Source organism: Bombina bombina, chromosome 6, assembly GCF_027579735.1.
Source record: "Bombina bombina isolate aBomBom1 chromosome 6, aBomBom1.pri, whole genome shotgun sequence".
In the NCBI taxonomy this organism is placed as follows: domain Eukaryota; kingdom Metazoa; phylum Chordata; class Amphibia; order Anura; family Bombinatoridae; genus Bombina; species Bombina bombina.
This window is the reverse complement of record NC_069504.1, coordinates 1,042,972,199-1,043,044,287: the sequence shown is the minus strand read 5'-3', so window position 1 is coordinate 1,043,044,287 and position 72,089 is coordinate 1,042,972,199.

The following is a 72,089-nucleotide window of genomic DNA, read 5'->3' as shown; positions in this document are numbered from 1 at the left end:
CAGCCCCATTGTTTGCTATGCGTAAACACTTCCTACGTCTGCACCTAACATTCTAACATGTACCCTGAGTCTAAACACCCCTAACCTTACACTTATTAACCCCTATTCTGCCGCCCCCGCTATCGCTGACCCCTGCATATTTTTTTAACCCCTAATCTGCCGCTCCGTAAACCGCCGCTACTTACATTATCCCTATGTACCCCTAATCTGCTGCCCCTAACACCGCCGACCCCTATATTATATTTATTAACCCCTAATCTGCTCCCCACAACGTCGCCTCCACCTGCCTCCACTTATTAACCCCTAATCTGCCGACCGGAGCTCACCGCTATTCTAATAAATGTATTACCCCTAAAACTAAGTCTAACCCTAACACTAACACCCCCCTAAATTAAATATAATTTTAATCTAACAAAATTAATTAATTCTTATTAAATAAATTATTCCTATTTAAAGCTAAATACTTACCTGTAAAATAAATCCTAATATAGCTACAAAATAAATTATAATTACATTGTAGCTATTTTAGGATTAATATTTATTTTACAGGTAACTTTGTATTTATTTTAACCAGGTACAATAGCTATTAAATAGTTAAGAACTATTTAATAGTTACCTAGTTAAAATAATTACAACATTACCTGTAAAATAAATCCTAACCTAAGTTACAATTAAACCTAACACTATACTATCATTAAATTAATTAAATAAAATACCTGCAATTACCTACAATTAAACCTAACACTACACTATCAATACATTAATTAAATACAATATCTACAAATAACTACAATGAAATAAACTAACTAAAGTACAAAAAATAAAAAAGAACTAAGTTACAAAAAATAAAAAAATATCTACAAACATAAGAAAAATATTACAACAATTTTAAACTAATTACACCTACTCTAAGCCCCCTAATAAAATAACAAAGACCCCCAAAATAAAAAATGCCCTACCCTATTCTAAATTAATAAAGTTCAAAGCTCTTTTACCGTACCAGCCCTGAACAGGGCCCTTTGCGGGGCATGCCCCAAGAAGTTCAGCTCTTTTGCCTGTAAAAAAAAAACATACAATACCCCCCCCCAACATTACAACCCACCACCCACATACCCCTAATCTAACCCAAACCCCCCTTAAATAAACCTAACACTAAGCCCCTGAAGATCATCCTACCTTGTCTTCACCTTACCAGATATCACCGATCCGTCCTGGCTCCAAAATCTTCATCCAACCCAAGCGGGGGCTGGCGATCCATCATCCGGTGGCTGAAGAGGTCCAGAAGAGGCTCCAAAGTCTTCATCCTATCCGGGAAGAAGAGGCGATCCGGACCGGCAACCATCTTGATCCAAGCGGCATCTTCTATCTTCATCCGATGACGACCGGATCCATCCTGAAGACCTCCACCGCGGACCCATCTTCTTCCGGCGACATCCAACTGAAGAATGACGGTTCCTTTAAGGGACGTCATCCAAGATAGCGTCCCTCGAATTCCGATTGGCTGATAAGATTCTATCAGCCAATCGGAATTAAGGTAGGAATATTCTGATTGGCTGATGGAATCAGCCAATCAGAATCAAGTTCAATCCGATTGGCTGATCCAATCAGCCAATCAGATTGAGCTCGCATTCTATTGGCTGATCGGAACATCTACATATTTGTAGATATTGTATTTAATTAATGTATTGATAGTGTAGTGTTAGGTTTAATTGTAGGTAATTATAGGTATTTTATTTAATTAATTTAATGATAGTATAGTGTTAGGTTTAATTGTAACTTAGGTTAGGATTTATTTTACAGGTAATTTTGTAATTATTTTAACTAGGTAGCTATTAAATAGTTCTTAACTATTTAATAGCTATTGTACATGGTTAAAATAATTACAAAGTTGCCTGTAAAATAAATATTAATCCTAAAATAGCTACAATGTAATTATAATTTATATTGTAGCTATATTAGGATTTATTTTACAGGTAAGTATTTAGCTTTAAATAGGAATAATTTATTTAATAAGAGTTAATTAATTTAATTAGATTAAAATTATATTTAATTTAGGGGGGTGTTAGTGTTAGGGTTAGACTTAGCTTTAGGGGTTAATACATTTATTAGAATAGCGGTGAGCTCCAGTCGGCAGATTAGGGGTTAATAATTGAAGTTAGGTGTCGGCGATGTTAGGGAGGGCAGATTAGGGGTTAATACTATTTATTATAGGGTTAGTGAGGCGGATTAGGGGTTAATAACTTTATTATAGTAGCGGTGCAGTCCGCTCGGCAGATTAGGGGTTAATAAGTGTAGGCAGGTGGAGGCGACGTTGAGGGGGGCAGATTAGGGGTTAATAAATATAATATAGGGGTCGGCGGTGTTAGGGGCAGCAGATTAGGGGTACATAGCTATAATGTAGGTGGCGGCACTTTGCGGTCGGCAGATTAGGGGTTAATTATTGTAGGTAGCTGGCGGCGACGTTGTGGGGGGCAGATTAGGGGTTAATAAATATAATACAGGGGTCGGCGGTGTTAGGGGCAGCAGATTAGGGGTACATAAGTATAACGTAGGTGGCGGTCGGCAGATTAGGGGTTAAAAAAATTTAATCGAGTGGCGGCGATGTGGGGGGACCTCGGTTTAGGGGTACATAGGTAGTTTATGGGTGTTAGTGTACTTTAGAGTACAGTAGTTAAGAGCTTTATGAACCGGCGTTAGCCCAGAAAGCTCTTAACTACTGACTTTTTTCCTGCGGCTGGAGTTTTGTCGTTAGATTTCTAACGCTCACTTCAGCCACGACTCTAAATACCGGAGTTAGAAAAATCCCATTGAAAAGATAGGATACGCAATTTACGTAAGGGGATCTGCGGTATGGAAAAGTCGCTGCTGAAAAGTGAGCGTTAGACCCTTTTTTGAGTGACTCCAAATACCGGAGTTAGCCTAAAACCAGCGTTAGGAGCCTCTAACGCTGGTTTTCACGGCTACCGCCAAACTCCAAATCTAGGCCTTACATTTTTTGGACTGTTTCTTGAGAACATATTTCCAGAGCATTGGTTACCCTAATAACAAAGACATCAAGAAACCGAAAAAAAGGTAACATTGTAAGAAAAAGCACAACCAAAACTGTAACAATTCATTGTAAAATGCAAATCTTGTAATAAGGAAAATCCAACAGTAGTGTCAAGGTTCCATAAGCAAACACAATGAATTCCTCCAACAGGTTCTTCCTTTTTTGGTGGTTTGCAGTGGGCGGCGTCATTTGTTTTTTTTGAGGTGGATATATCTTTCTTTGATCTCATGAGTAATGCTTTTCAGAACATTTAATGTCAGGCTGATGAATGGATATAGTGGCAGACAGGTAATTATGTGTTATGTATTTTATAAGATGGGTATAAACAGAGATTACCATTCTCTTTTAATAATTCTGCACATCTGAAGTATTTGGATAACTTTCCATGGTTTGTTTTTTAGATTCTTTAGAAATATTACCGTGTTTTTATATTTCCTTGTGTTTTCACTGCATTTACCTTAAAAATGAGCCTTTGTTTTCAACCCACACAGTTGATATTATGCTTATGTCATATATTTATACTTGATTTTGTAACCAGGTGGATTTATCTAGTTCTCTAGCAGTAGGATGCCCTATTTACAATAGTGTAGCCTTCACATTCAGAAACATATATCTCTGATGCATCTCTGCTTATTCGCCATTGTGCTTTTTAATTTATGGAAAATCTCACTCTAATCACATTTATGCCCACAGACATGATATCCTCATTCATTAGTACTTCTGTCATATCCTCAGACCATAGAACTTCTATTTTGCAGTCACTTATATCTTGGATTTCTGATTTCATGCAGAATCCTATACATGTCTTCCCCCTTCGGCAGCACTCATATCAATGACTTATTTGCTAATCACTTTTTGTGCAGAACACAGGGGAAATAAATCTGTTGGGGTTTATGATTTGTTACATGTATGATATAAGTTTAGTGATAAATATTAGAGTCAGTCTTAGACTAAATAGTAGTCCATGATTATAATACCCCTCAGGTATATATGTATATCAGAAGCAGCATTAGAGACCACTTGGTAGTGCAGGTCACATTTCAGTGTAAAATAGTGGTTTGTAATTATGCCAACCTAGTTATACATTTTCTTCCATTACTGAGCAATCCCAATATAGTGCTCAAAACTGTGTCCAAGGTCTCCACTCTGATCCTGCCCCTACTCTGTGTAAATGCTGATCACAAAAATATAGCAATCATTAGAGAGTCTATATTTTGCAGGAAGATATCTTTTTCTATATTTTGGGGAAATTAAAATAATTTTGCTTCCTGAGATGGGCCTTCTTCAATTGTGTAATATATACTAATGTTATATGAATTTATAATCGATTCAAGATGGGGGAAACAATACATTTGCATGAGCTTCAATGGTAGATGACTAACTTACAACCTAACTCTCCTGTTGACCAGAAGTTGGATACTTAGTGGGTCCTATAAGCATCACTGTACATACATGGCATAGAATATGCAGCACATTAAAGAATTTTACACATCATACATTCTTCCTACACCCAGTCACTTCTCAACCTTTCTTTTTCCATCACATTTCATCACTTCTCCCAACTTCCCTTTCAGTTTTTTTTCTTGTCATTTATTTCTCTTACATCTGTAACTTATTCCTTCATTGGTGTGCTTTGTTTTAAATCTGCACATATTTTTTAATCTTCTGATACAAATGTATAATGTGCCATGTTTGGAATTGTTTGTGGTGTTCCTATTTTTGCCATCTATCATCATTAAGAATACAGAATTCTAAATGAACAATTAAACAGACCAAATAATATTGACAGCAGATAAGTACCATAGGCCCAACAGGTCTGCCCAAAGTTTCCTAAAATTGAAAACTTTCGTTCGTAGGATAGCCTTATGCCTGTCCCAGGCATTCTTAAAGTCCTACACAGTTTGTCCTCTTCTCTAATGGTAGTTTATTCCATGGATCAACCACCTTTTCTTTGAAAAAGTGCTTCCACAAATACTACTGAACCTACCACCTATCAACTTGAGATCATGAAAAATACTTAAAGGGGTAGATTTATCAGGTGTCGGGCGGACATGATCCGCTGTAGCGGATCATGTCTGCCCCAACATCGCTAAATGCCGACAGCATACGATGTCAACATTTAACATTCAACAAGCATTTCTGGTGAAATGCTTGTGCAATGCCAGTGAGGGATAAATAGGAGCGCCTAGGGCTTAGGTATAATCAGGAATCACACTATTTTTTCTAGACCTAAATAGGGGGTCTTCTTAATAGTGTAGCCGGTATTTAGTCTTAGGCGCTGTCCGCCCTCCCATCCAGATTCTGCTTGTGCAATGCCACCATCTGCACATTCACGGTAAATCGGCCGCTAGCAGGAGGTGTCAATCATCCCGATCGTATCCGACCGGGATGATTGCTGTCCGCCTCCTCAGAAGTGGTGGGTGAGCTAAGGAGCAGCGGTCTTACAACTGCTGCTTCTTAACTTTTGTTTCCGGCGAGCCTGAAGGCTCACGCGGAAACAGCTGCACCCACAGCTTGTTAAATATACCCCAAAGCCTCAACTTTATTAAGCTCCTTAATATATGAAAGCTTCTGTCATATCATCTTTTTCCCTTCTTGCCTCTAAACAATACATTTTATTCCCTTCTCAAGATATGGACTAGAGATGCATTCCCAAGTGGAAGTTCTACATTCTCTACGTTTTTTTTTTTACAGGCTACGTGCTGATGCTGCAAAACATAATCCTTGTTTCACATATGGTTAGTCATGTATCCTCTACCACACTTTCCACCACGTTCAGAGTGAGTGAAGACGCATCCACTGCAGGAATTTATGATTGCACAAGCAAATACTTGTGCAGCCCCATCCCCAACCATTATTGCAAAGTGCAGGACTTGTCAATCATTGCATACAAATAAGTACACCACCTCAGAGGTGACAGAGAGGTTATGAATCATTGTCTTGTACTTCAAAGGTTCCCAAGCTGCATCTGCAGCTTAAATTGCTTAATTTATTTTACTAATCATCATTACATCTCACATCTCATTTTTCATTATGACTCCCTTTTTGCCTATCTTTTAACAGTATTTTGTTCTTTCACTGCCTGATGAAATGGCCCTGTTTTGGCAGAGAAATCTGTTGTAAATAAAAAAGCATGTTCTGCTACTATATTGTCTTATTGGTAGTTGATTGCAATTTGCTGGTGGCTATTGAACATTCTCCACAATAATCGTCATTACAGGATAGCTGTCAGCTGATCACTGATTGTAGTCCCCTGCTTCTTTAATGCAAGGATGGGTAGTACCATGGATCAGCAACTGGGGAAATGTAAGTATAACTCTATATAAGCCTTTATTGTATTTCATTTTGATTGTACAGTATCCCTCTAATTTGACACCCTGTTTTATGTTTCAGCTTCAGTGAATGACCACCTTAGATCCACAGGACGAAGTGGAGATGCCACACTTCATTTGACTGTATTAAATATACCATACAGACTTTGATATTTTGTTCAGTAGTTTATTATTTTATTTTATGTGTATAATTGAATTATTTTAGATTCATATTTACATACTTTAATACAACTTTGTGTGCCGCTTTATAAAATCAATTTTTGGGAATTTTTTTTAGCAGTACTTTCTTCCATGTTTTACCAATTGTAATTTCAGCTTATTTATACTCCCATCAACTCTCTTGCTTATAAAGCAAATGCCTAAATGTTTGATTAGGAATGTTTGCCTCCCTCTTGGGAAACCTTTTCTTATTATTGTATATAGGAAAAGACCCCATGGCTTTAACTTAAGGGCCAATAAACATCATGGTATTATTATATATTATCACAGTTTCATGTTAAATCCAAGAGGGAGGAAGTTCTGAGAATTATCGGGGATATCAAAGCTGCATATATGTCAGCATATGCTTAATGTTTGTTATCGGAGTGACAGTGCTTTCTTTGTGGTAGGCTCATTCCTTTCCAGAGCTGATGTCTACCAGCCCCCAGACCTGTCATTTATTGGCACAATATTACAAGGTATGAATCTTACAGTGTTGGGTAACATTTTGGATTAGAAGATATTTGGCTGCTTTGCTTAGTTTCAGTGTCTGTTTTACTAAAGTTGATTATTATTTTTTTATGTTGTTTATTTGCAGGTTTTAAGCTTCGCACAGAATCTTTATTTTCAGAAAATTCAGGCCTCCTATTTCGGTGAGAAACTGATGAATGATGTAATGTTTGTGTATTTGTAATTTCCAGCCTCATCCTCTCAAAGCAAATCCAAAGTGGTCTGTTGGTCAATGTTTTCATGTCAATCACAGGGTCTCTATGTAAGACCCACATGTGCACATAGTAAGTCACAGGCTCCAAAATAAGGCATTAGAGGAGCCAATTCTATGATTACATGGCACTTGATGCTTTTAGAAGGCCCCTTTTAACTTAAATACATTTTAAATAGAAATTAAAAAATTGCAAACTAGTGCATGTAATCATTGCATTATTGACATTGAAATATATTATTGATATATATATATATATATATATATATATATATATATATATATATATATATATATATATATATATATGTGTGTGTGTGTGTGTGTGTGTTTCACTCACACACAGAGGCTTAGCACATAGGTAAAATCCTGTCCAGTTTCTAAGGAAGACATGGCTGGTTAGTCAATCACTGTTCGTTTTCTGCTTTGGGAGATACACAGGAGAAAAGATTGGTTCAGCTGAATCTTTCAGACCAAATATTCAGATTTTTTTCTGAATATTCAGCTGTCGTGCTATTCGGTATTTATTTTATTTTGACCCCACCCCAAGTCCACTGCCTCAGAGTCACGCTTGACTCAAATCTGTCCTTCATTCCCCACATCCAATTGCTCTCTTCATCCTGCCGCAACCAGCTACGCAATATCTCTAAAATATGTCAGTTTCTGAGTGCTGAAACTTCTAAACAGCTAATTCACTCCCTGGTAATTTCCCGACTTGACTACTGTAACAACTTACTAACTGGCCTCCCTCTCTCCCGCCTCTCTCCCCTCAAATCCATACTAAATGCCTCTGCCAGGGTAATCCACCTCTCTCGACGCTCTGTTCCTGCTACACCTCTCCGGTAGTTCCTTCACTGGCTCCCCATTCACAGCAGAGTTAAATTCAAAATTCTTACCCTGACCTACAAAGTCCTCACCAATGCTGCCCCACCCTACCTGTCCTCACTCATAAACAAATATACCCCTGCCCGCCCCCTAAGATCCAACAATGATCTGCTTCTTGAGTCCTCTACCATCACCTCCTCTCATGGTAGACTACAGGACTTCTCTCGTGCGGCACCAACCCTCTGGAATGCACTTCCTCGAGCTGTCAGACTTGCCCCTAACCTCTCCTCCTTTAAACATTCCCTAAAGAACTTTCTGTTCAGAGAAACTTATTGCCCCGACTTATTAACAAACTAGCTTCACTTAACTAACAGTTGCCCTCATCTATTTTCTCACTAACATCACTCTCACCTTTGCAGTCCCCACCTTCTGTTTCCCATACTCCTACCCATCTAGATTGTAAGTTCCCACGGGAATAGGGCCCTCAATTCCCCCTGTATTTGTCTGTAAAATTTTGTCTTTTATTGTATTGTTTCTCCATTGTACTGTTATCCTTGTACCCATGGACAGCGCTGTGGAATCTGTTGGCGCTTTATAAATAAAGAATAATAATACAATTTTATTAATTTCATGGTGCATTCGTTCGGATATTTGTTTCGTGGAAAAAATAATATTTGTTTTTCATTTATTTATTTTTTTATAAATATATTTATTGTTTTATACATAAAACATGAAGAAAACAAAAAGAATGACAATGTATAAATTAGTTAGACATTACAGTAAATATACATTTGGTAAGTCTTGAGCAGGGAATTACATATATACCAAACATGGCCTGAGCTAACAGGGTATAGAAAAAAATAAAATGAAGAATAATGAATAAATAATTACAACAACAAGACATGACAAATCAAGACAAGACAATACAGGACTAGCCTGAAGGAAATACAGGGTTATTTTGTATAGGTAAATATTTGGAACACTGAAAATTAATATTCAGAACCCAACATAATTTTTGCCAGGCTATTATAGGATTTTTAAACGAATACATTTTTATAATTTTTTTAATCACCCCGAAGAAATTTGCCCGATACCACTCCTCAGGGCAGGTAAATACACTAATTCCTAGATATTTTATACTTTTAACTTCTTTAAAGGGTAATGGGGGATGTGGCTCTCTAATGCGATTTAACCATAAAACTTCTGATTTCTTTGAATTTATTGCATAACCAGAAAATGAACCAAATACTTCAAGCAATCTCAAAAGCGCGGGTACATTTTCCCGAGTATTAGCAATAAAGACAAGGAGGTCATCCGCATATAAAGATATTTGAATGTCTATACCGCCCACTTTCAGCCCCCTGATGGTATTACATAGGGCAATGGCTAGCGGTTCGATACAGAGGTTAAAAAGGAGCAGGGACAGCGGGCAACCCTGTCGGGTGCCGCAAAACAATTGAAAGTATTCTGTGCATGCCCCGTTAACAATTAGCGCAGACCTCGGTTTGTCATATAGTGCCTGTATAAACGATAGAAATGGTCCTTTAAAGCCATATTGTTCTAATGTGAAGCATAAATGCCTCCAACTAATGGAATCGAATGCCTTTTCGGCGTTTAAGGCAATAATTGCCTTATCCTCTGGATCGACATTCTTTGATTTCTTTCTAATATTGTAAGACTCCACCGTTAGAAGCAATTTCCTCAGGTTCAAAAACGAGGTTCTGCCTTTTAAAAAGCCAGTTTGATCTGGGTGAATTAAATTAGGAAGGACTTTCTGTAATCTGGTTGCCAGAATGCTTGTTAACAGCTTGTAATCCGTAATCAGCAACGAGATTGGGCGATATGAGTCTAGATTTTCCGCATTCTTGCCCTTTTTTTAGAATTAAAACAATTAACGAGGCGGAAAAATTAGCCGATATAGGATGTACCTGCTCATAATATGCATTAAATAATGCATGCAAAGAGTCTACAACTTGCTCTGACAGAATTTTATAGTATTCCGGTGGCAATGTATCTGGGCCAGCTGCTTTATTGAGACTGCACTCTTTTATCGCCTGCTTGATCTCTTCTCTATTGATTGATGCAGTCGTAACTTTGGCAGCCTCCACGTCTAAACGAGGTACCTTGCAGGTGTTCCAAAAGGCTTTTTTATTATCATCATTAGTTTCTCTAGGAAGAAAAATCTGTTTATAGTAAGCCAGAAATTCTGCGCCAATTGCCGTAGATTGAGTAAGCCTTCTATCTTTAACAGTTATAGCAGAGATATAATTGTAACCTCTATTTTGTTTTACTAGGTTAGCTAAATTTTTCCCTATCTTACCACCATATTTATAGAGCCGCGCGTTAGTCCGAATAAGTTCACTTGCAGCTTTTTGTTGTAGAAAGATTTCTCTTTCTTTTTTGGCTTGTGAATATTTCTGCCAATTGATTGGGGATGCTTCTGCTATATAGGCATTATAAGCATTGGACAACTGATTTGTTAACTGGGCATCCCGCATCTGATTTTTTTCCCATAATTTGTGTAGATAGGCTTTAATTTGTCCGCATAGTACCGCCTTAGAGGCCTCCCAGTATATCTCCGGACTTGCCACTGACTTCGCGTTATAATGTTCAAATGACTTCCAGGCTTCAATCAGCCAGTTCTAAAATTTACTATTTGAATATAAATATTTTGGAAAAGGGTATATAGGGCTATTGTTTTGGTATATGCCAATAGGTAACGAAAGCGAGATTGGAGCGTGGTCAGAAATGATGATGTCTCTTATATCTGCTATCGCTGCGCCGATTAGTCTTTCATTAATTAATATAAAATCAATGCGGGAAAGGGTTTTAAAGGCATTGGATTTGCAGGTATAGCTCTTTGTCTCAGGGTTTTGTATACGCCAGACATCCTTTAGATTTAATGCATTTCGAAAGTTTCTAAAACGAACGATATCCTGTTTTTCTCTACAAGCTCCCTTCCCTTTATATGGCCATCTGTCTAAAGGATATTGTGCAATAAGGTTAAAATCACCTGCTAATATCAACTTGCTATCTGCAAACTGTGATGTGAGTTTTACCTGCATTTTATCCCAAAATTCTCGAGAGCGGTTGTTAGGACCATACACATTGCATAAAACAAAACTTTGACCTCTTATGGTCAACTGCAAGATTATAAATCTGCCATCGGCATCTATCTCAGACTGCATAATTTTGTACTGTGCAGCAAAATAGCTACCCCACATTTCCTAGCAGTCGCTACGGAAGCAACAACTTCACCAACCCAATCTTTGCGCAAAAAAAAAAAAAGACAAAGAAAACCAACATCTACACAACATCTTAAAACATTTGCCAAGTATATATTCCATTACTGTCTCAAATTCAGAGGCCCATTACGAGTTAACAACTCTAAGCCCTACTTATTCAGATTCATCTAAGAATTTATTTGCTTCCTGTTGTGTGTTGATTATATACCATGAATTGTTTTTAAGTACTTTGATCCTAGCAGGGTATAGTAAGAAGGCTTCGTACCCTTTCTTAATTATACGAGTTCACAAAGGAGCCATCGCCTTTCGGCGATTAGAAGTTTCTATAGAGTAATCTTGGAAGAGAAGTAATCTGCCTCCCTCCAACATAACCTCTTTCTTTTTGCGATATGCGTTTAGCAAATCAACTTTGTCTTGAAAATTGAGCATCTTAACAATTACCGGTCTGGCTAATTTGCCACCATCTGATCTAGATCTTTCCTGGCCTATTCTATGAATTCTTTCAATTGTGAGTTGCCGCTTCGGCCTTGGCATTTCTAAAAGAATAGGAAGTTTTTCTATCATAAACTTTTTGAGATCTATATAATCTGTTGTTTCTGGTATACTGATAATTCTGAGGTTATTCCTCCTAGATCTATCCTCAAGATCATCTATCCTATCCTGTAATTTTTTTATAGAAGACCTATAAAAGCTTGTGTCCTGTTCTGCTGTATTCATTCTGTCCTCAATATCTGATATCCGTAGTTCAGCTGCTTCAATCCTGTTATTAAAGGAGTGAATCTCATTTGTGAGTAAGAGCATATCTTGTCGAATCTGATCAAATTGTGGACTCATTGCATCATAAATGGCTTTAACTAATACTTGTGAGTCTATATCCATCTTCGGAGTACTATTTTCTTCCACTATACTCTCCTGTAGTGTAACGCCTATTTGACCTTTTTTGTCTTTTTTGGGAGCCATTACTGGCGACTTTACTTTAACAGTGTGAACAAATTTCTCCATATGTTACGTATATGAGTATTCAAAGAAAAAGAAAAGAACAAGTAGTGCATATAGTGCCTATATTCACGATAGATGACTTTACCTCAATTGTGCTAGTCACCACCAGTATTCAAGGTATAATTAAACTATAAAAAATTCTATATTACCTATTAGTGTCTAACCTAAGTGCATCATATCTTTCTCAGAATTGCAGAAGATAGAAATTTAAAGTGTATACAAGAATAATTATCTAAATTTAACTTAACAGTGCACCACCCTACTTTCTAGGCGCTAACTTTTATAAAACAATATCAGGAATCGGTATAGTATAATTGGTATAGTAATGTACTCAAATAATTTCAGTGACAACTTACACTTTGCAACATATTAATTATATCATTCAATGAATATTGGTTTACCAGAAAATATATACCGGCAATCAACCAGGCTGACCCTAGGGCCCATGAGCAGGCATACTATTTATGTAGATACTTTGCTAGATCTGTTATCATTAACACCTAACCATGGGCAACCAAGCAACAGCAGAGCTTGAGAGCCTACACAGCTACTGGCTAGGAACAAGGGAAAACTATACAAGTTCGTTAAAGGCGGCAGGCTAACAGGCTAGCCCTAACACTTATGAATATAAACAATATTTTTATAATGGCTTTGATAGGTCTGCTGGCATAAGCACTTATCTAGAGGAAGATAGACGATCACTCTAACTTGTATGCCTAAAAAGCTACAGGCAGACAGCAGGAAAAGCTAAAGAAATGTACCTATACATAACAATGCAATTTCAACAATCCCCCTTACAATTTCTTGCAATAGATTTGGGAAGAGAGCAGGAGAAATATAGGTCAGATAAAATACTGTCTCATATTTAAAACATTTTAGCGGGCCCTGTGTAATGGCTCGCTCTTGCACACACAACAGGGTAGTCTTATTCAACATCAGAGTCTTATTTATAGCAATGTTATAACATCAATGAGTCCCCTCAATTTGAAGACATAAATAACCACTATTAGGGATCCAAAAAGTCAGCATTTTTACTTACCTGTTTTACTTATTTGTATTACTTGTTTTAATTTATGCTCTTGACAAAGACGTATAATACGTTGAAACGCGTTGAGCAAATAAAACCTTTTTTAACTTACTTGAAAGACTGTCAAGATCTTTCTTTGCTGTGCCGGGCCGGAACCTTCTTATATATGGAGTAAGTTACTACATCTTTTTATTGTACATTGGATATCTTTGTCACTTGGGTTTCCATTCATTTATAGTCCTATATTTGGATACGCTGGGCATTCTACACCAGGATCCTGTGGACTCTTGTCATCTGATGATACACCCCATTCCAGCTGAACAGATACATCTTATGGAGTGAGTATACTGCACCCATATTAATTGGCTTTTATATACTCCTCAAGCCTTTTTCTCTTCATTTACTAGAGAAAATCACGCAATAGACATGCGCCATCTATCACCACTACCTATCTATATACAGTCACAAAGGAGAGACTGCAAGAAGGCTGCGGTCTGATCTAAAGGAGAGTATCAGTTCTTAGTTCATCCATTACAGAATATTGTGTTTTTTCCCAATATTGTGTTTATTCCACCTAGCACCTCTGTATATTGCTTGTACCATATACTGAAGTAACACAGAGGACATCTTTCCAGTCCTTTCACCGTATAATATCAAAGATTAATAAGGACGTTCTTATGCCTCTTTCATCTAGTAAGGAGTGACATACTGATGAGGGATCATAAGACCATAAGAAGAAATATACAATTAATAATTTGCTAATATGCAACCCAGCACAAAACAAAAGTGACTGACAACATCTGAAACAGTCAAATCTTTTTTTTTTTCTTTGAAAACCCACCTATTCAGAGAGAGGCTTATCATATATCCTCTGTTTCTTCATCCTACCAAATAAATCTTGAACTGCCCTGACTAACTGCTGTAATTTCAATCCATATGAAAAGCCACCCCAAACCTTATGTCTCTGCTCCCTGTAGACTATAAGCTCTTCAGAATAGGGCCCTCCCCTCCTGTACTAGTTTAGTTTACTATCGGCTAGATTACGAGTTGTACGTTAAGGTAAAAAAGCAGCGTTAACAGGTCCTAATGCTGCTTTTTCACTACCGCTGCTATTACGAGTCTTGCAGGTTTAGGGGCCCTGCACACTTTTTTGGCCTTACCGCAAAACGACTTACGTAAACTTTGTAAACCCTTTTTTCTATGGGACTTCCATAGCGCCGGTATTACGAGTCTGTCCTGGGAGGCCAAAAAGTGAGCGGTACACCCTCTGCCTCCAAGATCCGTAACGCATTCTAAAGTCAGTAGTTAAGAGTTTTAAAAAAAAGTACACTAACATCCATAAACTACCTATTAAAGGGACAGTCTAGACCAAAATAAACTTTCATGATTCAGATAGAGCATGTCATTTTAAACAATTTTCCAATTTACTTTTATCACCAATTTTGCTTTGTTCTCTTGGTATTCTTAGTTGAAAGCTTAACCTAGGAGGTTCATATGCTAATTTCTTAGACCTTGAAGGCCACCTCTTTTCAGAATGCATTTTAACAGTTTTTCACCACTAGAGGGTGTTAGTTAACGTATTTCATATAGATAACACTGTGCCCGTGCACGTGAAGTTATCTGGGAGCAGGCACTGATTGGCTAGACTGCAAGTCTGTCAAAAGAACTGAAATAAAGGGGCAGTTTGCAGAGGCTTAGAATCAAGATAATCACAGAGGTTAAAAGAATATTATTATAACTGTGTTGGTTAAGCAAAACTGGGGGAATGGGTAATAAAGGGATTATCTATCTTTTAAAACAATAAAAATTCTGGTGTAGACTGTCCCTTTAACCTCTAAACCGAGGCCCTCCTGCATCGCAAATACTAAAATAAAATTTTTAACCCCTAATCTGCCGCTCTGGACATCGCCGCCACTAGAATAAACATATTAACCCCTAAACCGCCTCACTCCCGCCTCGCAAACACTAGTTAAATAATATTAACCCCTAATCATCCGCCCCTAACATCTCCACAACCTACATTATATTTATTAACCCCTAATCTTCCGTCCCCAACATCACCGCCACTATTCTAAATGTATTAACCCTTTAAACCTAAGTCTAACCCTAATACCCCCTAACTTAAATATAATTTAAATAAATCTAAATAAAAAATCCTATCATTAACTAAATGATTCCTATTTAAAACTAAATACCTATAAAATAAACACTATGGCCTAGATTTGGAGTTTGGCGGTAGCCGTGAAAACCAGCGTTAGAGGCTCCTAACGCTGGTTTTAGGCTACCGCCGGTATTTGGAGTCATTAAAAAAAGGGTCTAACGCTCACTTTTCAGCCGCAACTTTTCCATACCGCAGATCCCCTTACGTCAATTGCGTATCCTATCTTTTCAATGGGATCTTTCTAACTCCGGTATTTAGAGTCGTGTCTGAAGTGAGCGTTAGAAATCTAACGACAAAACTCCAGGAGCAGAAAAAAGTCAGTAGTTAAGAGCTTTCTGGGCTAACGCCGGTTCATAAAGCTCTTAACTACTGTGCTCTAAAGTACACTAACACCCATAAACTACCTATGTACCCCTAAACCGAGGCCCCCCCACATCGCCGACACTCGATTAAATTTTTTAACCCCTAATCTGCCGACCGCCACCTACGTTATCCTTATGTACCCCTAATCTGCTGCCCCTAACACCGCCGACCCCTATATTATATTTATTAACCCCTAATCTGCCCCCCACAACGTCGCCGCCAACTACCTACAATAATTAACCCCTAATCTGCTTACCGCAAAGCGCCGCTACTTAAGTTATCCTTATGTACCCCTAATCTGCTGCCCCTAACACCGCCGACCCCTATATTATATTTATTAACCCCTAATCTGCCCCCCACAACGTCGCCTCCACCTGCCTACACTTATTAACCCCTAATCTGCCAAGCGGACCTCACCGCTACTTTATTAAATTTATTAACCCCTAAAGCTAATTCTAACCCTAACCCTAACACCCCCCTAGGTTAAATATAATTTTATTCTAACGAAATAAATTAACTCTTATTAAATAAATTATTCCTATTTAAAGCTAAATACTTACCTGTAAAATAAACCCTAATATAGCTACAATATAAATTATAATTACATTGTAGCTATTTTAGGATTAATATTTATTTTACAGGCAACTTTGTAATTATTTTAACCAGGTACAATAGCTATTAAATAGTTAAGAACTATTTAATAGTTACCCAGTTAAAATAAGTACAAAATTACCTGTAAAATAAATCCTAACCTAAGTTACAATTAAACCTAACACTATACTATCATTAAATTAATTAAATAAAATACCTACAATTACCTACAATTAAACCTAACACTACACTATCAATAAATTAATTAAATACAATATCTACAAATAACTACAATGAAATAAACTAACTAAAGTACAAAAAATAAAAAAGAACTAAGTTACAAAAAATAAAAAAATATTTACAAACATAAGAAAAATATTACAACAATTTTAAACTAATTACACCTACTCTAAGCCCCCTAATAAAATAACAAAGACCCCCAAAATAAAAAAATGCCCTACCCTATTCTAAATTACTAAAGTTCAAAGCTCTTTTACCTTACCAGCCCTGAACAGGGCCCTTTGCGGGGCATGCCCCAAAAAATTCAGCTCTTTTTCCTGTAAAAAAACACATACAATACCCCCCCCAACATTACAACCCACCACCCACATACCCCTAATCTAACCCAAACCCCCCTTAAATAAACCTAACACTAAGCCCCTGAAGATCTTCCTACCTTGTCTTCACCTCACCAGGTATCACCGATCCGTCCTGGCTCCGATATCTTCATCTAAGCCCAAGCGGGGGCTAGACATCCATCATCCGACGGCTGAAGAAGTCCAGAAGAGGCTCCAAAGTCTTCATCCTATCCGGGAAGAAGAGTAGATCCGGACCGGCAACCATCTTCTTCCAAGCGGCATCTTCTATCTTCATCCGATGAGGACCGGCTCCATCTTGAAGACATCCACCGCGGACCCATCTTCTTCCGACGACGACTTCCCGACGAATGACGGTTCCTTTAAGGGACGTCATCCAAGATGGCGTCCCTCGAATTCCGATTGGCTGATAGGATTCTATCAGCCAATCGGAATTAAGGTAGGAAAATTCTGATTGGCTGATGGAATCAGCCAATCAGAATCAAGTTCAATCCGATTGGCTGATTCAATCAGCCAATCAGATTGAGCTCGCATTCTATTGGCTGATCGGAACAGCCAATAGAATGCAAGCTCAATTTGATTGGCTGATTGGATCAGCCAATCGGATTGAACTTGATTCTGATTGGCTGACTCCATCAGCCAATCAGAATTTTCCTACCTTAATCCTATCAGCCAATCGGAATTCGAGGGACGCCATCTTGGATGACATCATTTAAAGGAACCGTCATTCATCGTTCAGTCGTCGGCCAGGATGGATGTTCCACGTCGGAGGTCTTCAGGATGCTGCCGCTCCGCTCCGGATGGATGACGATAGAAGATGCCGCTTGGATGAAGACTTCAATCGGATGGAAGACCTCTTCTGCCCCGCTTGGATGAAGACTTCTACCGGATGGAGGACCTCTTCTTGCTTCGCTTGGATGAAGAATTTGGCTCGGCTGGGTGAAGACGACTCAAGGTAGGGAGATCTTCAGGGGCTTAGTGTTAGGTTTATTTAAGGGGGGTTTGGGTTAGATTAGGGGTATGTGGGTGGTGGGTTGTAATGTTGGGGGGGGGGGTATTGTATGTTTTTTTTTACAGGCAAAAGAGCTGAACTTCTTGGGGCATGCCCCGCAAAGGGCTGTGTTCAGGGCTGGTAAGGTAAAAGAGCTTTGAACTTTAGTAATTTAGAATAGGGTAGGGCATTTTTTTTATTTTGGGGGGCTTTGTTATTTTATTAGGGGGCTTAGGGTAGGTGTAATTAGTTTAAAATTGTTGTAATATATTTCTAATGTTTGTAAATATTTTTTTATTTTTTGTAACTTAGTTAGTTTATTTCATTGTATTTATTTGTAGGAATTGTATTTAATTTATTTATTGATAGTGTAGTTTTAGGTTTAATTGTAGATAATTGTAGGTATTTTATTTAATTAATTTATTGATAGTGTAGTGTTAGGTTTAATTGTAGGTATTTTATTTAATTAATTTAATGATAGTATAGTGTTAGGTTTAATTGTAACTTAGGTTAGGATTTATTTTACAGGTAATTTTGTACTTATTTTAACTAGGTAACTATTAAATAGTTCTTAACTATTTAATAGCTATTGTACCTGGTTAAAATAATTACAAAGTTGCCTGTAAAATAAATATTAATCCTAAAATAGCTACAATGTAATTATAATTTATATTGTAGCTATATTAGGGTTTATTTTACAGGTAAGTATTTAGCTTTAAATAGGAATAATTTATTTAATAAGAGTTAATTAATTTTGTTAGATTAAAATTATATTTAACTTAGGGGGGTGTTAGTGTTAGGGTTAGACTTAGCTTTAGGGGTTAATAGATTTATTAGAATAGCGGTGAGCTCCAGTCGGCAGATTAGGGGTTAATAATTGAAGTTAGGTGTCGGCGATGTTAGGGAGGGCAGATTAGGGGTTAATACTATTTATTATAGGGTTAGTGAGGCGGATTAGGGGTTAATAACTTTATAATAATAGCGGTGCGGGCAGATTAGGGGTTAATAAGTGTAGGCAGGTGGAGGCGACGTTGTGGGGGGCAGATTAGGGGTTAATAAATATAATATAGGGGTCGGCGGTGTTAGGGGCAGCAGATTAGGGGTACATAGGGATAATGTAAGTAGCGGCGGTTTACGGAGCGGCAGATTAGGGGTTAATAATAATATGCAGGGGTCAGCAATAGCGGGGGCGGCAGAATAGGGGTTAATAAGTGTAAGGTTAGGGGTGTTTAGACTCGGGGTACATGTTAGAGTGTTAGGTGCAGACGTAGGAAGTGTTTCCCCATAGACAACAATGGGGCTGCGTTAGGAGCTGAACGCGGCTTTTTTGCAGGTGTTAGGTTTTTTTCAGCTCAAACAGCCCCATTGTTTCCTATGGGGGAATCGTGCACGAGCACGTTTTTGAGGCTGGCCACGTCCGTAAGCAACTCTGGTATCGAGAGTTGAAGTTGCGTTAAATATGCTCTACGCTCCTTTTTTGAAGCCTAACGCAGCCATTCTGTGGACTCTCAATACCAGAGTTATTTTAAAGAAAAAAGCCAGCGTTAGCTACGCGGGTCGTTACCGACAAAACTCTAAATCTAGCCGTAAACTAGCTACAATATAACTAATAGTTACATTGTATCTAGCTTAGGGTTTATTTTTATTTTACAGGCAAGTTTGTATTTATTTTAACTAGGTAGAATAGTTATTAAATAGTTATTAACTATTTAATAACTACCTAGCTAAAATAAATACAAATTTACCTGTAAAATAAAACCTAAGTTACACTAACACCTAACCTAACCCTACAATTAAATAAATTCACTAAATTAAATACAATTAAATAAATTAAATTAGCTAAATCACAACCCCCCCCCACTAAATTACAGAAAATAAAAAACAAATTACAGATCTTTAAACTAATTACACATAATCTAAGAGCCCTATCAAAATAAAAAAGCCCCCCCAAACTAAAAAAAACCCTAGCCTAAACTAAACTATCAATAGCCCTTAAAAGAGCCTTTTGCAGGGCATTGTCTCAAATAAATCAGCTCTTTTACCTGTAAAAAAAAAATACAAAACCCCCCAACACCCACACAACCAACCCCCCAAATAAAAAGTTAACTAAAAAAATCTAAGCTCCCCATTGCCCTGAAAGGGGCATTTGGATGGGCATTGCCCTTAACAGAGCATTTAGCTTCTGCCGGCTTCGTTGAGGACATCTTGCCGCTTGGATGAACACTTCTCCCGGTAAGTGAATCTTCGGGGGTTAGTGTTAGGATTTTTTTAAGGGTGTATTGGGTGGGTTTATTTTTTAGGTTAGGGACTTTGGGCCTGCAAAAGCATGCTCTTTTAAGGGCAATGCCCATCCAAATGCCCTTTTCAGGGCAATGGGGAGCTTAGGTTTTTTTAGTTAGCTTTTTATTTGGGGGGTTGGCTGTGTGGTTGGTGGGTTTTACTGTTGGGGGGGGTGTTTGTTTTTTACAGGTAAAAGATCTGATAGCCCTTAAAAGGGCGCAAAAGGCCCTTTTAAGGGCTATTGATAGTTTAGTTTAGACTAGGGTTTTTTTTATTTTGGGGGGGCTTTTTTATTTTGATAGGGCTCTTAGATTAGGTGTAATTAGTTTAAAGATCTGTAATTTGTTTTTTATTTTCTGTAATTTAGTGTTTTTTTTTGTGTGATTTAGCTAATTTAATTTATTTAATTGTATTTAATTTAGTTAATTTATTTATTTGTAGTGTAGTGTTAGGTGTTAGTGTAACATAGGTTAGGTTTTATTTTACAGGTAAATTTGTATTTATTTTAGCTAGGTAGTTATTAAATAGTTAATAACTATTTAGTAACTATTCTTCCTAGTTAAAATAAATACAAACTTGCCTGTAAAATAAAAATAAACCCTAAAATAGCTACAATGTAACTATTATTACATATATATATATTGTAGCTAGCTTAGGGTTTATTTTATAGGTATTTAGTTTTAATAGGAGTTATTTAGTTAATTATAGTAATTTTATTTAGATTTATTTAAATTATATTTAAGTTAGGGGGTGTTAGGGTTAGACTTAGATTTAGGGGTAAATACATTTAATATAGTGGCGGCAACGTTGGGGACGACAGATTAGGGGTTAATAAGTGTAGGTAGGTTGTAGCGACATTGAGGGCTGCAGATTAGGGGTTAATAAATATGATGTTGGGGGCAGCAGATTAGGGGTTAATAAGTATAATGTAGGTGACGGCGGTGTCCGGAGCAGCAGATTAGGGGATAATAAGAATAATGTAGGTGTCGGCGATGTCTGGAGCGGCAGATTAGGGGTTAATAAGTATAATGCAGGTGTCGGCGATGTCGGGGGTGGCAGATTAGGGGTTAATAGGTGTAAGATTAGGGGTGTTTAGACTCGGGGTTCGTGTTAGGGTGTTAGGTGTAAACATAAAATGTGTTTCCCCATAGGAATCAATGGGGCTGCGCTACTGAGTTTTACGCTGCTTTTTTGCAGGTGTTAGTCTTTTTCTCAGCCGGCTCTCCCCATTGATGTCTATGGGGAAATCGTGCACGAGCACGTACGACCAGCTCACCGCTGACTTAAGCAGCGCTGGTATTGAAGTGCGGTAAGGAGTACAATTTTGCTCTACGCTCACTTCTTGCCTTTTAACGCAGAGTTTGTAAAAACCTGTAATACCAGCGCTGCAGGTAAGTGAGCTTGTTAGCACCGCACAGCTCCTAACGCAAAACTCGTAATCTGGCCGTATGTTTTTTGTTGTTATTTTTTTTATTGTGGTAAAGTTTGGCATACAAACAAAGTATTAAAGCATTCCACAATTGCTGTTAAAGAAAATATGTTACAGAGCTCATCATACAGAAAATATAATATGAATACAGGCATTGTTGGCAATGTCAATTAGCAATACAACAAGGTAACTAATGTATATAATGCTATATAAAGACATAGGGGCCTATCTATCAAGCTCTGAATGGAGCTTGATGGCCCGTGTTTCTGGCGAGTCTTCAGACTCGCCAGAAACAGCAGTTATGAAGCAGCGGTCTAAAGACCGCTGCTCCATAACCCTGTCCGCCTGCTCTGAGCAGGCGGACAGGAATCGCCGCAATTCAAACCGATCGAATACGATCGGGTTGATTGACACCTCCCTGCTGGTGGCCGATTGGCCGCAACAGGGTTCGGCGTTGCACCAGCAGCTCTTATGAGCAATGCTGAATACGGAGATCGTATTGCTCTCCACATTCAGCGATGTCTTGCGGACCTGATCCGCACTGTCGGATCAGGTCCGCAAGACATTTAGTAAATAGAGGCCATAGGGGCCTATCTATCAAGCTCCAAAACTGCAGTTATGAAGCAGCGGTCACAAAGACCGCTGCTCCATAACCTGTCCGCCTGCTCTGAGCAGGCGGACAGACATCTCTGGAAATCAACCCGATCGAGTACGATCGGGTTGATTGACACCTCCCTGCTGGCGGCCCATTGGCCGTGAGTCTGCAGGGGGCGGCATTGCACCAGCAGCTCTTGTGAGCTGCTGGTGCAATGCTGAATATGGAGAGCATATTGCTCTCCGCATTCAGCGAGGTCTGGCGGACCTGATCCGCACTGTCGGATCAGGTCCGCCAGACTTTGTTAAATAGAGGCCATAATGCGAACATGCCACTGGAAGTCTAAGCCTCCCCTCTCGTTAAAAGTGCCGCTCTTGGACCCCTGATCAAGTAAAAAATTTGCTGTAACAGAAGGCTGTCTGCAGTAGAAAAGACCTCTCATGGATTTTATTATGTTTACCTCAGGTTTTAGGTTTTTATATTACTATAACTGGAAGTTTAAAATAAAAATAGTGCCATAACTGTAAATTTAAAATACAAATACATAGATATAATGGGCTCAAACATCTGCCACTCAAATAAGAGATAGCCAAATTCAAAGCTGGGATCTTGCCAAAAGAAAGCATAACTTTAGCTCAGGAGGTCCCTCACACAATAAAAGTCTAATGAAAAGTTAGCTTAATGCAATTGCTCAGAAGGCATGTTGAGGCCACTTTAAGTATATAATACATAAGATAGGGCTTGCAATTTAGATCCGGGACTGAAATGTACTGGACTTAATATGTGGTACTCTGCCCTTCGGACAATGCTATAGGTGCAACAAGGTTCAGTGAATCATGCATTAGCTGTGTGGTTAGGACGAAAAAGGCTATAGTGGTGCACAAATGCAAATAAGGAACTATGTCCCCTATTTATCAAAGTCTGGCGGACCTGATCCGACAGTGCATATCAGGTCCGCCAGACTTCGCTGAATAGGGAGAGCAATACGCTCTCCGTATTCAGCATTGCACCAGCAGCTCACAAGCCAATTGGCCGCCAGCAGGGGGTGTCAAGCAACCCGATCGTACTCGATCGGGTTGATTTCCGGCAATGTCTGTCCGCCTGCTCAGAGCAGGCGGACAGGTTATGGAGCAGCAGTCTTTCTGTAGGTTTCAAGCTTGCAAAAACAAATCTAGCACCTAAGGAGAAAAACATTATAAGCAATTTTTATTGTAAGTTTAATGACCATACATTTGTAAATGTCCAAGTATGCAGCTTGCTTTTAGTGGCAAAGCAAATAGGCTGCACCATGGCATGACCCAGCAGATCTACCTCCAACTGCCGACTGCAGCGGTAAACAAGCCATATAGGAAACAATAATAAAGTACTTGCCTCTAAGCAACCTCCTGGTCCCGGAGGTCAGACATATTTTGCAATTACGTCCAAGAGAGGTGAACCACCCGGATCCCACTTAGGGGTCTGTGAAGCTGTGTGGATGGTCTCAAAAAGCACTGACGCATCCATAGGGAGGCACGCGGCATGCAGGTTTCCATCGCCATGGTCAGTTTTTTTTCTTGGAGAAGCTTTCATGTTATAGGTGATAGTCTCTTGGTTTTTAGATTAAACTGTTCTCCACGTTCAACACTCTTCTCCGCCCACCCCCACCTCCTAACACAACCTCTCTCTCAGCTCAAGATTGTGCCAGCCACTTCAACAACAAAATTGACTCCATCAGAAGTGAAATCAGCTCTCAACATACTTCCAATCTCCCACCCCCTCAAAAGCTCACGATCACCCAAAACCCAAATATCCAAAAATGCAGCTCTTTTGCCCCTGTTAATGAAGATGAAGTTTCTGCCCTTATACTGTCCTCCCACATCACTACCTGTCCCCTCGACCCCATCCCCTCACAGCTACTCCCCTCCCTCTCTTCTACCCTCACCCCCATACTCACACACATTTTCAACCTCTCCCTCAGCACTGGTATATTTCCCTCATCTCTAAAACATGCACTGGTCACACCTATCCTCAAAAAACCTTCCCTCGATCCAACCGCCCCTTCCAATTACCGCCCTATTTCCCTACTCCCTCTTGCCTCAAAGCTCCTTGAAAAGCTAGTTTACGCACGTCTATCCCATTTCCTTACACTAAACTCTCTTCTTGACCCACTGCAATCTGGATTTCATTCCCATCACTCTACAGAGACAGCAATTGTCAAGGTTACCAATGACCTACTTACAGCAAAATCCAAAGGCCACTTCTCTCTGCTTATCCTCCTTGACCTGTCTGCAGCCTTTGACACTGTTGACCACCCTCTTCTGCTCCAAACCCTCCAATCCTTCGGCATCTGTGACACAGCTCTCTCGTGGTTCTCTTCCTACCTGATTAACCGTACATTTAGTGTAGCCTTCTCCGGAGCATCCTCTGCCCCGTTACCACTTTCTGTTGGGGTACCTCAAGGCTCTGTCCTTGGTCCCCTTCTCTTTTCAATCTACACGTCATCACTAGGTTCCTTAATAAAGTCCCATGGGTTTCAATACCATTTGTATGCCGATGACACCCAAATCCACCTCTTTGCACCAGACCTACCTCCTTCCTTACTACCCGTGACACTAACTGTCTTTCTCACATCTCATCTTGGATGTCCTCTCACTACCTTAAGCTAAATCTCTCCAAAACTGAACTCCTTATTTTTCCCCCTTCTTCCAATGTCTCCACCCCCAAAATTTCTATAACTGTTGATAATTCCATCATTACCCCTACCCTGCACGCCCGATGTCTTGGGGTCACACTTGACTCAGATCTTTCCTTCACTCCTCACATTCAGTCCTTGGCTAAAGCCTGCCGCTTCCACCTTAAAAACATTGCTAAAATTAGACATTTCCTTACACAAGATACAACCAAGATTTTAATCCACTCTCTCATCCTTTCCCGCCTCGACTACTGCAACTCCGTCCTCTCTGGTCTACCTAGCTGCCGCATAGCTCCTTTACAATCCATTATGAATGCCTCTGCCAGGCTCATCTTCCTTACTTGTGGCTCTTCATCTGCTGCACCTCTCTGCCAATCCCTTCACTGGCTTCCTCTTGCCTCTAGGATTAAACATAAAATCCTCACCCTGACATATAAAGCTCTCAACTGCACTGCTCCCCCCTACATCTCAGAACTTGTCTCTAGATACTCTCCCTCCCGTCCCCTTCGATCAGCTCAGGATCTCCTCCTCTCTTGTTACTTCCTCACATTCCCGTTTACAGGACTTCTCCAGACTGGCCCCCATTTTGTGGAATTCCCTGCCTTGCTCCATAAGACTCTCCCCTAGTTTTAACAGCTTCAAGCACTCCCTAAAAACTCTACTATTCAAGGATGCTTACAACCTACACTAACCTTTCCTAACTCCATTGCTTTCCCCTTGAACCCCTTAGAATGTAAGCCTATGGGCCCAGCTGTTTACAGATCGCTTCATAAGAGCCGACTACAACAGTGAAACTCTCGGCAGGGCCCACTACCCACTTGACCCCTACAAAAGCTATCCTGTACACCGACTATGTTTACAGCGCTGCGGAATCTGTTGGCGCTCTACAAATACCTGATAATAATAATAATAATAATAATAGTAATATCTAAAAGCATATTTATGAGTTTTTCATATATAATAAATTGTTTAACTGTGTATTTATGTTCTTCATGTAGTGGAGTATGTTCTAAGTATTTTTAAATATATATATATATATATATATATATATATATATATATATATATATATCATATATATATATATATATATATATATATATATATATATATACATATATAGATCTATATTTTACAAAAAAACATCATATATATATATAAGTAGAAAATATTCTGCTATGTGAAGAACATTGGAATGTGAAATATTAATATTTCATGTCGGGTTAGTGCACTTGGGAAAACTCATTTGGGTTTACGCAATTGTTCGGTGTTAGTTTTTTTCCCCACTTTTTGCACTACATTGATGAAGTCTACAGGGGATTACGTTAATATAGTCACAATATTCTAAATTCGGCTTTTTGGGTGCTTTTGGTTAGCGCTTGTGCAAAAACTTTTTACTTTGAACTTGTAATATGTGTGGTACCCAACGCGTGAAAAAAGCTTACTTCTAGCGGAGATAGCGAGCAAGTGGAAGATATAAATAGTGCTCCACTCGTAATCTAGTCCTAGATTTTGTTGTAATTTAGATTAAACATTTTAATTTATATAGAAAACATGGGGGATAAAAGGAAATTTATATTAAGAAAAGAAGGAAAGTAGTAAAGATTATGCCACCCAGACCAGCAAACTTTGTTAGCAACCTCCAATTGTTAAGATCTAGAATTGTGTTAGAATTTATTATAAAGGGAATGGAACCCCTGAACAACCTGGTGAAATCCAAAAGAACCTTGTATGTATATGCCCAAAAGATGAGATCAACAGAACATTAAACAACAATTATTTTCACAATTTTCACGAGTTAAATTCAGTTAGAAATTGATTACTACTTACTTGTAATTGGTGTGTGCTTAAAGGGACATGAATCCCCACAATTTTCTTTCTTGATTCAGAAAGAGAGGCCTATCTATCAAGCCATCAACTGTGCTGCATTCGACGGCACCAATACGCTCGCCTAACATCGCGGCCGCGGACCTGAATACGCTCTCCTTATTTATAAACAAAGCTTTCAAAAAGCAGCGCACCAAGTACGGGGCGATGAGCAGTGGACTGTTGTTAACGAACAGTCATCGATCTCGCTGCTATTCGGCATTTTCCCAACTTTATTTATACCCTGTCACTAAACACCGCCACTATACTAAAATGTTTAACTCCTATTCCGCCGCTCCCCGACCCCGCCGCAACTCTAATAAATGTATTAACCCCTATCCAGCCGCTCCCCGACCCCGCCGCAACTCAAATAAATGTATTAACCACTATCCCGCTTCTCCCGAAGCCCACCGCAACCCTAATAACTGCATTAACCCCTATCCCGCCGCTCCCGGAGCCCACCGCAACTCTAATAAATGTATTAACCCCTATCCCGCCGCTCCCGGAGCCCACCAAAATTCTAATAAATGTATAAACCCCTATCCCACCACTCCCGGAGCCCACCACAACTCTAATAAATGTATTATTCCCTATCCCGCCGCTCCCGGAGCCCACCGCAACTCTAATAAAGTTATTAACCCCTATCGCCCACTCCCGGACCCCTACGCAAATAAATAAATGTATTAAACCCTAAACCCCTGGCCTCCCACATCACTACCACTTACTAAACCTATTAACCCCTAAACCGCCAGCCCTCCACATCGCCATAAACTAAATTAAGCTATTAACACCTAAACCTAACAACCCGCTAACTTTACATTAAATATTAACTCATCCCTATCTTATAATAAATTTAAACTTACCTTTAGAATTAAAATAAACTATATTAAACTACTAATTAACCTACCCTAACTATTATCCTACAATTACATTAAACTATATTAAACTATTAATTAACCTACCCTAACTATTATACTAAAATTACATTAAACTAACAATTAAACTAACTATATTACATATTTAAAAACCTAACCCTACTCAAGATAATTAAATCTACTATAAAGAATTACTAAGTTACAAAAAAATAACAACTAAGTTACACAAAATAAAAAACACTAACGGCTAGATTATGAGTTGTGCGTTAAGGTAAAAAAGCAGCATTAACAGGTCCTAACGCTGCTTTTTTACGCCCGCTGCTATTACGAGTCTTGCAGGTTTAGGGGCCCCGCACATTTTTTTGGCCTTACCGCAAAACGACTTACATAAACTTTGTAAACCCTTTTTTCTATGGGACTTCCATAGCGCCGGTATTACGAGTTGGTCCTGGGAGGCCAAAAAGTGAGCGGTACACCCTCTACGTCCAAGATCCGTAACATTCTAAAGTCAGTAGTTATGAGTTTTACACTACAACGCTGTAGCATAAAACTCATAACTAAAGTGCTAAAAAGTACACTAACACCCATAAACTACCTATTAACCCCTAAACCGAGGCCCTCCCACATCGCACACACTATAATAAAATGTTTAACCCCTAATCTGCCGCCGGACATAATTTAGCTAATTTAATTTAATTTATTTAATTGTATTTAATTTAGTTAATTTATTTAATTGTAGTGTAGTGTTAGGTGTTATTGTAACTTAGGTTAGGTTTTATTTTACAGGTCAATTTGTATTTATTTTAGCTAGGTAGTTATTAAATAGTTAATAACTATTTAATAACTATTCTACCTAGTTAAAATAAATACAAACTTGCCTGTAAAATAAAAATAAACCCTAAGCTAGCTACAATGTAACTATTAGTTATATTGTAGCTAGCTTAGGGTTTATTTTATAGGTAAGTATTTACACCCTGTTCCAAATTATTAAGCAAATTCTATTCCAGTGTCACAAAGATTAAATTATTTGTTTTTCAGTTTAACTCATGGATGGCATTGTGTCTCAGGGCTCTTTTGATTACTGAAAACAATCTCGGACACCTGTGATAATTAGATTGCCAGGTGAGCCCAATTAAAGGAAAAACTACTAAAGGAGGGTGTTCCACATTATTAAGCAGAGCACCATTTTCAAGCAATATGGGGAAGAAAAAGGATCTCTCTGCTGCCGAAAAGAGTGAAATAGTTCAATGCCTTGGACGAGGTATAAAAACATTAGATATTTCATGAAAACTTAAGCGTGATTATCGCACTATTAAGAGATTTGTGGCTGATTCAGAGCACAGACGGGTTTGTGCAGATAAAGGCACATTGAGGAAGATTTTTGCCAGATCCATGCATCGGATCAAGAGAGCAGCTGCTAAAATACCATTACATAGCAGCAAACAGATATTTGAAGCTGCTGGTGCCTCTGGAGTCCCACGGACATCAAGGTGTAGAGTCCTCCAGAGTCTTGCAACTGTGCATAAACCTTCCATTCGGCCACCACTAACCAATACTCACAAGCAGAAACGGCTGCATTGGGCAGAAAAATACATGAAGACTAATTTTCAAACAGTCCTGTTCACTGATGAGTGCCGTGCAACCCTGGATGGTCCAGATGAATGGAGTAGTGCATGGTTGGTGGACGGCCACCCTGTTCCAACAAGGCTGCGACGACAGCAAGGCGGTGGTGGAGTCATGTTTTGGGCCGGAATCATGGGAAGAGAGTTGGTCGGCCCCTTTAGGGTCCCCGAAGGTGTAAAGATGACCTCTGCAAAGTATGTGGAGTTCCTGACTGACCACTTTCTTCCCTGGTACAGAAGGAAGAACTATGCTTTCTGTAATAAAATCATCTTCATGCATGACAATGCATCATCTCATGCTGCAAAGAATACCTCTGCATCAATGACTGCTATGGGGATAAAAGGAGTGAAAGTCATGGTGTGGCCTCCATCCTCCCCTGACCTCAATCCTATTGAGAACCTTTGGAGCATCCTCAAGCAAAAGATCTCTGAGGGTGGGAGGCAGTTTACATCCAAACAGCAGCTCTGGGAGGCTATTCTGACATCTTGCAAACAAATTCAAGCAGAAACTGTCCAAAAACTCACAAGCTCAATGAATGCAAGACTTGTGAAGCTGCTATCAAATAAGGGGTCCTATGTTAAAATGTAATGTGACCTGTTAAAATGTTTAAAAAGTTAAAATGTTGTTCAAAGTTTGATTGAAATATCTTATATGCTGCAAACACAACAAATGACAATTTCAGTTCTTTACAACCTATAAAGTGTTTTAAAAATTACTGTGCGTAATAATTTGGAACAGAGCATTGTAAGTTTTTTTTTTTTTTAAATACTGTTATCATTAGGAGGTTTGTTCAATAAAATTGGAATTGTACTCTTAATAGTTGATAACATGAGAATTATGCTGACTGTTGTGTTTACATCAATTATTTAGGCAAATGAGAAAGATATCATTGGCATAATAATTTGGAACAGGGTGTAGTTTTAAATAGGAAAAATGTAGTTAATGATAGTAATTTTATTTAGATTTATTTAAATTATATTTAAGTTAGGGGGTGTTAGGGTTAGGGTTAGACTTAGGTTTAGGGGTTAATACATTTAATATAGTGGCGGCAACGTTGGGGGCGGCAGATTAGGGGTCAATAAGTGTAGGTAGGTTGCGGCGACATTGGGGGTGGCAGATTAGGGGTTAATAAATATAATGTAGGTGGCGGCGATGTTGGGGGCAGCAGATTAGGGGTTAATAAGTATAATGTAGGTGGCGGCGGTGTCCGTAGCAGCAGATTAGGGGTTAATAAGAATAATGTAGGTGTCAGCGATGTTGGGGGCGGCAGATTAGGGGTTAATAAGTGTCAGATTAGGGGTGTTTAGACTCGGGGTTCATGTTAGGGTGTTAGGTGTAAACATAAAATGTGTTTCCCCATAGGAATCAATGGGGCTGCATTACTGAGTTTTACGCTGCTTTTTGGCAGGTGTTAGACTTTTTCTCAGCAGGCTCTCCCCATTGATGTCTACGGGGAAATCGTGCACGAGCACGTACAACCAGCTCACCGCTGACTTAAGCAGCGCTGGTATTGGAGTGCGGTATGGAGCACAATTTTGCTCTACGCTCACTTCTTGCCTTTTAACGCCGGGTTTGCAAAAACCTGTGATACCAGCGCTGCATGTAAGTGAGCGGTGAGAAAAAAACTGCTCGTTAGCACCGCACAGCTCCTAACGCAAAACTCGTAATCTGGCCGTAAATTACACAAAATAAAAAACACTGTTACACAAAATAAAAAAGAAATTATCAAATATTTAAACTAATTACACCTAATCTAATAGCCCTATCACAATAAAAAAGCCCACCCAAAATAAAAAAAAACCCTAGCCTACAATAAACTACCAATGGCCATTAAAAGGGCCTTTTGCAGGGCATTGCCCCAAAGAAATCAGCTCTTTTACCTGTAAAATAAAATATAAACACCCCCCAACAGTAAAAAAAAACCCTAGCCTAAACTAAACTATCAATAGCCCTTAAAAGGGCCTTTTGCAGTCCATTGCCCCAAAGTAATCAGCTCTTTTACCTGTAAAAAAAATACAAACAACCACCCAACAGTAAAACCCACCACCCACACAACCAACCCCCCAAATAAAAGCCTAACTAAAAAAACCTAAGCTCCCCATTGCCCTGAAAAGGGCATTTGGATGGGCATTGCCCTTAAAAGGGCATTTAGCTTTTTTTCAGCCCAAAGTCCCTAACCTAAAATTAAAACCCACCCAATAAAACCTTAAAAAAACTAACACTAACCCCCGAAGATCCACTTACAGTTTTCGAAGAGCGGACATCCATCCTCATCCAAGCGGCAGAAGTCCTCAGCGAAGCCGGCAGAAGTCTTCTTCCAAGCGGGCAGAAGTCTTCATCTAGACGGCATCTTCTATCTTCATCGATCCAGCGCGGAGCGGCTCCATCTTCAAGACAACTGGCACGGAGCATCCTCTTCTTACGGCAACTCTTGCAGAATTAAGTTTCCCTTTAAATTACGTCATCCAAGATGGCGTCCCTTACATTCCAATTGGCTGAATTCTATCAGCCAATAGGAATTAAGGTGGAAAAAATCCTATTGGATTGAGCTTTCATCCTATTGGCTGATCCAATCAGCCAATAGGATTGAGCTTGCATTCTATTGGCTATTCCAATGGTGAACTGCTTGTGCAATGCCGCCCCCTGCAGATTTGCGGCCACTAGCAGGGGGTGTCAATTGCTTGTGCAATGATAAATGCAGACAGCATATGCTGTCTTCATTCAGCAATGTCTGTTGGACATGATCCGCTTGATCATGTCGAACAGACTGATGATAAATCGGCCCCATTGTCTTCTTCAATGGATGCCGAATAGCCCAGCTTTCAATTGGAGGATTGCCAAAGTCACACAAAAAAAATTAGCATTGGCAAAGGAAGGAGGAATGGGGCAATATATATATAAAGCATAGCAGTAACAACTTTATTATTAGGCGTTTAAAAACCCCCCAGATAGATTAAAGTTAGGCCTAAGTTTAAAATGTATTACTATACTTATGTGCAAATCAGTATAGTTTACAATCACTTTAATGCAGCAAACACTCGCAGAGCTCAGCATTAAAGTCTAGGAAACTATTACTTACACAAATTAATAAAAATTCCAGACAGACCCACAAATCCCAAGGGCACATATGCCTCATTTTTAATAAGTGGGTGCGATATCAAAAAATAAGAGAGTCACTAAAAAAACCAAGGTAAATAAGTCTCACACCACTTTGGTTAAAAATGCAAAAAACCTTAACCGATATGTTTGGAAAGAAGGCAAAACCTGAAACACATTTAAAGTTTAGGTTTTATACTCCATACGCGGACACAAATTAACCTGATAATTAAACGATAGACTAACTGAAATTACATTTAAATTGCCCTTGTGACAGTTTCAAACCAATATTTGAGGTCCAATATGGCCAAACAAAATTGCCATAGATTATAGAAGAGGCCACCTAGGTCATGTAATGACACTTGAAAATATAGAGAAAAAGATGTACAAAGATGTTGTGACAATAAAAACAATATTACTTTCCTGTGGAAGTTAAAGAAACCACAATGTGGTATAGAGGCATTTCTGTAACATGATTATATAACGTCATAAAGTAATAATACTAAATGCTTCACAATAACGTACCTAGGCATACTGCAGTAGATATTCATTTCAAATATTGTAGATTATTGGACATGCTCCTAATTTCTTGTTGCCTCATCAAAGACGCTGTGCTATTTTCTGCTATTATTTAGAATAATGGCTTTGGCATCATAGCCTTTAATTTGCTATACCACTCCAATAAACACTACATAGAGAAGTATAGGGTGCACTTTATTTACACTATAGGGGCGAATTATCAAGCTCCGAATGGACAAGCCTTCAGGGTCTAAAGACCGCTGCTCCATAACCTGTTCGCCTGCTCTGAGGTGGTGGACAGAAATTAACCCGATCGTATATGATCGGGTTGATTGACACCCCGTGCTAGCGGCCGATTGGCCTTGAATCTGAAGGAGGTGGTAATGAACAAGCAGTTCTGGTGAACTGCTGGTGCAATGATAAATACCGACAATGTACGCTGTCTGCATTTATCGATGTGAGGTGGACATGATTCGCTACATCGTAATAAATATGCCCCTATGCATGAATAAAACATGTTACTTCCCTGTACTGCAGTTCTGCAAGGGGCTATGAACTAATGCATTATTTAAATGACTCTATTCTTAAAAGGTAGCGTTTTTACCTCACAATTAATTTCCCTTAAAAAGAGGTTTCTTGAATGTTGCTATTTCTCTTTTCTTTCACTCACTTTCTTTGGGAATCATTTTTACTTAGGGGGGTTTTCAGAAAACAAACAAACTGCTTACATTTAAAGGGATATGAAACCCATTTTATTTTCTTTCATGATTCTGATAGAGCATGGAATTTAAAACAACTTTCTAATTTAATTCTATTATCAAATTTCCTTTGTTCCCTTGGTATCTTTTGTTGAAAAGCAGGAAAATAAGCTCAGAAGTGGGCACATGATGATGTCTGGAGCACTATATGGCAACAGTTTTGCAACAATGTTATCCATATGCAAGAGCACTAGAGGGCAGCACTATTTCCTGCCATGTAGTGCTCCAGATGTCTACCTAGGTATCTCTTCAAAAAAGTATTACATGGGAATAAAGCAAATTTGCTAATAGATGTAAATTGGATACAAATTGTATGCTCTGCATGAATCACAAAAGAACATTTTTGGGTTTCATATCCCGTTAGTGCAATCCGAAAATGTATAACAACACTGACCATGAGGCTGATTTATCAAATGTCTGTCTGACATGATCCACTCAGCGGATCATGTCCGACAGACATCGCTGAATGCCGACAGCATATGCTGTTGGCATTTAATAACATTGCACATGCAGTTCTGGTGAACTGCTTGTGCAATGCTGTCCCCTGCAGATTCGCGGCCAATCGGCCGCTAGCAGGGAGTGTCAATCAGTATGAGATCGGGCAGATTGATGTCCGCAGCCTCACAGGCAGTGGACCAGTTAAGGAGCAGCAGTCTTAAGACCGCTGCTTCTTAACTGCTGTTTCCGGCGAGCCTGAAGGTTCGCGCGGAAACAGGGGCATCAGGAGCCATTCAGCCCTTGATAAATTGGCCCCCATGAATCAATTGATTTTACTGCATCCATAACAAACTCAGCATTTGCTTTAATTATTCCTACAGCCTTCGCCTTTTTGTTATGTCTAAATATCATCACATCTTCAATATATTTTCTTAATGTTTAAGGACTCCTTTTCAGTTCCTAACATTTCCCCTTCTCTCCCTCCCCTCTCTGTCCTTCAACTCTTACATATGCAGTTTATTCGCGATGCTGTTTGGATAAATGAACTTTACATGCAGACATAACTTGTCCTGAGCCAGGAACACTTAAACTATCCATAAACACAGAGCGTCCTGATGTTTTCTTCTTTTCATAAATGTCATTTTTTTTCTTATTTTGCATGTTGTGTTTGAAATATTATTTCTGTTTTCATTTTCCAAACATTCGTTAAAAAGGATTTAAGGATGGAAACATTTTTTTAAAACTGTGCAGAACACAGCTTGGAACAAATAGTTTGAGTCCTACTAGCAGAAAGCAACATGTTTATAAAATACTACTACTACTAATACAGGAGTTAAAGTGTTTTCACTACTGCAATATAAAAGTAAACACAAACAAGACAACAAGAAAAGACAATGGCCCATAGTTATCAAGGTCTGTCAGACCTCGCTGAATACGGCGAGCAATACGTTCGCCGTATTCAGCATTGCACCAGCAGCTCACAAGAGCTGCTGGTGCAGCGCCGCCCCCTGCAGACTCGCGGCCAATCCCAGCAGGGGGGTATCAATCAACCCGATTGTACTCGATCGGGTTGATTTCCGGCGATGTCTGTCCGCCTGCTCAGAGAAGTGGACAGGTTATGGAACTGCTGTTTCTGGCGAGCCCGCAGGCTCGCCAGAAATACGGGGCATCAAGCTCCATTCGGAGCTTGATACATATGCCCCATAGGATATTGGTCTAATATTCAGGAGGATAGTGATTCACTCCACAAATTTATTTCTGAAGCTCAATGGGAAAAAACAGCAAATAAAAAATGAAGTAGATACATGGGGGCCAATTTATCTTGTGCCTGGCGGACATGATCCGCTGTAGCGCTCATGTCCGCCAGACATCGATAAATGCAGACGCTGTCCGCATTTATCATTGAACAAACATTCCTTGTATTTCAACAGCTGTCCCACACTCTCTGGGATCAAGAGGAGCAGCCTGACCCACCACACCAAAAAGGAGGATACTTCCATCCCTTCAATCTACCATCATTATATGGACACATTTCAGGACTGATACGGTAGACCCGTTTCATTAGACTTACAAGTACATTACTTTTTTCGACATTTTATATTTTTTTCTTTCATAGTATCAGCGCGCTTTTCTATCCCTTTACAGGGATACGATCATTCCTTGTGAAATGCTTCTGTAATGCTTCCCCCTGTAGATTCGCGGCCGCTAGCAGGATATGTCAATCAACCCGATCGTATGCGATCAGGCGGATTGCTGTCTGCTGCCTCAGAGGTGGTGGACAAGTTAAGGAGCAGCGGTCTTAAGACCACTGCTTCTTAACTTATGTTTCCGGCGAGTCTGAAGGCTCGCGCGGAAATAGCTGCATATAGCAGCATTCGGGGTATACAAAATTGGCCCCATGGAGCTGACTATCAGCTACTGCAGAGAGTCAGATCTGTATAAAACTTCAGAGTAATGCACAGCTTGAGAGAAAAATTGAGTAAACAGTAAATTGATCTCTAAATGCATTATTTATAGATTTATCAAGATCCTGAGTTATATTGTCGCTCATAATAATCATCTAAAACGTAGGTGTTGATTCCAATCTAGTCGATCGCGCCTTTTGTACAAGTGATCACAATGCCAACAATGACAATCTTTTTTTAATGACAATTAAATCTTACCATATAAAAAATTATTCTGAACATGTCAATTAAATGTAAAGACTCCAAGGAAACATATCTACAAGATAATGACAGTTTAACAAGCAGAGAGGAAACTAGCAAGAGATCAGCAGAATGAGTGGCCTGGTCAGTTGGTGAGAGCGGCTGGGCAGCGAAAACAGTTGTATTTTTTTCTTTTGTGTGATTTTTAGCCATTATCGTTTGTTAATGGATCCCCTAGAACAAATATCAAGTTTGGCTGATTTTGACTCGGTAAGATTGTGATTGTTAAAAACAAAAAAAAAAAGAAAAAAAAGCTGATCCCATTTTCTCAATATCAAATAAGATTTTCAGATGGATTGGAATCAAGGCCTTAGAGAGATAACCACTTACATTATATTTCAGTTGTAAAAACCATTACCTGGTAATAACAACAGAAATCTCTATATATTCTTACTTGAAGTTCACACGGGGTGGGTGAACAAAGGTACCATTGAAACCTTTTCATTATGCTAAAAGCATAAGCAAAAAATATAAAGGTTCAATAGGAGAACGCCTTCCACCAAAGATCTTATAGGTCGAACAAAACTAGTGCCATGTGCCATAAAAAATTATACTGAACACGTTAGCCTGCTGCCATTCATTTGACCACGGAGACAATGCTAGCCAGCTTGCGCTCCGAATATCCTGGAATGATATGCAGTCATGTGTGCAGTGCCAAGTAGAGTAGATTGTGGTTTTTCTTACAAATGCACCTGATACGGGGTATCACTACATCCCACTACCTGGCACAACCACTTGACCAGGATTCTTCCCTTCTACAGGCAGTGCATACAGGTAAAAAAGCTGAACAAGGTAACTACTAGAACTACTATAATCCAAAGCTATAACCAAGAGGTTATTTATTCTTATGCTTTTGTGGCAGCAAGGGCTTAATTACTGAATGCACAAGAAATATTAATTAGGCATACAAAATATAGTCATTATAAATCATATAAATGCAAACAATCAAGCACAGATCTTTATAAATATTAAAGACCTATGAGTGCTTTGGAACCAAATATTCCTGGGTACTGAGTTTTTTTGGCCGACTCCTAGATTTTGAACAAATGTGTCAAGCCTTGATGTAGTGGGACAGCTTAAGTACTGAGTTACCTCTTGGCAGTACAAATCCTATATGACATGATGTTTATTGGTGGTATTAGTGTACAGCTGAGAAAGAAATGTAATGATGCACGCACTCTAATATAACAAATTTATAAGTTATGTCATACTTTGTGACTTGGGACGAATTTTACAAACAAAGCCCTCCAGCCTAAGGGCGAGGAACCCAAAAGCAACAGACATTACCCTTTCCATTGGCTGTTGCTGTTCTAATCTTTTTTTTTTCTCCCGTCTTTAAAATACGTAAGACTCGCATGCTTTCCAGTTTCACAGTTCTGCCCCCCTTTCTGATGTCTAGACTGTATCTATTCTTGTTTTAATTTTATTTAAAAAAAAGATGAAGTGTCAATTTTATGGAATGCTTAATAAAAGGTAGAATTGACCCATAAATTCAAATGGATTTTACCTATTGGGTTTTCTGAAAAAATATCAATATATATCAACATATTCAAGGGCCACGCTGACATAGATATTTCTATATTGTTAATTTGATGTTTAGTGAGGGTTAGTAAATGTTATATTTATGTTATAATTTAACAGTCAGGACTGAACCTCCAAATGTGGAACCCACAGGCAAAAAAACTGGTGCATATATATTGAAGAACATCAACAAAAATGCTGCACTTGAGTACCTATGTAGTAGCCAAGTTGCCTCACTTGAACAGTCATGCAGATGACACTCTGGGGCCGATTTATGAAAGTGCGAGTGGACATGATACGATGTAGCGTATCATGTCTGCCGCACATCGATAAATGCTGAAAGCATACGCTGTCGGCATTTATCATTGCACAAGCAGTTCTTGTGAACTGATTGTGCAATGCCGCCCCCTGCAGATCTGCGGCCAATTGGCAGCTAGCAGGTGGTGTCAATCATCCCGATCGTATAGGATCGGGCGGATTGATGTCTGCAGCCTCAGAGCAGGTGGACGAGTTAAGGAGAAGTGGTCTTAAGACCACTGCTTCATAACTGCTGTTTCCGGAGCTTGATAATTCGGCCCCTCTGTGTGAAGATTTCTGTAGACACTGTCCACAGCCAGCTTTCCCAAATTATAAATGAAGTACTGTATAGAAAGGTCTCACAAATGTAATAGAAAATCGTAACAGTTGTAAATGATATAGAAATGTCACTACTAAAAATGTAAATTGGTGTCATTTAAGTATTAGAGTTACACGTTTAGAGAGCTGGTGCCCATCTGAAGCTTATCCTGCTAGTGTCTCATCCTTTGTTCTGGGCCATGCAGACCATAAGTCCCATTTTAACATTAGGATAAAAAGGTCTATGATCCCCTTTTAAAATTTGGCAGCTGCATATGTAATCCTTAGAATGATATAATTAGTTCATCAATGCAGCGACTGATTGATGGATTAGAACCTTAAGGGACACAAGTTTGAAAATGAAATACAAAGCAGCATATTTTAAACTCTTTGAGAACCATTTTTATTATCTATTTTACATGAAAAAATGCTGCTTTAAAAAAGTTATGCACCAGTTGTGCATGCACCTTGCACTGATCATGGTTGGGTGGTCTGCGTGCACATGTACCCTATTTTAATACATAAGCCAAGTGTAAGCACAAAACAAAGATTCCACCAAATTGTTATATATTTATAGGGAATATACCAATTTCATAACTATAGACCAGGATTTGTGGTTTTTTTAGGAAGGGAATGGAAATGTAAGGCCTTAGACTGGAATTAATCTAAGGGGTGAGGCCCTGATGGGAGTGAGCTGGCTTGTGTGGCAACAATGTTGCAAAGGTAGGAGAGGGCATTGCTTACCACTACAAGTGTCAGGGGTGGAAGGCCTAAGTTTCTTTTCCACCTGCATCTTGAAGGTTGTTCCCCTCCCTCCCTCCCTCCCTTGTTTAAGCAGGCAAGCGGTTTCATAGGTATTATTAGGGTGCCTTAGTTATTCTGGCACCCTCATGATTAGTCGAACTAGAGGTGGCAAGACTGGAATGGTAATTTTCACTCCCCTTAGTGGGTCATGTTTTACAACTAGACCTCCTGAGGCTTTCTGGTCGGAGTTTGGGTTGAACACATCCTAGCTAGGTGGGTGATCTGGTCCCAGGCTATTGATTATGTGAGTGACGGCCACGAGGAGGAGCGATGTACCCATGGCCGGGCCTGTGGGTGCTCCTCCTAGAGTGTGTGGTCAAAGATCTCAGATAAACAACATTGTTCCTGTTATGCGTTGTAGCATAGCATGGTTTTTAGTACTAGGACACTGCTTGCCGTCAGGTTTCTTTACCTTTAAGGTGAAGTTTAGTTGTTGTCGTTTTGTTAAAAAAGAAATACGACCATGAAGTCTTTAACCTAACTCTCTCTGTTTTGTGTGTTTATTCTTAGTAGTTAAGCAGGTATTAGCCACAAAATGAATAGAGCTTTCAATCCCTTAAGGAACTCTCTAATTGTTTATTTGATATAAATTGTTATTGTTAATTTCAAAAGATTGCACTATAATGGTTATAGACAAATTTAATTAATAGATCTTTCAGCTTTGCTAACCATAGAAATCTCATAGAACATCCCTTGATGGATATTTGGAAACTGTTTAAATAGTTTTTTTTCTATCTTAAAGGGATATGAAACCCAAAAATTTTCTTCTGCTATCACATTTCTTCATTCTCTTGGTATCCTTTTTTGAAAGGCCAGCAACGCACTACTGGGAACTAATGACAAGAGGCACATATGTGCAGCTACCAGTTAGTAACTAGCTCCCAGTAATGCAATGCTGTTCCTGAGCCTAGGTATTCTTTTCAATAAAGGGTACCAAGAGAACATAGCAAATTACGTAATAGAAGTAAATTGGAAAGTGGTTTTAAATTGCATTTTCTGAATCATCAAAGAACCAAATTTAGGTCTTAAAGGGACATGAAACCCACATTTTTACTTTCATGATTTAGAAAGAGAATGCAATTTTAAACATCTTTTGAATTTACTTCTATTATCTCATTTGTTTTATTCTCTTGATATTCTTTGCTGAAAAGCATATCTAGATATGCTCAGTAGCTGCTGATTGGTTGCTGCACATAGAAGCCTCGTGTGATTGGCTCACCCATGTGCATTGCTTTTTCTTCAACTAAGGATATCTAAAAAATGAAGCAAATTAAATAATAGAAGTAAATTGTAATGTTTTTTAAATTTGTATTTTCTATCTGAATCATGAAAAAAACATTTTGGTTTTAGTGGCCCTTTAAGTCCCTTAAAATTTGCATTTACTGCCCATGACAATTCTTTACACCTTGTCAATCAGCATAGCTGGGCAGTAGACAATGGGGCCTATCTATCAAGCTCCGAATGGAGCTTGAGGCCCCGTGTTTCTGGCGAGCCTGCAGGCTCGCCAGAAACAGCAGTTACAAAGCAGCAGTCTAAAGACCGCTGCTCCATAACCATATCCGCCTGCTCTGGTGAGGCGGACAGGAATCACCACAATTCAACCCGATCGAGAACGATAGGGTTGATTGACACCTCCCTGCTGGCGGCCAATTGGCCGCAAGTCTGCAGGGGGCGGCGTAGCACCAGCAGCTCTTGTGAGCTGCTGGTGCAATGCTGAATACGGAGAGTGTATTGCTCTCCGCATTCAGCGATGTCTGTCAGACCTGATCCACAGTGTCGGATCAGGTGCGACAGACATTTGATAATTCCGCCTCTTTATGTGGAATGAATAATAAAAAATAAAAAACGTCTCTCCAGATATTCAGCATAGTCACAGTCCAAGTGAAACAACCGCCCTAGAGGTATTAGACCTTACCTTGATTGACTAGTGTGATACTAGAAACAGAGGCTCCAATTCATTATATAGTATCACCCACATAGATATATGGGATCCATCTCACCTTGTTGATTTTAATTATAGAGTGTTTTGTGATTGTTTTTGTTAAAGACAAATTTATAATTTTTGTGACACAATAAAAGTTATGTTTTATTACAATCCGTTAAGCACCGCCTCCAGAGTCTGGGCAATAGAGTGCTAAACGTGCATGCTGTCCTGTGGAATCTCTTATTTCCACAAATTTTCAGTGTATAATATGTGATTTTTATTTTACTGTTACTGTATAAGTCCTATGTATTTTTATTGTAACTGTTCTTTGCTGTCCTTAAGATCTTATTTACATCAAAAATAGGTAGATAACAAGTGGAGCACTAAATTATCACTCTCCCGCAAATGGGCAAATTTGCCTGTTTGCAGGAGTGCGATATCTAACCAGTCATTACAAGTGGCTGGTTATTGCTACTGCAAGCTCACGGTAGCAATTAGTGCTCCGAAAATTAACCAGAGATCCAAATGCCCTCAAAATAGAGGGCATTATATGTTTTGATTGAAAAAAAAATGTAGCATTTTTTTTAAATAAAAAAAAACTGCACTGGGCAGTTTTGGGGCTTTAAAGTTGTTGGGAGTTCGGTGTTAGAAAAAAAAAGCGGCACTGAAAAGTGCCTTTACATTGCGGCCTATGGGAACTGTGTGTTCCCGGTGCATATATATGTATATGCTTATAAACATATATTTATGTGTCAATATGTGTATATAGTCATATACAGTACATATATATTTACTAACTGCTGCCCATCGCTGCGCTACTTACAGCTTCACTGCGCGAGGTTCTGATGCCGTCTGTTACAGCATCAGAACGATACTCCCATAGGAGCCTATGGAAGCGTGCTCTCAGGGGCACAATGCTTCCCAACAATGTGAATGCAAACTCGCGTTCACATTGCTGTAATACCTGCGCTGCGCTGGTGTTACAAAATGGAGCGCAAATATCACTTTAGCTAAAACGATATTTTGAGCTCCACTTGTAATCTGGCCCTAAATATTCAGTGCTCATGCACACTGCCTACTGCTGTATCAGCAATGAGTTTCATTTATAATAGTGTTTAAAAATATATATGTTAGAAAGAATATGAAATGAAATGCTGTGTATTTCAGTTTTAGCCTTTGTGCCTTTATATCTAGGGACCGCATAAAGGTTTTAGAAATAAAAAATAAAATAAACAAAATCTAAATGTTTGGGCTTTGCTGTTATTTTGCTCTAAGAATACATTGCACGTTTTGATACTATTTATAGTTCAGTTGGTTCATTAGAATATAATTTTTATTATTTTATATATTTATTCAGAACTTTTTAACAGTTTTTAAAGGGACAGTAAGGGACAGAATTTTTGTTGTTTAAAAATGTAGATAATCCCTTTATTACCCATTCCCCAGTTTTGCATAACCAACACAGTTATAATAATATACTTTTTACCTCTGCAAACTGCCCCCTTATTTCAGTTCTTTTTTCAGACTTGCATTTTTAGCCAATCAGTGCTGAATCATAGGAGCTTCACGTGCCTGAGCTCAATTTTATCTATGTGAAACACATGAACTAACGCCCCCTAGTGGTGAAAAACTGTCAAAATGCTTTCAGATTATAGGCGGCCTTCAAGGTCTAAGAAATTAGCATATGAACCTTCTAGGTTTAGCTTTCAACTAAGAATACCAAGAGAACAAAGCAAAATTGGTAATAAAAGTAAATTGGAAAGTTGTTTAAAATTGCATTCCCTATTTAAATCATGAAAGTTTTTTTTTTACTTGATTGTCCCTTTAATGTTCCAATTTCCACTAAAAAGCTTGTGGTGTGAAATAGCTTTTGTTAAAGAGACACTGAACCCAATTTTTTTCTTTCATGATTCAGATAGAGCAAGAAATTTTAAGCAACTTTCTAATATACTCCTATTATCATTTTTTCTTCGTTCTCTTGCTATTTTAAAAGCAGGAATGTAAATTTTAGCAGCCAGCCCATTTTTGGTTCAGCACCATGGATAGTGCTTGCTTATTGGAGGCTTACATTTACCCACCAATAAGAATACATAACCCAGGTTCTCAACCAAAAATGGGCCGAATCCTATGTAACACATTCCTGCTTTTTAAAAAAAGATAGCAAGAGAACAAAGAAAATTTGATAATAGGAGTAAATTAAAAGTTGCTTGTTCTATCTGAATAATGAAAGGAAAATTTGGGTTTAGTGTCCCTTTAATTGCAGGTCTACGCTACTTTGTTTTTTACATGCTACAACTTTTAATATAAATAAAGGAGTTACTTTTAACACAGTCTTTTTTGCATTCTGGTTTGTTTATTAACTCTTTAAGGACACAGCTTTCAGTTTGCTCAATTGTTTTATGACGGAAAAATTCCGTCATATGTCCTTAAGAGGTTAATTGAATATCATATGTTATTAAACATCTAAATTAGTCCCTGGAACACACAGAAGTTTTAGAATCCTGTATGTGCTTAGTGTATGCATAGACAGGAGTTTATACAAAGAAACTGTAAAAATGTATGAAGCTAAAATTTCAAAGTTAGTTAGATGAGAAGGTTGGTGTTTCTCAATTCTTTTTTCTTACTGGCTTCTGATGTGCCAACTTGAATGAGATACAGGGCTTCACTAATAAAATGGAAGTTAAGAAGCAGCAGTAATGATAAATGCCGACTGCGTATAGCGAATCATGTCCGCTCGACATTTAATAAATCTACCCCATAACCTCTAAGATTCCTTATTGAGTTTAGTGCGCTGTCATATCTCACTACACGTGCATACATTATTTTCTTGTTTCCTACTAATGTGTATCCACTTAAAAAGGCATAAAACACATTGAGACTGTTATTATAGATAGTAAAACAATGCTGCAATATACATTGATTACATATTTTATACCTTTTTCTGTAATTTACCGGAAAATGTGAGTATTCGAGTTCTGGAACATGGAAGAGCAAACTACAGGTATTTTTCAAGTCTAATACTGCTACATATCTATCCCTAATTGGACAGGGAGAGGTGATAAGATAACATACTGTAATTAGCCAAGTGGTAGAATAGTTGCCTGTGGAAAAACAATTGCAGTAAACAATATATTAATATCAATGGAAACATTTTTATACCCAGCTGGTATGATAATCTATTTATTGCAAGACAATAGAAAAGTCTTGTAGCTAGAAATGTTTTTTTATGTCACTTTAAAGGGACATAATGTTTGAATTTGCAATAAACTTTAGTGTGTTTTTGCTTTTGCAATAATGCTGCTTTTTAAGTTTATCACTTTTAGGGTTCTATTTATTATAGTGCGAGAGTGGACGTGAATGATACGATGTAGCGTATCATGTCCGCTGCACATCGATAAATGCCAACAGCATACGCTGTCGGCATTTATCATTGCACCAGCAGTTCTTGTGAACAGCAGGTGCAATGCCTCCCCCTGCAGATTCACGGCCAATTGGCCACTAGCAGGGGGTGTCAATCAGCCCGATCATATTCGATCAAGTTGATTTCTGTCCGCGGCCTCAGAGCAGGCCGACAAGTTATGGAGTAGCGGTCTTTAGAACCTGAAGGCTCGCGTGGAAACAGGGGCATCAAGCTCCATACAGAGCTCTATAAATCAGCCCCTTTGTGTGTTACCCGCAGCTGAAACACTAGTAGGTCACTTGTAGATCTATCCTTCTCTTATGTATACGGCTGCCATATTGCTGCTTTAAGGGAAGACACATGAAAAATACATGTCAGGGGCTGTTTAAAGAACAGTTTGAATAATGTTCCATTATAAGAACCCTGACATATGTATTTTTTATATGTGTCACCCCTTAAAACAGCAATATGTTAACCACTACTTGGATATGATCTGAGCTCCTGTGATGAAGAATTAGGGATATTTCTGGCACCTGGTGAATCTGTATACATTTGGCCTACTGTTATATTGGTGGACATTTGAGTTCACAATAAATCTTATCACAGAACAATATTGGCAGAAGTAATTCATTTGCAAACTCGTTATGATCAAGTATAACAATTTTATATGCCATTAATAAAATTAGGTCTACAATTCTGTTTTTTTTTTTTCATATATAGATGCCCTTTGCAAGTCAAGCTTTATCTTTAAAGTGTTTAATACGAAAACAAGTTTCAAACAAAAAGGAATGAAAAGAGGAAATAAAATGTTGATAACAGATATCATAAAACTGCATTATGGGAAAGAAAGCCATTAAAAATATAAGAAAAAAAACATTATATAACATTAAAAATATATAAAGCTATAAATAAAAAAAATAATTAATAAAGATATGAAGGAAGAAATACTAACTGCAGCTCTTTAGGTTCAGTGGTATTTCTTCTACATTGCTAAACACACATTACAACACTGGCTATAATGGGCGCGTGGTGTTTATACAATATGTCATGGCAGTAATGTTCAGTGTCATGGGTCACATGTGTAACACCTTTACATGACTCTGAGCGAGATGCGGAAGCCAAAGCTGTGAAAGCAGATTAGCATCATTTATTTTTAGAAGGCGACTCACAGTCTTTGTGTGTTGACCATGAATTTAAAGAGACAGCCAATCATCGACCACTTAACTGAGATCTATCATGCTTAGCTTCCCCTGAAAGGACAAAGTATCAGATCACCAGACGCTTCATGTGGGCATGAAAACAATGAGCAGAGGAATGCCTGCCACGCTCGGCTGGCATTGAAAGGGGGGGTGAGAGTGACAGAAGAGGGGGTAATTACAGGACGTCACCTAACACACCAACTGTGAGTGGGATCAAAGTGGGCATTTTATCAACATGACTCATGAAACTGACGCTGGGCACAGACAGACATGGGGAGGGGGGAGTCATTCTAAGCATCATCAAACAAAGGAACACACAATACAGACAAAGGTCAATTTATCCCACAGGATGTAAATGCTGGGAAATAAGAGGGTGATGTAAACAGTGCAAGTGACCAGATAGAGATGAACAAGAACACTTAAGGAACTGCAGTGTGACTATATATGTATGAATTAATGCCCCATATTTAGCCTGTTCTACAACCCCTGACTTGTCAAGCTATAAGCCTTCTATTACCCAATAGGGAAGAGCTATATCCCAAAACAGATGCCTTTAGACTGACAATGTCATGTGATAGAAAGACATTCACATTGTCTTTTGTTAGCACCAACAAAAATAACCAAACAATCCAATTAACAAGATAGTTACTTATCACCCAAACCACAAGCAGTTACAATATTTATTGGTAATTACCATTCCTGGGCATTGGAAGACAACTCTATAAAATGGTGAATTTATATAATAAACTAGTATTCTCTTTGTATTTGTCATATTGACTATTAAACTAAACTGCTCTATGTGAGCAGTGTTAAAAGCACTCCATATTATTCAGTATTTAATAGATCATGTTATTTAAACAATAACTATATGAAGTCTTAAAGGTACAGTGTACCCTAATTTTTTTACCCCTTAGGGCGAGATTACGACTGGCATGCTAAATTTAGCGCAAGTGATTTGGGGTATTTCTTGGCATTTTGTAACTAAAATAGCGTGCGCATTACGAGTTGAAAGCAAACACATTCGCTCAAGAGCAATAGAATTTGGGGGTTAGTGCAACTTCAGAGCTCAAGTAAAGGGTAGAGGGGGGTTGCATAAAGCACAACATAAATACATGTAAAAGTACAGTTACTCATATAAACATTGTCTGATAGCAAATACTTAAAAAAAAATGTTATAAGGGCTCAAAGATCAATGGTATAAGGTGTTGAAAAAAAAAGGTCTGCAAGGGCTTTAACAAATATATGCATACATAGACCAATGTGTATGTATGTATGTATATGTGTATATATATATATATATATATATATATATATATATATATATATATATAGAGAGAGAGAGAGAGAGAGAGAGAGAGAGAGAGAGAGAGAGACAGATGGGTGTATTAAAGCATGTATGTGTTTTACTGTATATGTACTGTATATATTTCACATTCCAACGTTCTTCATTTACAGGATAATGTACTTTTTAGTGTAAATACATAGTTCTAAATATAGCTATATATACCTATACCTGTATATATATTTCTATAGATATATAGGTTTAGATATTTATTTTACATGAACAGTATCAGATATATCTATATAAATATATATTTAAATAATAAAAAGTACGTTATTTTCTATATGAAGAACATAGGAATGTAAAATATGCGTTACGTGCTTCTGAGGTTCGCAATTTAGGACTAACAAGGTCGGATTAGTGTACACAAAGAATTACTATCTTAAATGCGTGTTATTGAAATATTAAATATAAACTATTAAAAAAATATGAATACAAATTATTATAAATTATTATACATACGGTAAGAATTATATATATTCTTTGGATTATTTTGAATATTTTACAGTTTGTGTAATATTTTTTTATAATTTGTATTCATATTTTTTAATAGTAATCAGTTAAACAGAACTGACATTTAAAGAGACATCGTCCTCTAACATTTTCTACCCTTTAATGTATTTCAAAAGGTCCATTTTACCTGCTGGAGAATATATAATTTAAAACCTTTATTTTGTTATTTGAAATAGCTACTGTTGCCTGTTGTAATCCCCACCTATACTAAAAATATGAGTAACAAATGTTTTCTCTGTAAACATGAGAAAATGGCACTAATTAATCTCCCAGTAGAGGTAGGAGAAAGATTGTGTATATGGCCGTTCTCATTAACACCCCCAAAATAATTAGCATTTCAATACCTAACTTACACCTATATTACAATTTTTTTGGTATGGTACCGCTATACCACTCAAAAATTGTCCATTGCGTGTGGAATGGCAGGTCTCCTGTATTACAAGTCACTGCGGTATAGCTATAACGCAAGCGTTTAAGCCTGTAACGCAATGATCCATTCCGCACTCAAAATTTACGTTTGTGTGCGGGATTTCCATAGAGCCGTATTACAGGTTGTGCGGTCTGTCTACAATTCTTGCGTTATAGTCTATACCGCACAATCCATTCCGCGATCTGAGACCAGTAGTTATGGATTTTGCGAAACAAAAATGTTTCACAAAACTCATAACTAAAACGTTACAAAGTACACTAGCACCCATAAACTACCTATTAACCCCTATACCGCCACCCTCCCGCATTGCAAATACTATATTAAACTTATTAACCCCTAATACGCTGCCCACCCACATAGCCAACACTATATAAAGCTATTTACCCCTAAACCACCGCCCCCCCCACAACGCTACTACTATAATAAACCTATTAACCCCAAAACAATCGGCACCCCACATCACAACTATTAAACTAAACCTAGTACCCCTAAACCGTCGGTCCCCCACATCGCAACCCACTAACTTAAACTATTAACCCCTAAACCTAACACCCCCCTAATTTTAAATAAAATTTACAATATAACTATCTTTAAATAAATAAAAACTTACCTGTAATATAAAAGAAACCTAAGTTAAAACTATAAAGTAACCTAATATAACGATTTTAAAACAATAAAATTAACGAAAAATAAAAAAAACTAAATTACAAATTTAAAAAAATCCTAACACTACGAAAAAATAAAAAAATTACATTTAAAAAAAAAAAAAACTCTAAAATTACGAAAAATAAAAAACTCTAAGATTACAAAAAATAATAAACAAAATTATCCAAAATATTAACAATTAAACCTAATCTCATACCCCTATAAATAGTCGCCCCTAAAAGCAAAACCCCCACCCAACCAACCCCCCAAAATAAAAAACCTAAGTCTAAAAAAAACCTAAGCTACCCATTGCCCCCAAAGGGGCATTTGTATGGGCATTGCCCTTAAAAGGGCATTTAGCTTTTTTTGTTCCCAAAGCCCTAATCTAAAAAAAAAAACACCCAAAAAAAAACACCCAAAAAAAAACACCTAACCCCAGGAAATCTACTCAAGTCCTGACATCCATCTTCATCCAGGCGGCGAGAAGTCTTCATCCAGGCGGCGATATCTTCATTTATCGCGGGGACATATTCTATATTCATCCCGGTGGCGCGGAGCTGGGGAGGCATCCAGCATGAAGGATCCTCTTCCTACGATCACTGCTGTACACTGAAGCTTGCAAGATACCCGTTTAAAAATGGGGTAGCTTGCATTTCTGTTGGCTGACATTTTCAAATCAACCAATAGGATGAGATCTACTGAAATCCTATTGGCTGATTTGAACAGGGGTTAATAGGTTTATTTACTGTTGGCGATGTCGGGGAGCGGCGGATTAGGGTTGTTTAGACTAGGGGTTTATGTTAGGGTGTTAGGTTTTAACATAACTTTCTTTTCCCCATAGACATTAATGGGGTTGCGTTACAGCAATCACCATTCCACGATCCCACGTGTTCATTTTTTTTGACACTTTCTCCCCATTGATGTCTATATGGGGGAAAGGGTGCACGAGCACGTAAAGTCAGGCCTTGGGTTTTGTGTGGTATGGAGCTTAACACACCATACTGCACAACAAGAGAATGTTTTTCAGTAACTAGTAATGACAGCGCTATGGAAAGTGCGATAACGCTCATTTTTTACTTTATTTACGCACCGGGTATTTTGCGAAACTTGTAATCTTGGTTCTAGTTAACATTAGCAGATCTTATTTTATTGCAAGCTCAGTTAGGGAGATCAAGTGTGGTAAGTTCTGAAGGTCCAGGGTGTTGAAGGTTAGTCATGATTAGGAAAAATCCTGTCTGGTGGGGGTTAATGCAGTGATCATAGGTTGCAGTTTGAGTTTACTTGTTATTGGGGGTTCAGAAGGTAGGGGTTTAATTGTGATTGGGTCATCTTGTACAGTAGGGGTTTGTAATGCTTGTGGGCTATTTCCCAATCAGACCAAACTTGGCCAGTAGTCTTCTTATCCCGGCATCAAGTGGAAGGATACGGAAATATCCAAGAACAAAGTTAGTGTAAGAAATGAGGTAAGCAGTACTCACGGTAGACAGGGTAGTCCTTCACGGCAATAAGATTAAGGCAGAGGATGGTCAGAGACAGGCAGAGTCTGGCAACAAAAAGGCAATCCAGCAGTTTAGCAGTTCAGGAATAAACCAGTAGAATGGTCAGAAACAGGCAGAGGTCAGCAACAAAAGATAATCCAGCAGTTTAGCAGTTCAAGGGTAAACCAGGCAGAGTAGTCAGACAGGCAGAGTTCAGCAATGATAAGGCAATCCGGCAATTGAAGGGTTAAACAGGCAGAGTAGTCAGACAAGCAGAGTTCAGTAATATTAAGGCAATCCAGCAATTAAAGGATTAAACAGGCAGAGAAGTCAGGCAAGCAGAGTTCAGTAATATTAAGGCAATCCAGCAATTCAAGGGTTAAACAAGCAGAGTAGTCAGACAAGCAGAGTTCAGTAATATTAAGGCAATCCAGCAATTCAAGTAATAAAGCACCTAGGAGCACACGCAGTAACACCTATACTTGGGCAGTGAATGTAAGTTATGCAGGTACTTACATAGGCACCGATTTGTGCCAAGGAGTGTAAAGCATCCAGCTTCAGAGGGGAATAGACGTGCGGCGATGACGTCATCGCTGCACGCTCACAGGAACCACAGCGTCCCTGGCAACAGCCAGAGCAGCAACCGCCGCGTCCCTGGCAACCTAGCTAAAAACAGGCAGGGAGTAAGGAGCACCAGAAAAGGCTAAAGTGTGCTTGAAAACTAAAATACATGAAAGTGACAGTACGTATAAAACAGAGGATAAAAGCAAGTGCAATGTACAAAATACAACATTAAAAAACAATGTATACAAGAATAAAAGAAAAAGTATATGTATGAATCAGTACAGAGAAGTGTACACTTTATAGGGGTCAGTGACCTAAATAAGCTGTAAAAAGAAAAAGAAAAAATGACGTCAAAAAGAAAAAGTATATAAAAAAAAGTCCAGTGTAGGGACACTAAGGTCCTAGCGAGAAAGTCCAGGAAAAGATATATATATCAAAAATTGGTGAAGGAAAATCTTATATCCAAAGATGTGTAGTACGGTAGATGAAGGATTCTTAGAGATATCTGTGAGGTACCCGTGGAAAAAAACAAGGTGCACAAACTCTGAGGGACTAGCTGGCCTAAATTGTTAATAGGCTTACCGGATCGATATTCAGGAAACTCGGGCTGGTATGTCAAAAAAGAGTAGATGCGTTTCGGCCTTTAGTAAGGCCTTTATCAAGACAATACCAGCATATAAAAGTATGGAAATATTTAAAGGCAACTGTAGCCTATCAGATAAAAGATTGTAATTGACAAAAAAAATGCCAATTTCGACTACAAACAGCCGGAAGTTGCTTCTGCGTATGTCACTTCCGGTTCTCATGCTCCTGGTTTATGCGTGTCACTATGTGTGTGGTTTCTGAAACATGAGGATGTTATTTCCGGAAGGGCAGTCCTATACGCTAAAAACATCTGGTAAACTAATACCAGCAATGCACTCCTGGGACCTAGCTAAAAACATCTGGTAAAACAATAACAGCAATGCACTCCTGGGTCCTAGCTAAAAACATCTGGTAAACCAATACCAGCAATGCACTCCTGGGACCTAGCTAAAAACATCTGGTAAACCAATACCAGCAATGCACTCCTGGGACCTAGCTAAAAACATCTGGTAAACCAATACCAGAAATGCACTCCTGGGACCTAGCTAAGAACATCTGGTAAACCAATACCAATACCAGCAATGCACTCCTGGGACCTAGCTAAAAACACCTGGTAAACCAATACCAGCAATGCACTCCTGGAACCTAGCTAAAAATATCTGGTAAACCAATACCAATACCAGCAATGCACTCCTGGGACCTAGCTAAAAACATCTGGTAAACCAATAACAGCAATGCTCTCCTGGGACCTAGCTAAAAACATCTGGTAAACCAATACCAGCAATGCACTCCTGGGACCTAGCTAAAAACATCTTGTAAACCAATACCAATACCAGCAATGCACTCCTTGGACCTAGCTAAAAACATCTTGTAAACCAATACCAATACCAGCAATGCACTCCTGAGACCTAGCTAAAAACATCTGATAAACCAATACCATTAATGCACTCCTGGGACCTAGCTAAAAACATCTGGTAAACCAATACCAGCAATGCACTCCTGGGACCGAGCTAAAAACATCTGGTAAACCAATAGCCGCAATGCTTTCCTGGAACCTAGCTAAAGACATCTGGTAAACCAATACCAGCAATGCACTCCTGGGACCTAGCTAAAAACATCTGGTAAACCAATACCAATAACAGCAATGCACTCCTGGGACCTAGCTAAAAACATCTGGTAAACCAATACCAGCAATGCACTCCTGGGACCTAGCTATAAACATCTGGTAAACCAATACCAGTAATGCACTCCTGGGACCTAGCTAAAAACATCTGGTAAACCAATAACAGCAATACACTCCAGGGACCTAGCTAAAAACATCTGGTAAACCAATACCAGCAATGCTCTCATGGGACCTAGCTAAAAACATCTGGTAAACCAATACCAATACCAGCAATACACTCCTGGGACCTAGCTAAAAACATCTGGTAAACCAATAACAGCAATACACTCCTGGGACCTAGCTAAAAACATCTGGTAAACCAATACCAGCAATGCACTCCTGGGACCTAGCTAAAAACATCTGGCAAACCAATACCAATAAATGCACTCCTGGGACATAGCTAAAAACATTTGGTAAACCAATACCAATAATACACTCCTGGGACCTAGCTAAAAACATCTGGTAAACCAATACCAGCAATGCACTCCTGGGACCTAGCTAAAAACATCTGGTAAACCAATAACAGCAATGCTCTCCTGGGACATAGCTAAAAACATCTGGTAAACCAATACCAGCAATGCTCTCCTGGGACATAGCTAAAAACATCTGGTAAACCAATACCAGCAATGCACTCCTGGGACCTAGCTAAAAACATCTGGTAAACCAATACCAATAATACACTCCTGGGGCATAGCTAAAAACATCTGGTAAACCAATACCAGCAATGCTCTCCTGGGACATAGCTAAAAACATCTGGTAAACCAATACCAGCAATGCACTCCTGGGACCTAGCTAAAAACATCTGGTAAACCAATACCAGCAATACACTCCTGGGACCTAGCTAAAAACATCTGGTAAACCAATAACAGCAATGCACTCTTGGGACCTAGCAAAAAAACATCTGGTAAACCAATAACAGCAATACACTCCTGGGACCTAGCTAAAAATATCTGGTAAACCAATACCAGCAATGCACTCCTGGGACCTAGCTAAAAACATCTGGCAAATCAATACCAATAAATGCACTCCTGGGACATAGCTAAAAACATTTGGTAAACCAATACCAATAATACACTCCTGGGACCTAGCTAAAAACATCTGGTAAACCAATACCAATAATACACTCCTGGGACCCAGCTAAAAACATCTGGTAAACCAATACCAGCAATGCACTCCTGGGACCTACCTAAAAACATCTGGTAAACCAGTACCAGCAATGCTCTCCTGGGACATAGCTAAAAACATCTGGTAAACCAATACCAGCAATTCACTCCTGGGACCTAGCTAAAAACATCTGGTAAACCAATACCAATAATACACTCCTGGGACATAGCTAAACACATCTGGTAAACCAATACCAGCAATGCTCTCCTGGGACATAGCTAAAAATATCTGGTAAACCAAAACCAGCAATGCACTCCTGGGACCTAGCTAAAACATCTGGTAAACCAATACCAGCAATGCACTCCTGGGACCTAGCTAAAAACATCTGGTAAACCAATAACAGAAATGAACTCTTGGGACATAGCAAAAAACATCTGGTAAACCAATAACAGCAATACACTCATGGGACCTAGCTAAAAACATCTGGTAAACCAATACCAGCAATGCACTCCTGGGACCTAGCTAAAAACATCTGGTAAACCAATACCAGCAATGCTCTCCTGGGACATAGCTAAAAACATCTGGTAAACCAATACCAGCAATGCACTCCTGGGACCTAGCTAAAAACATCTGGTAAACCAATACCAATAATACACTCTTGGGACATAGCTAAAAACATCTGGTAAACCAATACCAGCAATGCTCTCCTGGGACATAGCTAAAAACATCTGGTAAACCAATACCAGCAATGCACTCCTGGGACCTAGCTAAAAACATCTGGTAAACCAATACCAATAATACACTCCTGGGACCAAGCTAAAAACATCTGGTAAACCAATACCAGCAATGCACTCCTGGGACCTAGCTAAAAACATCTGGTAAACCAATAACAGCAATGCACTCTTGGGACCTAGCTAAAAACATCTGATAAACCAATAACAGCAATGCACTCCTGGGACCTAGCTAAAAACATCTGGTAAACCAATACCAATAATACACTCCTGGGACCTAGCTAAAAACATCTGGTTAAACTAATACCAATAACTGCAAAGCACTCCTGGGACCTAGCTAAAAACATCTGGTAAACCAATACCAATAACTGCAAAGCCCTCCTGGGACCTAAACCAATACCAGCAATGCTCTCCTGGGACCTAGCTAAAAACATCTGATAAACCAATACCAGCAATGCACTCCTGGGACCTAGCTAAAAACATCTGGTAAACCAATACCAGCAATGCACTCCTGGGACCTAACTAAAACATCTGGTAAACCAATACCAATAACAGCAATGCACTCCTGGGACCTAGCTAAAAACATCTGGTAAACCAATACCAGCAATGCACTCCTGGGACTTAGCTAAAACATCTGGTAAAACAATGCCAGCAATGCACTCCTGGGACCTAGCTAAAAACATCTGGTAAACCAATGCCAGCAATGCACTCTTGGGACCTAGCTAAAAACATCTGGTAAACCAATAACAGCAATGCACTCTTGGGACCTAGCAAAAAAACATCTGGTAAGCCAATAACAGCAATACACTCCTGGGACCTATCTAAAAACATCTGGTAAACCAATACCAGCAATGCACTCCTGGGACCTAGCTAAAAACATCTGGCAAACCAATACCAATAAATGCACTCCTGGGACATAGCTAAAAACATTTGGTAAACCAATACCAATAATACACTCCTGGGGCCTAGCTAAAAACATCTGGTAAACCAATACCAGCAATGCACTCCTGGGACCTAGCTAAAAACATCTGGTAAACCAATAACAGCAATACACTCCTGGGACCTAGCTAAAAACATCTGGTAAACCAATAACAGCAATGAACTCTTGGGACCTAGCAAAAAACATCTGGTAAACCAATAACAGCAATACACTCCTGGGACCTAGCTAAAAACATCTGGTAAACCAATACCAGCAATGCACTCCTGGGACCTAGCTAAAAACATCTGGTAAACCAATACCAGCAATGCTCTCCTGGGACCTAGCTAAAAACATCTGGTAAACCAATACCAATAATACACTCTTGGGACATAGCTAAAAACATCTGGTAAACCAATACCAGCAATGCTCTCCTGGGACATAGCTAAAAACATCTGGTAAACCAATACCAGCAATACACTCCTGGGACCTAGCTAAAAACATCTGGTAAACCAATACCAGCAATGCTCTCCTGGGACCTAGCTAAAAACATCTGGTAAACCAATACCAGCAATGCACTCCTGGGACCTAACTAAAACATCTGGTAAACCAATACCAATAACAGCAATGCACTCCTGGGACCTAGCTAAAAACATCTGGTAAACCAATACCAGCAATGCACTCCTGGGACTTAGCTAAAAACATCTGGTAAACCAATAACAGCAATGCACTCTTGGGACCTAGCTAAAAACATCTTGTAAACCAATGCCAGCAATGCACTCTTGGGACCTAGCTAAAAACATCTGGTAAACCAATAACAGCAATGCACTCTTGGGACCTAACTAAAACATCTGGTAAACCAATACCAATAACAGCAATGCACTCCTGGGACCTAGCTAAAAACATCTTGTAAACCAATGCCAGCAATGCACTCTTGGGACCTAGCTAAAAACATCTGGTAAACCAATAACAGCAATGCACTCTTGGGACCTAGCAAAAAAACATCTGGTAAACCAATAACAGCAATACACTCCTGGGACCTAGCTAAAAACATCTGGTAAACCAATACCAGCAATGCACTCCTGGGACCTAGCTAAAAACATCTGGCAAACCAATACCAATAAATGCACTCCTGGGACATAGCTAAAAACATTTGGTAAACCAATACCAATAATACACTCCTGGGGCCTAGCTAAAAACATCTGGTAAACCAATACCAGCAATGCACTCCTGGGACCTAGCTAAAAACATCTGGTAAACCAATAACAGCAATACACTCCTGGGACCTAGCTAAAAACATCTGGTAAACCAATACCAGCAATGCACTCCTGGGACCTAGCTAAAAACATCTGGTAAACCAATACCAGCAATGCTCTTCTTGGACATAGCTAAAAACATCTGGTAAACCAATACCAGCAATTCACTCCTGGGACCTAGCTAAAAACATCTGGTAAACCAATACCAATAATACACTCCTGGGACATAGCTAAACACATCTGGTAAACCAATACCAGCAATGCTCTCCTGGGACATAGCTAAAAATATCTGGTAAACCAATACCAGCAATGCACTCCTGGGACCTAGCTAAAAACATCTGGTAAACCAATACCAGCAATGCACTCCTGGGACCTAGCTAAAAACATCTGGTAAACCAATAACAGCAATGAACTCTTGGGACCTAGCAAAAAACATCTGGTAAACCAATAACAGCAATACACTCCTGGGACCTAGCAAAAAACATCTGGTAAACCAATAACTGCAATACACTCCTGGGACCTAGCTAAAAACATCTGGTAAACCAATACCAGCAATGCACTCCTGGGACCTAGCTAAAAACATCTGGTAAACCAATACCAGCAATGCACTCCTGGGACCTAGCTAAAAACATCTGGTAAACCAATACCAATAATACACTCTTGGGACATAGCTAAAAACATCTGGTAAACCAATACCAGCAATGCTCTCCTGGGACATAGCTAAAAACATCTGGTAAACCAATACCAGCAATGCACTCCTGGGACCTAGCTAAAAACATCTGGTAAACCAATACCAGCAATGCTCTCCTGGGACCTAGCTAAAAACATCTGGTAAACCAATACCAGCAATGCACTCCTGGGACCTAACTAAAACATCTGGTAAACCAATACCAATAACAGCAATGCACTCCTGGGACCTAGCTAAAAACATCTGGTAAACCAATACCAGCAATGCACTCCTGGGACTTAGCTAAAAACATCTGGTAAACCAATAACAGCAATGCACTCCTGGGACCTAGCTAAAAACATCTGGTAAACCAATACCAATAATACACTTCTGGGACCTAGCTAAAAACATCTGGTAAACCAATACCAGCAATGCACTCCTGGGACCTAGCTAAAAACATCTGGTAAACCAATAACAGCAATGCACTCTTGGGACCTAGCTAAAAACATCTGATAAACCAATAACAGCAATGCACTCCTGGGACCTAGCTAAAAACATCTGGTAAACCAATACCAATAACTGCAAAGCCCTCCTGGGACCTAGCTAAAAACATCTGGTAAACCAATACCAGCAATGCTCTCATGGGACCTAGCTAAAAACATCTGATAAACCAATACCAGCAATGCACTCCTGGGACCTAGCTAAAAACATCTGGTAAACCAATACCAGCAATGCACTCCTGGGACCTAACTAAAAACATCTGGTAAACCAATGCCAGCAATGCACTCCTGGGACCTAGCTAAAAACATCTGGTAAACCAATACCAGCAATGCACTCCTGGGACCTAGCTAAAACATCTGGTAAAACAATGCCAGCAATGCACTCCTGGGACCTAGCTAAAAACATCTGGTAAACCAATGCCAGCAATGCACTCTTGGGACCTAGCTAAAAACATCTGATAAACCAATAACAGCAATGCACTCCTGGGACCTAGCTAAAAACATCTGGTAAACCAATACCAATAATACACTCCTGGGACCTAGCTAAAAACATCTGGTAAACCAATACCAATAACTGCAAAAGCACTCCTGGGACCTAGCTAAAAACATCTGGTAAACCAATACCAATAACAGCAATGCACTCCTGGGACCTAGCTAAAAACATCTGGTAAACCAATACCAGCAATGCTCTCCTGGGACCTAGCTAAAAACATCTGATAAACCAATACCAGCAATGCACTCCTGGGACCTAGCTAAAAACATCTGGTAAACCAATACCAGCAATGCACTCCTGGGACCTAACTAAAACATCTGGTAAACCAATACCAATAACAGCAATGCACTCCTGGGACCTAGCTAAAAACATCTGGTAAACCAATACCTGCAATGCACTCCTGGGACTTAGCTAAAACATCTGGTAAAACAATGCCAGCAATGCACTCCTGGGACCTAGCTAAAAACATCTGGTAAACCAATGCCAGCAATGCACTCTTGGGACCTAGCTAAAAACATCTGGTAAACCAATAACAGCAATGCACTCTTGGGACCTAGCAAAAAAACATCTGGTAAGCCAATAACAGCAATACACTCCTGGGACCTAGCTAAAAACATCTGGTAAACCAATACCAGCAATGCACTCCTGGGACCTAGCTAAAAACATCTGGCAAACCAATACCAATAAATGCACTCCTGGGACATAGCTAAAAACATTTGGTAAACCAATACCAATAATACACTCCTGGGGCTTAGCTAAAAACATCTGGTAAACCAATACCAGAAATGCACTCCTGGGACCTAGCTAAAAACATCTGGTAAACCAATAACAGCAATACACTCCTGGGACCTAGCTAAAAACATCTGGTAAACCAATAACAGCAATGAACTCTTGGGACCTAGCAAAAAACATCTGGTAAACCAATAACAGCAATACACTCCTGGGACCTAGCTAAAAACATCTGGTAAACCAATACCAGCAATGCACTCCTGGGACCTAGCTAAAAACATCTGGTAAACCAATACCAGCAATGCTCTCCTGGGACCTAGCTAAAAACATCTGGTAAACCAATACCAATAATACACTCTTGGGACATAGCTAAAAACATCTGGTAAACCAATACCAGCAATGCTCTCCTGGGACATAGCTAAAAACATCTGGTAAACCAATACCAGCAATGCACTCCTGGGACCTAGCTAAAAACATCTGGTAAACCAATACCAGCAATGCTCTCCTGGGACCTAGCTAAAAACATCTGGTAAGCCAATACCAGCAATGCACTCCTGGGACCTAACTAAAACATCTGGTAAACCAATACCAATAACAGCAATGCACTCCTGGGACCTAGCTAAAAACATCTGGTAAACCAATACCAGCAATGCACTCCTGGGACTTAGCTAAAACATCTGGTAAAACAATGCCAGCAATGCACTCCTGGGACCTAGCTAAAAACATCTTGTAAACCAATGCCAGCAATGCACTCTTGGGACCTAGCTAAAAACATCTGGTAAACCAATAACAGCAATGCACTCTTGGGACCTAGCAAAAAAACATCTGGTAAACCAATAACAGCAATACACTCCTGGGACCTAGCTAAAAACATCTGGTAAACCAATACCAGCAATGCACTCCTGGGACCTAGCTGAAAACATCTGGCAAACCAATACCAATAAATGCACTCCTGGGACATAGCTAAAAACATTTGGTAAACCAATACCAATAATACACTCCTGGGGCCTAGCTAAAAACATCTGGTAAACCAATACCAGCAATGCACTCCTGGGACCTAGCTAAAAACATCTGGTAAACCAATAACAGCAATACACTCCTGGGACCTAGCTAAAAACATCTGGTAAACCAATACCAGCAATGCACTCCTGGGACCTAGCTAAAAACATCTGGTAAACCAATACCAGCAATGCTCTTCTTGGACATAGCTAAAAACATCTGGTAAACCAATACCAGCAATTCACTCCTGGGACCTAGCTAAAAACATCTGGTAAACCAATACCAATAATACACTCCTGGGACATAGCTAAACACATCTGGTAAACCAATACCAGCAATGCTCTCCTGGGACATAGCTAAAAATATCTGGTAAACCAATACCAGCAATGCACTCCTGGGACCTAGCTAAAAACATCTGGTAAACCAATACCAGCAATGCACTCCTGGGACCTAGCTAAAAACATCTGGTAAACCAATAACAGCAATGAACTCTTGGGACCTAGCAAAAAACATCTGGTAAACCAATAACAGCAATACACTCCTGGGACCTAGCAAAAAACATCTGGTAAACCAATAACTGCAATACACTCCTGGGACCTAGCTAAAAACATCTGGTAAACCAATACCAGCAATGCACTCCTGGGACCTAGCTAAAAACATCTGGTAAACCAATACCAGCAATGCTCTCCTGGGACATAGCTAAAAACATCTGGTAAACCAATACCAGCAATGCACTCCTGGGACCTAGCTAAAAACATCTGGTAAACCAATACCAATAATACACTCTTGGGACATAGCTAAAAACATCTGGTAAACCAATACCAGCAATGCTCTCCTGGGACATAGCTAAAAACATCTGGTAAACCAATACCAGCAATGCACTCCTGGGACCTAGCTAAAAACATCTGGTAAACCAATACCAGCAATGCTCTCCTGGGACCTAGCTAAAAACATCTGGTAAACCAATACCAGCAATGCACTCCTGGGACCTAACTAAAACATCTGGTAAACCAATACCAATAACAGCAATGCACTCCTGGGACCTAGCTAAAAACATCTGGTAAACCAATACCAGCAATGCACTCCTGGGACTTAGCTAAAAACATCTGGTAAACCAATAACAGAAATGAACTCTTGGGACATAGCAAAAAACATCTGGTAAACCAATAACAGCAATACACTCCTGGGACCTAGCTAAAAACATCTGGTAAACCAATACCAGCAATGCACTCCTGGGACCTAGCTAAAAACATCTGGTAAACCAATACCAGCAATGCTCTCCTGGGACATAGCTAAAAACATCTGGTAAACCAATACCAGCAACGCACTCCTGGGACCTAGCTAAAAACATCTGGTAAACCAATACCAATAATACACTCTTGGGACATAGCTAAAAACATCTGGTAAACCAATACCAGCAATGCTCTCCTGGGACATAGCTAAAAACATCTGGTAAACCAATACCAGCAATGCACTCCTGGGACCTAGCTAAAAACATCTGGTAAACCAATACCAATAATACACTCCTGGGACCAAGCTAAAAACATCTGGTAAACCAATACCAGCAATGCACTCCTGGGACCTAGCTAAAAACATCTGGTAAACCAATAACAGCAATGCACTCTTGGGACCTAGCTAAAAACATCTGATAAACCAATAACAGCAATGCACTCCTGGGACCTAGCTAAAAACATCTGGTAAACCAATACCAATAATACACTCCTGGGACCTAGCTAAAAACATCTGGTTAAACTAATACCAATAACTGCAAAGCACTCCTGGGACCTAGCTAAAAACATCTGGTAAACCAATACCAATAACTGCAAAGCCCTCCTGGGACCTAAACCAATACCAGCAATGCTCTCCTGGGACCTAGCTAAAAACATCTGATAAACCAATACCAGCAATGCACTCCTGGGACCTAGCTAAAAACATCTGGTAAACCAATACCAGCAATGCACTCCTGGGACCTAACTAAAACATCTGGTAAACCAATACCAATAACAGCAATGCACTCCTGGGACCTAGCTAAAAACATCTGGTAAACCAATACCAGCAATGCACTCCTGGGACTTAGCTAAAACATCTGGTAAAACAATGCCAGCAATGCACTCCTGGGACCTAGCTAAAAACATCTGGTAAACCAATGCCAGCAATGCACTCTTGGGACCTAGCTAAAAACATCTGGTAAACCAATAACAGCAATGCACTCTTGGGACCTAGCAAAAAAACATCTGGTAAGCCAATAACAGCAATACACTCCTGGGACCTATCTAAAAACATCTGGTAAACCAATACCAGCAATGCACTCCTGGGACCTAGCTAAAAACATCTGGCAAACCAATACCAATAAATGCACTCCTGGGACATAGCTAAAAACATTTGGTAAACCAATACCAATAATACACTCCTGGGGCCTAGCTAAAAACATCTGGTAAACCAATACCAGCAATGCACTCCTGGGACCTAGCTAAAAACATCTGGTAAACCAATAACAGCAATACACTCCTGGGACCTAGCTAAAAACATCTGGTAAACCAATAACAGCAATGAACTCTTGGGACCTAGCAAAAAACATCTGGTAAACCAATAACAGCAATACACTCCTGGGACCTAGCTAAAAACATCTGGTAAACCAATACCAGCAATGCACTCCTGGGACCTAGCTAAAAACATCTGGTAAACCAATACCAGCAATGCTCTCCTGGGACCTAGCTAAAAACATCTGGTAAACCAATACCAATAATACACTCTTGGGACATAGCTAAAAACATCTGGTAAACCAATACCAGCAATGCTCTCCTGGGACATAGCTAAAAACATCTGGTAAACCAATACCAGCAATACACTCCTGGGACCTAGCTAAAAACATCTGGTAAACCAATACCAGCAATGCTCTCCTGGGACCTAGCTAAAAACATCTGGTAAACCAATACCAGCAATGCACTCCTGGGACCTAACTAAAACATCTGGTAAACCAATACCAATAACAGCAATGCACTCCTGGGACCTAGCTAAAAACATCTGGTAAACCAATACCAGCAATGCACTCCTGGGACTTAGCTAAAACATCTGGTAAAACAATGCCAGCAATGCACTCCTGGGACCTAGCTAAAAACATATTGTAAACCAATGCCAGCAATGCACTCTTGGGACCTAGCTAAAAACATCTGGTAAACCAATAACAGCAATGCACTCTTGGGACCTAGCAAAAAAACATCTGGTAAACCAATAACAGCAATACACTCCTGGGACCTAGCTAAAAACATCTGGTAAACCAATACCAGCAATGCACTCCTGGGACCTAGCTAAAAACATCTGGCAAACCAATACCAATAAATGCACTCCTGGGACATAGCTAAAAACATTTGGTAAACCAATACCAATAATACACTCCTGGGGCCTAGCTAAAAACATCTGGTAAACCAATACCAGCAATGCACTCCTGGGACCTAGCTAAAAACATCTGGTAAACCAATAACAGCAATACACTCCTGGGACCTAGCTAAAAACATCTGGTAAACCAATACCAGCAATGCACTCCTGGGACCTAGCTAAAAACATCTGGTAAACCAATACCAGCAATGCTCTTCTTGGACATAGCTAAAAACATCTGGTAAACCAATACCAGCAATTCACTCCTGGGACCTAGCTAAAAACATCTGGTAAACCAATACCAATAATACACTCCTGGGACATAGCTAAACACATCTGGTAAACCAATACCAGCAATGCTCTCCTGGGACATAGCTAAAAATATCTGGTAAACCAATACCAGCAATGCACTCCTGGGACCTAGCTAAAAACATCTGGTAAACCAATACCAGCAATGAACTCTTGGGACCTAGCAAAAAACATCTGGTAAACCAATAACAGCAATACACTCCTGGGACCTAGCAAAAAACATCTGGTAAACCAATAACTGCAATACACTCCTGGGACCTAGCTAAAAACATCTGGTAAACCAATACCAGCAATGCACTCCTGGGACCTAGCTAAAAACATCTGGTAAACCAATACCAGCAATGCACTCCTGGGACCTAGCTAAAAACATCTGGTAAACCAATACCAATAATACACTCTTGGGACATAGCTAAAAACATCTGGTAAACCAATACCAGCAATGCTCTCCTGGGACATAGCTAAAAACATCTGGTAAACCAATACCAGCAATGCACTCCTGGGACCTAGCTAAAAACATCTGGTAAACCAATACCAGCAATGCTCTCCTGGGACCTAGCTAAAAACATCTGGTAAACCAATACCAGCAATGCACTCCTGGGACCTAACTAAAACATCTGGTAAACCAATACCAATAACAGCAATGCACTCCTGGGACCTAGCTAAAAACATCTGGTAAACCAATACCAGCAATGCACTCCTGGGACTTAGCTAAAAACATCTGGTAAACCAATAACAGCAATGCACTCCTGGGACCTAGCTAAAAACATCTGGTAAACCAATACCAATAATACACTTCTGGGACCTAGCTAAAAACATCTGGTAAACCAATACCAGCAATGCACTCCTGGGACCTAGCTAAAAACATCTGGTAAACCAATAACAGCAATGCACTCTTGGGACCTAGCTAAAAACATCTGATAAACCAATAACAGCAATGCACTCCTGGGACCTAGCTAAAAACATCTGGTAAACCAATACCAATAACTGCAAAGCCCTCCTGGGACCTAGCTAAAAACATCTGGTAAACCAATACCAGCAATGCTCTCATGGGACCTAGCTAAAAACATCTGATAAACCAATACCAGCAATGCACTCCTGGGACCTAGCTAAAAACATCTGGTAAACCAATACCAGCAATGCACTCCTGGGACCTAACTAAAAACATCTGGTAAACCAATACCAATAACAGCAATGCACTCCTGGGACCTAGCTAAAAACATCTGGTAAACCAATACCAGCAATGCACTCCTGGGACCTAGCTAAAACATCTGGTAAAACAATGCCAGCAATGCACTCCTGGGACCTAGCTAAAAACATCTGGTAAACCAATGCCAGCAATGCACTCTTGGGACCTAGCTAAAAACATCTGATAAACCAATAACAGCAATGCACTCCTGGGACCTAGCTAAAAACATCTGGTAAACCAATACCAATAATACACTCCTGGGACCTAGCTAAAAACATCTGGTAAACCAATACCAATAACTGCAAAAGCACTCCTGGGACCTAGCTAAAAACATCTGGTAAACCAATACCAATAACAGCAATGCACTCCTGGGACCTAGCTAAAAACATCTGGTAAACCAATACCAGCAATGCTCTCCTGGGACCTAGCTAAAAACATCTGGTAAACCAATACCAGCAATGCACTCCTGGGACCTAGCTAAAAACATCTGGTAAACCAATACCAGCAATGCACTCCTGGGACCTAACTAAAACATCTGGTAAACCAATACCAATAACAGCAATGCACTCCTGGGACCTAGCTAAAAACATCTGGTAAACCAATACCTGCAATGCACTCCTGGGACTTAGCTAAAACATCTGGTAAAACAATGCCAGCAATGCACTCCTGGGACCTAGCTAAAAACATCTGGTAAACCAATGCCAGCAATGCACTCTTGGGACCTAGCTAAAAACATCTGGTAAACCAATAACAGCAATGCACTCTTGGGACCTAGCAAAAAAACATCTGGTAAGCCAATAACAGCAATACACTCCTGGGACCTAGCTAAAAACATCTGGTAAACCAATACCAGCAATGCACTCCTGGGACCTAGCTAAAAACATCTGGCAAACCAATACCAATAAATGCACTCCTGGGACATAGCTAAAAACATTTGGTAAACCAATACCAATAATACACTCCTGGGGCTTAGCTAAAAACATCTGGTAAACCAATACCAGAAATGCACTCCTGGGACCTAGCTAAAAACATCTGGTAAACCAATAACAGCAATACACTCCTGGGACCTAGCTAAAAACATCTGGTAAACCAATAACAGCAATGAACTCTTGGGACCTAGCAAAAAACATCTGGTAAACCAATAACAGCAATACACTCCTGGGACCTAGCTAAAAACATCTGGTAAACCAATACCAGCAATGCACTCCTGGGACCTAGCTAAAAACATCTGGTAAACCAATACCAGCAATGCTCTCCTGGGACCTAGCTAAAAACATCTGGTAAACCAATACCAATAATACACTCTTGGGACATAGCTAAAAACATCTGGTAAACCAATACCAGCAATGCTCTCCTGGGACATAGCTAAAAACATCTGGTAAACCAATACCAGCAATGCACTCCTGGGACCTAGCTAAAAACATCTGGTAAACCAATACCAGCAATGCTCTCCTGGGACCTAGCTAAAAACATCTGGTAAGCCAATACCAGCAATGCACTCCTGGGACCTAACTAAAACATCTGGTAAACCAATACCAATAACAGCAATGCACTCCTGGGACCTAGCTAAAAACATCTGGTAAACCAATACCAGCAATGCACTCCTGGGACTTAGCTAAAACATCTGGTAAAACAATGCCAGCAATGCACTCCTGGGACCTAGCTAAAAACATCTTGTAAACCAATGCCAGCAATGCACTCTTGGGACCTAGCTAAAAACATCTGGTAAACCAATAACAGCAATGCACTCTTGGGACCTAGCAAAAAAACATCTGGTAAACCAATAACAGCAATACACTCCTGGGACCTAGCTAAAAACATCTGGTAAACCAATACCAGCAATGCACTCCTGGGACCTAGCTGAAAACATCTGGCAAACCAATACCAATAAATGCACTCCTGGGACATAGCTAAAAACATTTGGTAAACCAATACCAATAATACACTCCTGGGGCCTAGCTAAAAACATCTGGTAAACCAATACCAGCAATGCACTCCTGGGACCTAGCTAAAAACATCTGGTAAACCAATAACAGCAATACACTCCTGGGACCTAGCTAAAAACATCTGGTAAACCAATACCAGCAATGCACTCCTGGGACCTAGCTAAAAACATCTGGTAAACCAATACCAGCAATGCTCTTCTTGGACATAGCTAAAAACATCTGGTAAACCAATACCAGCAATTCACTCCTGGGACCTAGCTAAAAACATCTGGTAAACCAATACCAATAATACACTCCTGGGACATAGCTAAACACATCTGGTAAACCAATACCAGCAATGCTCTCCTGGGACATAGCTAAAAATATCTGGTAAACCAATACCAGCAATGCACTCCTGGGACCTAGCTAAAAACATCTGGTAAACCAATACCAGCAATGCACTCCTGGGACCTAGCTAAAAACATCTGGTAAACCAATAACAGCAATGAACTCTTGGGACCTAGCAAAAAACATCTGGTAAACCAATAACAGCAATACACTCCTGGGACCTAGCAAAAAACATCTGGTAAACCAATAACTGCAATACACTCCTGGGACCTAGCTAAAAACATCTGGTAAACCAATACCAGCAATGCACTCCTGGGACCTAGCTAAAAACATCTGGTAAACCAATACCAGCAATGCTCTCCTGGGACATAGCTAAAAACATCTGGTAAACCAATACCAGCAATGCACTCCTGGGACCTAGCTAAAAACATCTGGTAAACCAATACCAATAATACACTCTTGGGACATAGCTAAAAACATCTGGTAAACCAATACCAGCAATGCTCTCCTGGGACATAGCTAAAAACATCTGGTAAACCAATACCAGCAATGCACTCCTGGGACCTAGCTAAAAACATCTGGTAAACCAATACCAGCAATGCTCTCCTGGGACCTAGCTAAAAACATCTGGTAAACCAATACCAGCAATGCACTCCTGGGACCTAACTAAAACATCTGGTAAACCAATACCAATAACAGCAATGCACTCCTGGGACCTAGCTAAAAACATCTGGTAAACCAATACCAGCAATGCACTCCTGGGACTTAGCTAAAAACATCTGGTAAACCAATAACAGCAATGCACTCCTGGGACCTAGCTAAAAACATCTGGTAAACCAATACCAATAATACACTCCTGGGACCTAGCTAAAATAATTAGGTAAACCAATACCAGCAATGCACTCCTGGGACCTAGCTAAAAACATCTGGTAAACCAATAACAGCAATGCACTCTTGGGACCTAGCTAAAAACATCTGATAAACCAATAACAGCAATGCACTCCTGGGACCTAGCTAAAAACATCTGGTAAACCAATACCAATAACTGCAAAGCCCTCCTGGGACCTAGCTAAAGACATCTGGTAAACCAATACCAGCAATGCTCTCCTGGGACCTAGCTAAAAACATCTGATAAACCAATACCAGCAATGCACTCCTGGGACCTAGCTAAAAACATCTGGTAAACCAATACCAGCAATGCACTCCTGGGACCTAACTAAAAACATCTGGTAAACCAATACCAATAACAGCAATGCACTCCTGGGACCTAGCTAAAAACATCTGGTAAACCAATACCAGCAATGCACTCCTGGGACCTAGCTAAAACATCTGGTAAAACAATGCCAGCAATGCACTCCTGGGACCTAGCTAAAAACATCTGGTAAACCAATGCCAGCAATGCACTCTTGGGACCTAGCTAAAAACATCTGATAAACCAATAACAGCAATGCACTCCTGGGACCTAGCTAAAAACATCTGGTAAACCAATACCAATAATACACTCCTGGGACCTATCTAAAAACATCTGGTAAACCAATACCAATAACTGCAAAAGCACTCCTGGGACCTAGCTAAAAACATCTGGTAAACCAATACCAATAACAGCAATGCACTCCTGGGACCTAGCTAAAAACATCTGGTAAACCAATACCAGCAATGCTCTCCTGGGACCTAGCTAAAAACATCTTGTAAACCAATACCAGCAATGCACTCCTGGGACATAGCTAAAAACATCTGGTAAACCAATACCAATACCAGCAATTTCCCTCCTGGGACCCAGCTAAAAACATCTGGTAAACCAATACCAATACTAGCAATGCTCTCCTGGGACCTAGCTAAAAACATCTGGTAAACCAATACTAATACCAGCAATGCTCTCCTGGGACCTAGCTAAAGACATCTGGTAAACCAATACCAATAACTGGGACTTAGCTAAAAACATCTGTCAATGATTTTCAGCAAAAGAGAACAGATACCAATGAAAGTTTAATTATGACTTTCATGCACTTGTGGTGAGAGATTATGGCTTCAATTACTATGACAGTAATAAAAAGCTGTAATAGAAACCAATGTCCACAAAAACAAACAGGGTCAGATTACAACTGGAGTGCTAAATATTGCTTTCTTGAAAGCGATATTAGAGCTCCACTTAGTAATTCCAGCGCACGCTAATGTGCGCTGGTATTGCAAGTTCTAAACAATGTGAACACAAACTCGCGTTCGATTTGCTGGGAACCCTTGAGTTCATGAAAGCGTGCTTACATAGGCTCAAATGGGAACCTTGCGCAACGAAGGTGGTAAGTAGCAGAGCAATGGCAGCAATTTGTAAATATATATGTATATGATTATATACATATATATTTGTGTTAATATATATATATATATATATATATATATATAGGCAAAGATTGGTGTATGTGCACTCCCACCAACGTCCAACAGCTACCAGGGTGCTATACGGTAAATGATAAAGAAGCAAAGTGAAGCACTCACTGGATTTTCATCAAAAAGTGACCAAAACTTTAATGTAGATTGTGACGTTTCGGGACAACAACAGTCCCTTCCTCTGACAAACAAACACTGAACAAAAGCAGCCTTAAATAGGCTCCCAAATACACTCCCCTCAGGATCAGCCAATCCAGGCTGAATAATAAACACACCCATAAAGTGACCAATAAGAAAACATGATACAAAATTGTGTATGTGACTGTTATAACATAATCGACAAAAATGCTTTAAAAACAAATCCCCTTTGGGTCCCAATGCTGGTGGTCAAACCCCCTATCTAAAAAGAAACATCCTATATAATTGTCAATCGACTGAATTAATGAAATAAGTCATAAAATCAACTATTGTAATATAACCAATCAAATATTGGATTGCAAACTTGTATTGCAATAGGCTCCAATACGTCATTACTGCTGTTACTAATCCGCCCCTTGTTGTCAGGGACGCAATCACCGGCACATCTATAACCAAAGAAAGGAACCCCGCTACTAGTCCGTCCCTTCTTCCTAGGGCCGCGATCACAAGCTTAACTATAACACACAAAAAAAAAAAAAAACACTCATCACAATACACAGTAGCGCATATCCTGCTACATTAATTTTTACCTACGCTCATATAGACAAAATGTAGCCGATCGCCCTATGAGAGAGCAAAAAAATGTCAACAAAAATTATCCAATGGTAGAATGCCATGTCAGTAATTGGGCGTATACGCCTCAGAGTTAGGTGTGCAGTGATCTAATACATCGTGAACAGACCCACAATGAAAAACAAACCAAAAATTGCAATCACCATGTTGTGAAATACATCAATATCAGAGCACACTGCTCGAATCGCTCCACATGTTACCCCGCAGCAATCACACCATGCGATCACCATGAGTGAGCCATCGGAGCATACACAAATCAAAAAAATCAAAACATCGTGCCCGTGAGTGTATTTACCTAAACATATAAGCATGCAACATGATTTTACTTATAAGGCCACTCTTTAATAGCGTCAGCAATCGTTTAATATATGCTTTACCATCTATAGAGAAGTGAGACAGAATTGGCCAATGGCTATGTGTCTAGCCCAAATGGGCGTGTGTTTAAAATATAATACCTGAAAGAGCCTATTGCTCAGACCCTTACATGGATTGCCACTTATATTCCATAATGCCAACCCCTTGTATGAAAAATGATCACCGTGTGTGAAAATTAAAGAAAGACTGTAAGTAATTTGGCATGTGTTTAAAGAAAGTGAAATAATCACCTCAAAGTGCATAAACATACAAAACATAAAAACCTATTGACCCCAACATGTCTCTGTCCCCATCCCGGGTATCTAGCTGCACCCCAAAGGGAAAGAAGGGGGGGGGTTATCATGTGGAACAAAAAAAGAACTATATCATAAAGGGCATGACCAGACAGCAGAGGGATCCAATAGGAATCGTGTAAAACTCAATGGAGTGATACACCACACAAAAGATATATTTAAAATAAAACCATTAAAAACAAAATATTGGCACATAGAGAACTGACAAAGAACAGATGTTACATATTGAAAAAATAATATCAAAAATAATATCAAAAAATAATCTCAAAAAAAGGGGCTATTATCCAAGCAGATCTTAAAAATGACAAGGTATTTGAACAAGATAATTATATTCTAATGGTCTTTGCACCAAAACTATTTAACCAAAAAACTGTATGGTGTCAGGCTGCTTGCTTGGAATCTTATTTCCAAGGGAAGGAAGGCCAAAAAAATTCATTGGTAAAAAAATTTGAAAAATATAAAAATAATAAAAATATATAAGTAAGGGATCAAAATCCGATCCAAAAATAAGCAAAATAATTTTTCAAAAAAAGATGAGCAAAATAATTTTTCAAAAAAAGATCCAAAATTAGGTCTAAAATTGGATCGAATCAAAAAAAGGCCTGGTGATGGACTCATGGACTCTCATCAGTGTAACTGCCGGATATCATGGACTCTCACAGAGGTTTAGATTCTCACCGGGACTCCTAAAGAATCTTAAAAAATCAAAAATGAACATCAAAAAACAAAAAACAAAAATCCAAAAACATAGTTCACAGGAAACATTGCCATCCAGTGTGGGTATTGAGTCCTCTGGGGTATATGGTCCCCAATTCATAAATCCATCTTGATTCCTTGCGTAATAGAAGATTACCCCTATTTCCTCCTCTTCTAGGGATTGGCACATGGTCAATGAGTCTGAATCTCAAATCATTGACTGAATGTCCCGCCTCCAAAAAGTGTCTCGCCACCGGTTGATCCGCCTTGCCATTTCGTATTGCTAGTCTAATGCTGGATCTATGATTGGCCATCCTGGTTTTGGCGTCATCTGTCGTCTTACCAACATAGAACTTCCCACACGGGCAGTTTAATAAATACACCACAAATTTCGTGGT